Source organism: Rattus norvegicus, chromosome 4 (assembly GCF_036323735.1).
Source record: "Rattus norvegicus strain BN/NHsdMcwi chromosome 4, GRCr8, whole genome shotgun sequence".
Lineage (NCBI taxonomy): Eukaryota > Metazoa > Chordata > Mammalia > Rodentia > Muridae > Rattus > Rattus norvegicus.
The window spans coordinates 165,519,072-165,591,160 of record NC_086022.1 but is presented as its reverse complement, the minus strand read 5'-3'; the positions used below and the strand labels follow the sequence as shown (position 1 = coordinate 165,591,160).

At 37.5% G+C, this 72,089-nt stretch overlaps 2 protein-coding genes and 1 non-coding gene across 4 annotated transcripts in view; 2 read left to right on the top strand and 1 right to left on the bottom strand.

Moving 5' to 3' along the window:
• Positions 1–11,358, top strand: part of Ly49s5l1 (Ly49 stimulatory receptor 5 like 1) — an 11,738-nt gene extending 380 nt beyond the window's left edge. The window contains exons 2-4 of the mRNA XM_008763435.1: positions 2,009–2,098; positions 2,961–3,179; positions 11,315–11,358. Coding sequence (XP_008761657.1) covers positions 2,009–2,098; positions 2,961–3,179; positions 11,315–11,358 — 353 coding nt within the window. The remainder of the gene's footprint in view (positions 1–2,008; positions 2,099–2,960; positions 3,180–11,314) is intronic.
• An 18,127-nt stretch (positions 11,359–29,485) lies between these two features.
• On the bottom strand, positions 29,486–29,558 carry Trnav-aac43 (transfer RNA valine (anticodon AAC) 43). Its single transcript has one exon. It is a non-coding gene; the product is annotated as a tRNA-Val (tRNA).
• An 11,100-nt stretch (positions 29,559–40,658) lies between these two features.
• On the top strand, positions 40,659–68,530 carry Klra17 (killer cell lectin-like receptor, subfamily A, member 17). 2 transcript variants are annotated; one of them, NM_001111310.1, is made up of 8 exons: positions 40,717–40,816; positions 46,216–46,383; positions 48,613–48,702; positions 49,587–49,808; positions 50,951–51,093; positions 54,720–54,823; positions 68,038–68,193; positions 68,273–68,530. In NM_001111310.1, exons 2-7 carry the CDS (start codon positions 46,272–46,274, stop codon positions 68,171–68,173), a joined length of 807 nt encoding a protein of 268 aa, NP_001104780.1. In that variant the 5' UTR covers positions 40,717–40,816; positions 46,216–46,271; the 3' UTR covers positions 68,174–68,193; positions 68,273–68,530. The 2 variants fall into 2 exon arrangements, with proteins under 2 accessions (XP_063142527.1, NP_001104780.1); XM_063286457.1 differs by lacking the exons at positions 46,216–46,383; positions 48,613–48,702 and having other exon boundaries at positions 40,659–40,816; positions 68,038–68,530.
• The last annotated feature ends 3,559 nt before the right edge of the window (positions 68,531–72,089 follow it).

Sequence of the window (72,089 nt, the reverse complement as noted above, 5' to 3'; positions counted from 1 at the left end):
GTCAGTTACAAAATAAAACATATGAGGAAAGTAGAACAATGGGAATAAGCAAGAAAAAACCTTTAGAATCAAGAAGAGAGATAAAAGTAGAAAAAATGTGAATGTTTCATTCCTTCTTAGAAGGGGGAACAAAATACTCACAGTAGGAGTACAGTGATAAAAAGTGGAGCAGAGGGCTGGGGATTTAGCTCAGTGGTAGAGCGCTTGCCTAGGAAGCGCAAGGCCCTGGGTTCGGTCCCCAGCTCCGAAAAAAAAGAACCAAAAAAAAAAAAAAAAAGTGGAGCAGAGAATGAAGGAAACATCATCCAGAGCTTGCCCCACCAGGAAAACCATCCCATATGCATACACCAAACCCTGTCATTATTGCTGATGCAAAGAATTGCTTCCTGACAGGAGCCTAACATGGATATCTCTTGAGAGGGTTTGCCAGAGCCTTCCTGATACAGATGAGAATGCTTGTACATAACCATAAAACTGGGCATGGAGACACCAATGTAGGAGCTAGAGAAAGGACTGAAGGAACTGAAGGTGTTTGCAACCCCAAAGGAAAAACAACAATATCAACCAACCAGACTATTCCAGAGCTCCCAGAGACTAAACCACCAACCAAAGAATACATATAGAGGGACACATGGCTTCAGCAGCATATGTAGCAGAGAATGGCATTTTCTGGCCTCGATAGGAGGAGAAGCCCTTGGTACTGTGAAGGCACATTTCCCCAGAGTAGTTGAATGCTAGGGTGTAGAGCTAGGTGTAGGTGACTGAGAGGGAGAGCATCCTCATAGAATGGGGAGGGATAATGGGAGAGGGGGAACCTGTGAATAAGATAACATTTGAAATTAAAATACATAAAATAGCCAATAAAAATAAGAATAGGAAAAGTGAGAAACCGTAAGGAGATTTTTGTTTTTGTTTATGTTTTTGTTTTTGTTTTTGTTTTGTTTCTTTAATTCAGTCTAGCCAAGAAAAATTCTGAAAACTTTGAATCTAACAGACAAAATAGATTCTGAAAAAGAGCAAGTTTTCTAGAGAAAGAAAATCCTAGAGAAATGAGGCCTATGAATTAGAAACAATACTTTTGTTCTCAAGGAATGTGTTTTCATTGTCATGAATATCCCCAACATGTAATATAACAGGCACCAACAGTTGTCCATTGGAAGATGAATTCTCCAAATGTTAATAATGTTGCAGATGAAGAAAGAGGGAATGAGAGGATTAGCACATTGGGAATGACTAAACCATATTGTGAGTTCCTGAAATGTCAAAGGGTAATTTAATTTATTAATGAAAAAGCAGGAGTATCACTCTATTGTCTTCACTATTTTTTAGTTGTTCTATATGCATTGTCATGGCTCTGTTTCATGCTGAGATAATTTTCTTCTTTGATGTTGTGGTAATCAGAAGCATGAGTTTCAGATTCTAAATACCTTAGATACAACGAAATATTTCGTATTATATAGAGCAAAATCAAATTTACAGGAAAAAGGAATAATTGAACTATAGGCCCTTTCAAAGATGGGGATTTATACAGATCAGGCCCAGACCACTGTGGTTCCCTACCAATTCGCAAGAACATCCATCCTTCTTTCATTACTCTGTATCCTCAATTTTCTTTCTTGGTGTACTCTATGCTCCAGTTTGTATTCTTGGATTGCATTGCAACTATTCCTCAAATGCCTTCTCTAGAATGCATTTTATTTCTTATAGAACTGGGCAAGGACACATGACTGCCACCCAACTACTTCTAGTCTGAGTCCAGAGGATTCACAATACAAAACTAAAGCAGACATAAGTTCAGGATTTTGTGAAACATCACACATGTTGGATTTCTTCAGTGGGTGTATTTTAAGGAGATATCTACAATTCTGAGAGCACATTTTCATTCAGTTTGTATCATCAACTTGTGCATAATTTCCCCCTTTTTTCTCTGCTAAAAAGAATTTTAATTAGTTTTGAGATGTGAGCTTTTAATGGTGTTGATTTTCTTGCTTTGTTTTGTTGACTTAAGTGTGTTCAGTCCCCTGGCAGCTCACTGTGATTGCTACTGGAATCCTCCTTTCCCTTCGGCTGTTTGCTGTTGCAATGTTGGTGACAAACAGTAAGTAACTGAGATACATCTTATTTGAACTTCTGCCAAAAAAATAGCTTTGGACAGGGATGATGCAGTTATACACTCTGGCTGTTGTCCAACCTATAATCAGAGATGAGACAGAATCAATGGACTTTAATAACTTTTCCTGACACTCTGCAGGTTCTGTTCTCTTTCATAACTAATCTGTGAGCTCTGGGGCTGTTAGGATCTGCCCTGCTCTTTCTCATACTTGGACATGCTCCTTCTGAGGACTTGTTGGTAGTCTACATTTCTGAGCTAAGATGATTGCTAAATTTATGCAAACATTTTTTGAATTATAGCTGCGCAAATAATTGATGACCTTCTTTCCTTTTTCTTCAATGTTTTGAGGTCATGGTTAAGTAAAAAGACTTCATCTGTACTGATACATTAAAAGTTAAACTTCATTAGATTCCTTAATATTTACAGAGTATCACTTCTAGGCTATGCTAAAACAAAGCTATGGAGGAGGATAGTTTACACATTTTATGTTCCAATAATAATCATCCCCTTTCTTAACTTTTTTTAGTTCAAATTCCCATGACGTATTCACTGAATATTTTACTTAGGTTTATATTTTTCTAATCATGCTGTAAGTATTAAGTAACTGGAACTTACCTGCACCATAATTTTCTTCAGCTGAATTATTTATTTTACAGTCAACTTAACTTTAGAGAAATATTTATGTATCTGTTTTAATAGTGAGTTAATAGAAGTGTTAATGAATAAATATTAAGTACCAATGAAATAATGATGTGATGGCTGTCCACATGAAATTTTTTCTTGAAACTTAAATTTTAATATATATTCTTTATGAACATTTTTGCTGTTATACCTGTGACTACTTTAGTTTTTCAGTATAGTCATGAAAAATATGACCTGCAGAAAACTCAAAACTATCACCAAAACTGCAGCACCATGGAAAATGACATCAACTTAAAGGAAGAAATGGAGAGAAATATGCATATAGAGTATACTTCCGGCAATTCTCTTCTGGACTTACTCAACAGAGAACAGAACAGATGGTACAAAAAAACTAAGACTCTTTTATCTTCCCCTCAGCACACAGGTATGTAGAAGGGGAGGACCATGAATACAGAATTGCATTATCATCTATTGTTGATTTTGTGGAAACTTTAAGGTTCAAACTTCAGCTTAAGATTCTGGAGATCTCTGGGTTAATCATTGGAGGGTTTCTTATTTCATGTAAGGTCTTGGAAACCCAGAAATCCCTGTCTAGGTTTGGAGAATATTATAGTTTCTATGTTTGGTACACTTCTAGCTCCCTGAGAATGGAATCACAAATCAGTAATCCTGATACTTTTTTTTTTTTTTGGTTCAGGGGAAAGTCAGAGTGTCCCAATTTGTTCCTCACATAACACAGAAGTTGTTTTTTGCATTTCCCAGGTTCACAGACTGTCTCATTCCCCTCACCATCCACTCCCCTTTCCAGCACCTTGACATTCCCCTACACTGGGGATCCAGTCTTGGCAGGACCAAGTTCTTTCTCCTCCCATTGGTACTTAACAAGGCCATCCTATGTTACATATGCAGCTGGAGCTATGGGTCAGTCGATACATAGTCTTTTGGTGGTGGATTAGTCCCTGGGAGCTCTGATTGGTTGGCACTGTTGTTCTTAGGGGGTTGTTAAGTCCCTTAAGCTCCTTCAATCCTTTCTCTAATTCCTCCAATGGAGAGCCTGTTCTCAGGTCAATGGTTTGCTGCCATCATTTGCCTCTGTATTTGACACACTCACAGAAGTTTTCAATAGAGTACATTCATCAAGTATTCATTATAAAATAAGTATATCTAAAACTGCTGTATTATAAAAATTGTGGGAGAAAAAGAGGTCTAGATTATCACTGAAGTATTTCACACCCATGAAAAATACTTTGTGTCATTAGTTTAAAATAACTTCATTATCTCTAAAGGGTAGCATAATGATGTAATCCCTAAGATTAGGATATTGAAGAAAGAGCACAGTAATTTTCAGGACAGTGTGGAAAGTCCAACAGATTCCAGACAAGCCTGTGCTACATGACGAAACCTCATCTCAGAAAAATTGATATTGGAAATAAAGTTTGTTACCAAACATGACATTCCCAACACCTCACAAAACAAAATACTCATATTGAGGTGATCTTGCTACACAAACTGTATACATTTTAATGTATTTAACTTGAAACATTTGGGCATATGAGGATACCATTTAAGGGGTCAACATAATCAGGATTACAGAGTGTGAACATAAAAACCTCCTTTATATCTTTCTCTTTTCTCTTAAAGTAGAGAATTTAACACACACCATGGCACAGTGTTAAGTACCCAGTGCTGTATGCACCAATGTGGCAATGCATTAATACAGATATAGAATTCTGTTATCAATTTAATTGCCTCTGAGTAGCAAGTGCTCATTTCATTCCCTCCAGCCACTGGTATCTCAGAAGCCTCTGTTTCCTACAACTGGATGTTTTAGGTAACTAATTTGCAAGGAATCATAACGTGTGATTCTAGGCCTGGTATGTTCCACTTTGCTCACCATCCTCAAGTTCATCCATGCTTGTCACATAGGTCATCATATCTTTTTAAGGTTTGGTGTGAGAAATGATATCATTCTGTAGCCAATGGTGAGTTGGATATCACAGTGTAGAAAATGTTAGCATGAAAGTCATCACTTAGCCTAGGATAGCCTAAAATTGCTAGTGTTCTTCCTGTCGCTGTCTTTGGATTGTTCGCGTTATAGGCATAAGTCATCATGTCCAGCTGTTTCATTTTTCTTTAAAGGAAAAGGGGGATACTTTTGTATATACAGGCTACATTTTCTCTACTCATTCATCCATGATTGACACATAAAATGTTTCTTTATCTCTAGTGTTATTTACAATGTTATATAGATCATGAGCATGTAGGGCTCTCTGGGCATCAAAAATCCCTATTTCTGAGAACTGTGAGATTTTCCTTTTTTTTTACACATGCTTAATAAATACATTTTTCTGATAACACAATCCAAATGAATAATGTTTAACTATTTAAATTCTTTTATGTAGGAGTCTACAAGAAAGTGCCTCAAAAAGCATGCCTTCCCCTCATGAAGTTTAACCCTTTGTATAGCACTGAAAGTCACTTTTCTCCTTGGAGTTCCAAATAAGCATCTGATGTCTAGTGTTTGCTCTTTGGAACCTGGAAATGCAGATGCCTGATATGAGTAATCAGATGACAACAGGGAAAGAAGTTGAGCTCTGGGCCTTTTTTTCAAAAGGAGATGCTATGAAATATGGGGAATAAATGGTTGAATAGTTAGCCCCATGGTGATTTTCTCTGAAACTGTCCCTAGGTTTACTGTGTAGTATTCTTACATTTTGTAAAAAAGATATCCATGTTTGACAATCATTATTTGAAAGAAAACAAATTGTCCAAGATTCTGATATTCTTGTCTAAATAATTACTAATGAAATCCTTTCAAATATGAAGACTCTATTTTCTAGAGAAATGATTGAAGCATCATCTTGAATCCTTTGTTATTTATAACAAAATATGATATTTATACATGAATTTAATACACGTTTAAACAACAGCATAAAAGAATTTTAATGACAAAATATAGTGCAATTTTCCACTTGATAAAATAATCATAACCAATTTTAAATTATTATTATTATTATTATTATTATTTGTTGTTGTTGTTGTATTTTACTTATCCATATTACATCTTGAGGACTGACCCCCTCCTGGGCATCACCTCCCACAGTCAGTCCTGCATCCCCATCCCCTTCTCCCCTGAGAGGTGGTGGATCCCTACTTATTACTCCAACGTGTAACATCAGGTCTCCCTGAAGCTAGGTGCATCCTCTTCCACACAGTCTGGTTAAGGAAGCCCAGGTAGAAGAACATTGCATATATATGTGTAACTCCTTTTGGGATATCTCCCATTCCAGTTTTTTGGGACCTACATCATGACCAAAATGTTCATATGCAGGGAAATCTAGATCCAGCTCTGTGTATGCTCTTTGTTTGTTGGACTCCTAGGGTCCAGGTTATTTGCTTCTGTTGGTCTAACTGTCAAGGTTCTATCCCCTTTTGGAGCCTACATTCTTCCATAATATTCCTGAAACTCCATCCACTGTATGGCTCTGGTTGTCTGTGTCTGTATGTGTCTGTATGGGTGAAGCCTCTAAACTCTTGTCTGAGCACCACTAGTAGGGTCAGTGATTGTGCCAGCTACTAGGTAGAAACTCTAAACTCGTGTATGCATGGATAATCAACTATTACTATTAGGGTTAGGGGTTGTTGCTTTTTTCATGGGCTAGGTCTCAAGTTGAACCAATTATCAGTTGACTGTTCCCAACTGGGAAGTCTTTGCTCCATCCCCAATTTCTGCATGTGTTGTAGACAAAATATATTTTAGAATGAAAATTTTGTGGGTGGGTTGGTGTCCGTTTTGATTCCCCAGAGTTCCTACTTGGCCAAAGGAGGCAGCCATCTCAGGCTCCATATCACCAATACTGTGAGTCACAGGTGAGGACACCCTTATTGACTCATGTGCACCTTCCATATCCCAATTCTACAGCATATTCTGGAATGCCTCTACCCTTCCCATCAGTCGAAGATGACCACTAATTCTCATTGTAATCACACCACCCCTACTACCCATTCCCACACCGAACCCTTAATCCCCCCCTTCTTATACCCTTTCCCAACCAGTTCCAATTCTCCATTTGTTTTCCATGACCATCTATTTCCACTTCCACTGAAGCATCCTTTATTGTTCCCCTCTTTTTCTCCATCCTACTAGGGCCTGTGTGGTATATCATGGGCTCCCTGTATTTTATGGCTAAGAACTACGTAGAAGTTAATTCATACCATGCCAGTCCTTTTTGGAATTGGGTTACCTTAGTCAAGATTATATTCTAAAGCTCCACACATTTGCCTAAAAAAGTCATGTTGTCTTTGATTTTCATAGCTATATTGTATTCCATTATACAGATATACCATATTATTTATACATTCTTCAGTTGAAGGACATCTAAGGTCTCACCACTTTCTGGCTCTTATAAATAAGTTTCTATGAACATAGTTGAGCAAGAGGTTTTTTTTTGGGGGGGGGGATGGTGCAGCATATTTTGGGTATATGTCCAAGAGTGGTATAGCTGGGTCTTCATATAGAACTATTACCAGTTTTCTGAGAAACCATTAATTTGATTTCCAAAGTGGTTGTATAAATGTGCACCCGCACCAGCAATTGAGGAGTTTTCACCATGCTCCACATCTTTGACAACATGTGCTAGCACTTGAATTTTTTGATATTAGCCATTCTGCTTGGGGTAAGATGGGATCTCAGAGTCATTTTGATTTGTGCTTCCCCAATGAATAAGGGGTTTCAACATTCATATAAGTGCTTCTTGTCTATTTGAGATTCATTTTTTGAGAATTCTCTGTTTTCATCAGACATAGAAAATACAATAGAAGAAATTAGTGCATCAGTCAAATAAAATGGTAAATCTAAAAAATTCCTTACACAACACATCCGTGAAATCTGTGATACCATGAAGAGTCCTAAGCTCAGAATAGTAGACACAAAAGGCAAAGAGTCCACCTCGAAATCCAGAATATTTCAGGAAAGTCAAAAAATAAAACTTTTGCAACCTAAAGAAACAGTCCCCTATATAAAGAGAAGTCTATAGCATAGAAGATGCTTTTAGAACAGAAATTAGACTGAAATAGAAAAGAAAACACTCTCACAGCATATGGATCAAAACACAAATAGTACAGAGAAAGAAAGACTATTAAATGCTCCAAGCGAAATTAGTCAGGTAACAGTTAAAGGCAGAATAATTAGATTTACACATGACTTCAGATATGATATGTGGAAATCTCTAAAACACCACAGATGCCAACATAGAAAACAATACCCAGTAAAATTCTGAATCATCATAGATGGAGAAAACAAGATATTTCAAGACAAATCCAAGAAAATACTAAAAGAAAAATTCTAATCCTAGAGGGTATCTATATTCAAGAAAACACAGGAAATAATTAAACCCTCACCAGCAAAATCAAGGAAATCAGATAGAATACACACACACACACACACACACACACACACACACACACACACACACACAAACACACACTAACTCCATCAACATAATTACATTTAAACCTACCCACAATTTAAAAATAAAATCAGTTCCTTAATTAAATATTATGCCACGTCAACGTCACATGTAAGACACCCTAAATGATGCCAAGTATCTCTCCTTCATCAGTTCTGTCACTTCTGCATCGGAAGTATGGGAACTTAATTTGTGTAGCATGGAGAGTCATGCACATTGTTTCACACAATACTTTTTATCTTTATGAAATTTCTTTGAAGATAAGCTATTACTTTCCATAAGAACACTTCCAATATGCTTCTCTACTAATCAGGAATGGAATTTGAATAATGTCATAGGTCATCAGAAGTCATTCAATGATCAATGGGTTTTTTTGGGGGGAGTGTTATAGAAGGTGATGCATCCAACTTCTAAATGGACATGAGTAAAAAACTCAGTGGTGTTATCCTATTTCAGAGTAAAAGTAAATGGTTTCCCTCTAAGGTGAAAAACAAGAGAAACTGCTCATTCTCTTCATTTATATTCAGTGTTGTACTAGAGAGTTTAGCTATAACAAGTAGGCAAGAAAAAAAAATAATTAAGACTATATTGGAAAATAGAAGTTAATGTACTTCTATTTAGAGTTGACATTTCTTAGATTGAAAATCCAACGGAAGCCTCATTAAATTATTAAGCTAAAACATGAGTTTACTTGAGCATTTAGAAAAGAAGATCTGTATAAAGAGCATGTTATAATATATATGGACAATCAGTCAATGAAATTAGGAAATTATTAAGAAAAATATATTTATAATATCCTCAAAAATCAGAAAAACACTAAATTTAACAAAGGAATGCAAGATTTATACAAAATTGTATAATGTAGATAATTGGAAGAAAATTCATATGCCTACATTGTTAGTTTTTATATTAGTAATAGGTAATACTCACTGAATTAATACAGAGAATTACTATAAACCATAAGTATATGTCTTGCATAAATTGACAAAAATTTAACAACTGATGTCATGTGTTAGGTCCTTGCATCTTCTGTGTTCTGTTTTTGAATGGTTAGGGGAAGGAGTGGAAGTTTGAGCATGACAATTTTATTATACTGGCCTAGACCTAACTCACTGTGTTTTCAGTCACATTCCTTTGGCCAGAATACAGTCATTCAGCCACTTCCAGCTAGCTTCAAGGTAGAAAAAGAAAACAAGTTTGCTGAACAACTAGCCAGTCTCTGTTACCCAAGGTCACCAAGCATAAGGAGGAGAATTGGAGACTACAAGCACAGATATAGGGATCATGTAATTTGTGGTCAGTCTGAGAGAGGACTTGGTTCTTTTCTTCCATTGTTAATTGTCAAGCATTACCATATTGTATGCACTGCAAGCAGCACATTCCTGCTGTTGAATGAGTCGAGTCTCCAACAGTAACTACTGTGGGATAGAAATAAAAATGAGGGTAAAGTGTAACACATTAGCTTCTTCCTTGTAGAAATGCAGCCCTCCTGCCCGTACTGACACTCAAAGGGTTTGGGGCATGCATGTGGGAAATAAACTGCTATTTTTCCACTGTTCTTTTTCCTTTTGCTTACCTGTATTTATTTTTTTTTACAGTCCATTAGTCATTATACACTCTGGGTCCTCTCTTCAACAGTTTCTCATCTCATTCCTCCTCCCTCTGTCTCCAAAAAGAGTCTGCCACCTCTCTCTTGCCAGGCCAGCCCTACTCCTCGGGTCTCAAGTCTCTTGGTGGTTAGGTGCATCTTCCTGAACTGAGGCCAGACCGGGCAGTCCTCTGATGTAGATCTGTCTGGGGCCTTTTACAAAGTCCTGTTTGCTGTGAGGTTGGTAGATATGTATCTGGGAGATCTAAGGGGTTCTGGTTAAGTGAGGCACCTGGTCAGCTATGGTTCCTCTCTCCTCCTCAGCTTCTTCCACATATTCCCTAATTCAACCACAGGGATCCTAGACTTCAATTAAATGGTTGTTGTAAATGACTCCATCTGTCTGTGCCTGCTGATGGTTCAGGTCTCTTTGAGGACAGCCATGCTTGACAATTGTCTGTATACACACTATAGCCTCAATAACAATGTTAAGTCTTGGAGCCTCTCCAAGAGTTGGATCCAAATTTGGGCCTGTCACTGCACTGCCTTTCTCTCAGTCTTTTCTCAATTTTTGTTTCTAAAGTTCATTTAGAGAGGAATAATTCTGGGTCAGAGTGTTTTACTGTGGGATGGCAACCCTATCCCTCTATTGATGTCCTCCTGTATTTCTACTGGGTGTGGACTCTATGAGTTCCCTTTCCCTACTATTGGTCATTTCATTTAAGGTCCATCCCTTTGAGGCCTCAGAGTCTCCAAACTCTCAGGTCGATAGTACTTTCTAGAGGACTCCCCCACCTTCCACCCCAGAGCTTGTAGACTTTCATTCATTCTGCTACCCCTGAGGGTTTCTCACCCATTCGCCCATAACTGACCATATTCCTGTATCCTCTCCCCTTACCTAGTCTGACTGAGGTCACTTTCTACTTCTGCCTACAGAGATTACTTTCTTAACCCTCCCAAGTAGAATTGAACCAGCCTCACTTGGGCCCCTCTTTTTGTCCACCTTCTTGAAAACTGTGGATTGTATCTTGTGTATTCTGTACTTTTTTAAATCAAATATGCATTTAATATTGAATATATACCATGTGACTTTTTAATATCTTGTGTATTCTGTACTTTTTTTATCAAATATGCACTTATTATTGAGTACATACCATGTGACTTTTGTTTTTTAATGTGCCTTAGGCAGGAATATTGTGAGTTCAAGCGCAGGCTTCTATTCATACTGAGACTTGGTCTACAAATCACAGTCACAAATCATGTCATGAACCCAGTATCACAGAACAACTGAAGTTTCTATTTTGAATAGCAAATTGAACTGACATAGTTTTGATATGAATGGACTACTAGTAGGTAGTAGGTTTAGAAAATGAACATGGTGGGCCTAAGCAGTGGGAGGACAGGACAGCAGAGGATGACAAAGGAATGCTGGGAAATTTTGCTTGCTCTTCTCTCATCAGACAGACAGAAATTTCATCATGAGGTGTGTTGTTTCCTTTACAGAAGTTCTTTCACCACCAGGTTATTCCAGAGAGTTACTGGATTGAATCATCATATAATAATAAAAAAGGGAATGGTCATGGATTGACAACAGCCCATTTAATTTGTGAGTTCTGAACCCTTCAGATTCTAACAGTGGTCTGGGAATTGGGAGATTGTTTGTAAACGCTGTTCTCTCATTTCACATGACTTTACTCATTTTCTATGGAGCTCATGGGGAAAGGCAAGTTGCATAAGGAAGTGCGTGAGTCAGTGTTTGACAGGTAAGATTTGTTTTCAAGGTACAGACCAAAAGATGGTTAATACATCTCAGGATTGTGTCTTCTAAGATGCCCAAGGCAATAGCAAGTCAATAACTTGAGATGCTGTGAAGTGACTGAATGATCATGAGAGATACATTGAATGTGAGTCTCTCACACATTTATTTGACATTTTTGCTATTGTTTGCTTATATAATTTTGGTTACTTATAAATATAAGAATGTGTTCATATATGCTTACATATGGATGTCTACCTCCCATTGAAAGGTGTTGTGTTGTATAAATTATACATTTTTCATGTATAATCTTGTAGAAAAGAGTTCACTGCTTATGTTTATTAATATTATATATTGTTCTTGAATATTTTATATACAACAAATAATATGTCAACATATCAACCTCTATTCAAACTTAAAACCCTAACATGTGTCTCATTATCTCATGTCTTCATTATTAACTGTCCATAGGTGCATGATTGTAACTCAACTACTAAAACCAAGAAAGCCATCAGGGCTACATGCTCAATAAAGAATCTCCTTCTCCAGAAACTGTCAACTAAGAATAGTGATTTAATAAGAAGAAATAATCTTTGCAGAAAATTTATCTTGTCCAAAAGTCTGAATATCAGAGAACTCTTTCCCTTCTCTAATTCTTACTTTCTTTCTATGAACCTTTCCATGCTATTAGCTGATTCTTTGTTGTGGTATGGGGGTGAAGAAGTTGATGTAGATGTGTTTTAAGGGATGAGCACATAAGAAATTCTAAGAACCTTGACCAATTCTGCCTCTCTGCATGAATTATGGCCCAGACAGTCAGGTAATAGAATTGAAAGTCCATCAATGAACACACATATAGGATCACTTGATCTTTAACAAAGGAGTTAAAACCATCCAGCATTTGTATCAAATGGTGCTGGTTCAATGGGAAATCAGCATGTAGAAGAATGCAAATAAATCCATTCTCATCTACTTGTACAAAGCTCAAGTAGAAGTGGATCAAGGACTTCTACATAAAACCAGACACAGTAAAACTAAAAGAAGAGTAAGTGGAGAAAAGCTTCAAAGACATGGGCACAGGGGAAATTTTTCTTAACAGAACACAAATGTCTCTCAAAGATCAACAATCAACAAATAGGACCTCATAAAACTGTGAAGCTACTGTAAAGCAAAGGACACCGCCAACAGAAAAAAAACAGCAACCAACAGATTGGGAAAAACCTTGACCAATCTTACAGCTGATACAGGCTAATATACAATATATACAAAGAACTCAGGAAGATAGACATCACAGAATGGAAAGCACCAAAAAATGTTCAACATCCTTAGTCATCAGGAAAATACAAATCAAAACAACCCTGGGATTCCACCTACACCAGTGAGAATGACTAAGATCAAGAACTCAAGTTACAGCATTTGCTCCATTGTTTTTGGGATTGTAAGCTGGTACAATCACTATGGAAATCATTCTGTGGTTCCTCAGAAAATTGGACATAGAACTGAGGACCCAGCCAATACAAATCTTGTACATATACCCAAAAGATTCTCAAACATATAACAAGGAAACATGCTCTACTATGTTCATAGTAGCCTTATTTATAACAGTCAGAAGCTGGGAAAGACCCAGATGACTCTTAACAGAGAAATAGACACAAAAATGTGGTATATCTACACAAGGGAATACTAATCAGCTATTAAAAATAATGACTTCATGAAATTGTTCTGCAAATGGATGAAATTTGAAAATATCATCCTGAGTAAGATAACCCTGTCACAGAAGAACAAATGGTATTGTAGGCAATCACTGATATGTTGGATATTAGCATAAAAGCTCAGAATGCCCATGATACATATTCACAGACCATACGAAGCTCAAGATGTAGGAAGACCAAAATGTGTAGATTCTTCAGTCCTTTTCAGAAAGGAGGAAATACTCATGGAAAATAGAGGGTGGGAGGGCTTGGGAGAAAGAGTGGAAGGAGAGGGTGAAATGGGGGCTGGACCAAGTATGGGAAGAGACAGGGCCGGGAATTTGAACAGAGGTTTATTGCAATGGGGGATGGGAAACTAGGGGTAGCCATCAGAAAGTCCTAGATGTCAAGAAAGCAGGAAGCTCCCAGGACCTAAGTGGGATGATCTTAGCTGAAAAGCCTCCAAAATAGGATGGAGAAACTGTAGAGACCATATCAAGACATTAGGCAAGGCCCCACGTTAAAGAATAATGCCACCTACTCATCTCCAAAATTTTCAACCCAGAATGACTCCTGTCTCAAGGAAATACAGGGACAAAATGTGGAGCAGAAAAAGATGGAAAGGCAATATGGAAAGGCTCAACCTGGGGATCCATCCCATACACAGACATCAAATACTGAAACTATTATTGTGGAAGCAAAAAACTGCTTGCTGATAAGAGCCTAATATGGATGTCTCCTGAGAGGCTCTGCCAGAGCCCTAGTGATCAGATGAGGATGTTTGCACCTTGCCATCTTACTGTGTATGGGGATACTCTGGAGAAGTTAGAGAAAGGACTGAAGGAGCCAAAGGGTTTTGCAACTCCATAGGAAGAACAAGAATATCAACCAACCAGAACCCCCAGAGTTTCCAGGATCTAAACCACCAACCAATGAGTATACATGGAGGGACCCATGGTTCTAGCTGTGTATGTAGCAGAGGATGGCATTGTCCTGTATCAATCGGAAGAGAGGCCCTTGGTCCTGTGAATGTTAGTTTCCCCAGTGAGGGGAACCGCAGGATGGTGAGGTGGAGGAGGGGCATATGGAAAAGGGGATTTCTAAGGTGAAACCAGAAAAGGAGACAACATTTGCAATGTAGATAAATAAAATACCCCCCCAAAAAAAATAATGTCATCATGGAGGTTGAGAGCTGCACAGGCCTAGGCTATAACTATAAATATTTTTATTTAAGATTGAAATTTATTTCTTTAATATATATGTAAAATATATAAATATACATGTATACACACATTTTCTATTTATCTATATATCACAATCCTAAGTATTTTTCCTTAAATTTTTAAATTATTTTATTTAGTTTCATTACAATCGTTGTCTCCCTCAGTACCCCTCTCATAGTTCTCCATTCCTTCCTCTCTATTGTCTAGGAGAGGGTGCTCCTCCATCACCAGATCTCCCCGTTCACTGGAACCTCAAGAATTAACTGCATCCCACTGAAGTCAGACCAGGCATACTTCTGCTAAATATGTGTCAGTGCCTCAGTTCAGCCTGTATATGCTCCTCTTTGGTGGCACCATATTCGGAAGCTCCCTGGAGTGTGAACTAGTTGAAATTGCTGGTCTTCTCATGGGGTCCGTCTCCCTTTCAGCTTCTTCAATCCTTCCCTATTACAACTACAGGGGTTCCTGACTTCAGTACAATGATTGGGAATTAGTATCTGCTTCTGTCCCAGTCAGCTGCTGGTCAGTATTCTCAGCGGACAGATATGCCTGGCTCCTGTCTGTAAGCACATCATAGCGTAGTAGATTCAAATCTTGCTATCATCTCATGAAATGGATCCCAAGTTGGCTAGGTCATTCTATTACGTTTTCTTCAGTATTGTCTCCATTTTTGTCTTGAATTCTTTTAGACAGGAACAATTCTGTGTCAAGAATTTTGTCTCTGGGTTAGTAGTCTTGTCCCTATACTTGAGGCCCTGTTGATCTACTAGAGATAGACTCTTCAAATTCTCTTTCCCAAATGTTGGGCATTTTGGATAAGGAAACCCCCAATGAGTCATGACAGTATCTCACCTCCCAGGTCTCTGTACTTTCTAGAGGGTCCCTCCACCTCCCACTATTTGAGACTGCTCATTTCCATTCATTCATTTTTACCTCTGAGCTTCTCTCCTGTCCCTTCCCACCATAATTGGTCTTATTCCCATTTTTCCCTCACTGTTCCCTCTCCCATCCAGGTTTCTCCCTCCATCTACCTCCTGTGATTATTTCCTTTCTTCTTCTAAGTGGCATCCAAGCATCCACACTAGAGGTTTACTGCTTGTTAAACTTATTAAGGTCTTTGGGTTGTATTGTAGATATTCTGTACTTTTTGGCTAATTCCTACTTATCAGTGAGGATATACCATGTATGTCCTTTTAGGTTGGGGTAACCTTACATAGAAAGATATTTTCTACTTCCACTTGCTTGCAGAATTCATGATGTTCTCACTCTTATTTGCTGAATAGCATTCCATTTTGTAAAAATACACCATATTTTCTGTATCCATTCCTTGACTGAGGGACACATGCCTTGTTTCCAGCTTAAGGATATAACAAATAAGGCTTCTATGAACTAGTGGAACACATGCCCTTTGGGTATGGCCTGGCATCATTTGTTTCCATGCCCAAGAGTGGTATAACTTGTATAGCTGGGTCTTCAGGTAGAATTCTTTCTAATTTTCTGAGGAATTGCCAAGTTGCTTTCCATAGTGGTTTTAGCAATTTGCAATCCCATGAGCAATGGAGGAGTGTTCCCCTTTCTACACACCCTCTCGAGCATGTGTTCTCACATGACATTTGATCTTAGGTATTCTGATTGTTGTGAGGTAGAATGTCAGTGTCTTTTTGAACTGCATTTCTCTGATGACTTTGAACATTTCTTTCTGTTTTTATTGGATATTTTATTTACATTTCAAATTTTATCCAATTTCCAAATTTTCCCTCCAGAAAGCCTTTATCACATCCTCCCACCCCGCTTTTATGAGGGTGCTCCTTCACCCACTTCTTTCTACCCTCCTGCCCTGGAATTGCCATTTACTGCAGCATTGAACCTTCACAGGACCAATGGCTTTTCCCCTCACTGATTGCTGTAGCATCCTCTGCTACATATGCAGCTGGAGCCAGGTGTGGCTCCATGTGTAAACTTTGGTTGGTGGTTTAGTCCCTGGGAGCTCTGGGGGGTCTGTCTGATTGGCCACTGACCATTTGTCAGAACAATCGTAGCAAGCTCCAATATAGAACCTGTGACTTCACCAACCTTGGACTTTTGATTTACATTACAACACCAAACATTTTTTCCTCATATAGTAAAGGCCTTAGTTCCAAAAAGACAGCATCTATTTATCCTAAAACATATATTGCCTAACACATTAGTATTGTAGCATGCAGGTTCAAATGCAGGATAGGACTATTCATATATTTTTCCCATGCAAACTTCAAAATACCTGTTCAGTTTTTGAAAGCCAGACCAGGGGAAGATATTTCCATATTGAATTGACATTGACCTCTCTATATGGTTTTTGTTTTTTGTTTTTGTTTTTTTTTTACTATTTCTTGCCTTCTATTCCTCTTTTTTGTGCTTGTTTCTTTTTATCCCAAAAATTTCAGGTGTACTTATGAATTGATGGTAAGCAAAATTTAATTTCTTTATGGAGGGACTTAGTGCTATGAACTTACATAAGCACTTATAATCCAGATTTTGAATAACTGTGAAAAGCTTAGACCCAAACATGGTAAAACATGTCTTTAATCCCAGGAGATAAAGGCAAGCAGATCTTGGAGTTCAAGGCCAACCTGGGACAGAGGAAATTCTAGGTATAGAAAAGCTTAAATCCAGGCATGGGGATACATATCTTTAATCCCCGCATTTAGGAGGAAGAGTCATGCAGATCTCAGAATTCATGTCAATCTACAACACAAGTTTCAGGGGAGCCAATATTAGAAACTGGGGGAGTTAGGAAACAGAAAGGTGATAAGTAAAAGGATAGGACATCCTTCAGCCTAGTTCTGGAGGAACTCAGAAGATCATGAGTGGATTCCAGATATTGGAACAAGAAGCTGTGAGCTGAGGAAAGCTGTTAACATGGAGAAAGGAGTTTGTTTTGTGAGGTCCAAATTGAATCTTTTCCAGGACATCTTAAGTGAGACACATGGAGACAGTGATTGATACAATAGCAAGAGGAGTTTAATTACAGCACTTCCTGGTTCTTCCTTTTAAGGGGAGATGACCCTGAGCAGATTGTGACAGGGAGGTATATACCTGACAAACAATTGTGGCAGAATTCAAACAATTACTAATGAGGCATGGTAGTAATTATGATGCAAAATAACCTCAAAGCTGACTTATGATAGGTGAACCATTCTGGAATTTCCAAGGGGAACAGGTGGTAGTAACGGGGAGGTTGCTTGAGAGTCACAGGTAACCTTGTTTGACAATTTGGTATGTATCTTCTCTGGGAACTAACTACTCCCTAGAAGGGAAAGGTCTTTGTGCTTGGAGATTTGTGGTGGAACTTTCCCACTGGCCTTAGATTTACCCCCAACTATGGCTCTTTCATTTGCAGCCACCAAAGATGAAAAAACAATCAGAGATCTGAAGAGTCCTTTGATATCGGACATGTAGTTGTAAAGTTTCAAGTTGCCTAGCTGATTTACCGTCTTAATTTAGTCTATTATTTCCTCCATATGGAATTTTGAAATGGAATTATATATCCTGTGATGTTGGAGCTATTTGTTCAGCCATTTGCTTTTGATTTTATAGGAGAATACATTTAAATGATTGAATCTCAGAAAAGACTTTGAATTTTGGACTTTTAATGTTGTTGAGAGTGCTATATACAATGGGCACTTTTGATGTTTGAATAATGCATTTTGCATTATGTTTAGGTGTGTCATAGGTTTGAATAATCCTATTGAAGTTGTGGAATGAAATATGGTGGTTTGACTATGCTTGTCCCAGTTAGTGGTACTGTAAGAAAGTATGGCTGTGTTGATGTATTAGTGCCTGTGCTGGAGAAATAATGTCCCTGTTGGGGGAGATGTTGAGACCCTTCTCCTGGTCATGTGGAAGCCAATCTTCTCCTGTCTGTCTAGGGATATAGATGTAAAATCTTTATCTCCTTCTCTACTCCTCCATCTGTGTGGATGCTGCTATGCTCCTACCTTGGTAATTGACTGAACCCCTGAACCTTGAGCAAGTCCCAATTACATGTCTCTTATGAGAGTTTACTTGAACATGGTGTGTCTTCACACCAATGAAACTCCAACTATTACACCCAGTTCTAGGCTATAATTAATACCATAATTTTGCCACATGACTATGTATCTGAAGTATTATAGAAGATATAGCATAAGGCCCATGATCTCTGCAATTGTGGGCTTTTGATTTGATTAGAATTTAAAACATGACATTCCTCAAGTAAATGTTTCAAATCCAGTATGAATGCAATTAGTTATACACTAACAATGATACCACTGGGCATGTCTTGTTTAGTATGTATATAGCTAGCTGTGGTAGGAGTAAAGTCATTGATATCTTTTGTCCTCCAATCATATGGCAATGCACATTTGACCCTTAGATATGTAGCCAAAGGAACATGTTTCCTGATTGGTTTGACATTAAATCTCTATGTCTTTGTGTCACAGTGTGTTTTATCTTCAGCAATAAGGTGTTACCAAGTACTTTTGGTAAAAAAGCAAGTGTTTGAAACCTCTTTGCCTTCATGACCAATAATTTCTTGGAAATATCTCCTGATTTGCACTACAATATTCATTTAGTATCTTATAAATATGTAGTTTAATTCTTCATATATATTAGGGTTTTGAAATCAGAGTTTCTCTGTAGTTCAGACTCTGCTGGACCTTCCTCAGTATAGAAGGCTAATCTCACATTCAGAGATCGGCCAGCCTCTGTCAACAAATGCAGGGGTTAAAGATGTGCATTGCCACCACACATAGCTCTACTTTGATCATTAAGTTACACTTTTTTCATAGATCATATTTTGTTTAGGACTTCCAACCCCACAATTCTGAGATCCTCCCCAACTTTTTTATTATATGTTTTATTTATTTACCTTTGAAATGTTATCCCCTTTCCTGGTTTCTCCTCTTGAAACCTCCTAATCCATCCTCCCTTTCGTTGCTTTCATTGGCAGACAAACTCTGCTAAACCTTTGGAAACTCACCTCTACTGAAACCTAGCCTATATAGAAATCAGCATCATTCCCTTTCACAAACATATTCAATAAACTTTAAATTATTGGTTAATATTTGATGAGGTTCTTGTTCCAAAGTCAATTTAGTCCTGGTTTGTAATTCTAGCATTCAGAATTCCAAAATCTTATTACCTGGTATTTTACTCCCAAATGCTGAGTTTATAGGTATGTATCACAGCTTCTTTGTTCCATTTACTATTAAACATTTAAAATTATTTTTCACAGTAAGATAGCTGTGGTACAAAGTATACCAAACAGTAGAGATTGCAGTTGAGTTGAATGCAGGGGAATCACTCAGTCAATGTTTCAAAGAAAACCTGTTAGTTCTGATTTGGGGAAGTCAAAATGGATACAACAAAATTGTATTCACAAACCATTGTTTGTCATTGAATTAAGCACCTCCTTTTTCTCTTTAAAAACAAGGCATAAGACCTGTACTAGATGCCCCCATACATGTATTTCTTCTTTTCAATCTGTCATCATAGTACAAAATACCATAGAAAAATAACTTCAGTATAAAATTACCATTTATTGTTTCTGCAAAGCTGAAAAATAATCTTCCTTGCTGCACAAAATTAGTGGTATGGAAAGGATAATGCATTGAGTCATGGTCAGAGACAGTTTCTATGTTAAGTTTTACTGTTTATATCTTTTAGTGTGGATTTATGTGTATGTGCATGCACAGATCACAACACCTGAGTAATTCATTGACAACTGTAAGGACTTAGGTCTCTTCTTTATTGTGCAGCATCTGAGGGCTGAAAAGGGATGGTCAGGTTTGGTGTCAATAGTCCTAACACATTCAAGTCACTGGCCCAAGACTACATTTTAGGAGTTTAGGGGAAATAAAAATATTTTAGTCATACATATGTAATTCATTCCTTATTCTTTACATTTTCTTCAAGAAAATTTGTTTCAAAAAATCACGGCTTTCAACCACATGAACTTCAAATTTTAATAACTGACAACTTTTTTGTTTTATAGTGATTTGGTGGCAATGAAACCACTGCAAAATCATGATGCTGCATATATTTCACTATGGTTGGCCTACATGATGATGACTGTGGTAAAAGACATCTCTGTATCTGTGAAAAGGAAATGGACAAAATCCCTGCCCCATTGTGCAGTGTGAAGGAAAGGTCATAGTCTGCTGTGTGAAAAGAGAGATGAGCTGCAAAGGGAAGAAGTCTTCTGAAATTTGTCTTAACAGCAGACACAGTATTCCCTCTTGGCAGATGGAGCAACTCGCATGTGGAGAATGGACATCCTTTGCTCCAAGACTCAAACAATTCCCTCACATTTTCTCCTGAATGACACACAGAACCACATGGAGAACTCAATAGATAATGAACACATCACATCGTCATTACAATATTTCCATAGCAAATGGCTTGATAGCCCAATTAATAACTAATCTGCAGTTGTGGGTTTTCAGGTGTTGGTTAGTTACTATTTGGTATTCTTTTTTTGATGTAGACAAAGGTAGCATTTTTTAAAATATTTTGAGATGGGGACCTGTGAAGGGCAGACTGATGGGGGGCAATGACTGGTCTGTTTATAAATAAAATAATTTTGAAAACCTATGTTTTCTGTAAAATATAATTTCAGACTTCATGACTAGTTGCCATGACTAGTTCAAAACACTCTGAGAGCCTTCTGTAGTCCACATGTGTTCTTAATTTCACTCTTTCTCCTTCTGGTCCATTTGTTGGGAATTTGTAACCCCATAGATACAGTAAAATTAATGAGGCCAGGAAGGTATGGTAGCTCAGACTTATAAATATTCTATATATCTGAATGTGAGGGCAGCCTAGGCTACATGGAGATTCAAACATCATTTGCTCTAGAATGAAACATTATCTCATGAAGCTTAATGATGACAGTAATAATACTATAAATTGTTTATGAACATTTTTCTAGGGATAAGCATTTTTTTCACAGTAGAGTACTATAATGATAATAACATATTTATTATTGATCTATTAGTATGTTCTAATCCATAATTTACATTCATATCTGTCTGTTTTCTGGATGATGTTAGTATGTCCTTAGGGTCAGTATTGTGCTATACATTTACTTGTAATGTGCTCATGACTTTCAGTTTTAAAATGGTTACTGATTTGCAATTTCTTTGTGGTTTTGATTGTGACATTTAAAAATATCAGGTCTTGAAGTTGGAGTATTTGCAGTAAGTCGTTAGAAATAGTAGTTGTGTCAAAAAAGCACATCTCTTCAACCACTGTTGTGCTAAGTAGTTTTTTGTCCATTTGACACAAAATAGAATCATATCCCAGGAGGGAACCTCAGTTCTGAAGTGCCTTAATAAGATCTGGCTGTGGGTAAGCCCGTAGATATTTTCTTAATTAGCTATTTGTGTGTGAAGGCCAGTCATTTTGTGGGTGCCACCTATGTGTTTGTGGTCTAGGAGATTCTAATAAATAAGACTGAGCAATGGGAAGTCAATGATCACAACCTTTCTTGACCCCCACATCTTCTTCTGCCTAATGGTTCCTGTCAGGTTTGAGTTTCTGTCCAGATTTCCTTCAGTGACAGACTACAATGTGGAAATATATACAAAATAATTACTCTCCTTTCCAAATTACATTCACCATAGTGTTACTTCACAAGAGAAATTCAGACTAAGAGAGCCATTAATTTCTACAAAAGAAACTATATTTCACAAATTTCTTTTTGACCCAATGACCTTCCTGCCAGGACCCAGGCATGTAGGCACATGCTATCTTGTAATATAAATTAGTATGGACTAGTTCAGAGTGCAATATCCTCTGCACAGATTTGTATTTGACACTATTTTCTCTGCTAATTTTTATTATTAATGATTTTAAGTTAACATACTTTTTTCACAAAGCAGTGGTTCAATCTTTTCATTAATCAACACTTTACTGTTATACAAAGAACATGTGAACATATCATATGTTTCTAAGTTTTAACAATTTTGAATAAAGTTGTCAAATTAATTTATGTGTTTCACTGTGTGAAATACATTTTATACTTTTATTTTTATCTATCAATCATATATCCATCCATATCTATTTTGTTAAACATTCAGAGCTATATATGTTTTCCAGTATTAAGTGGAGATTTGTTTCATAAGGAACTTATATCATATCACATGTCATTTTAACCAATATTTGATGATATCAATGCTTGAATATATACCACCTGAATGAACTGACCAGTTATTATTTCTCTGAGATCTAATGATACTAACCATTTTTTCATGTACTTATAGGTCACTCAGGTACGTGATTTCCTTTCTCAAATATCTGTTCATATAAGCTCATTTCGTATTAGATTTTTCTGTCTTCAAAGTATAAGTAAATATACATATAAATGTATTTACATACATACATTTATACATACATAATTACATACATACATACATATACATATAAACTGCATTCATGAGACATGCATTCAAATAATTTGGATTCAAAACTACTGATAATCTGCCAGAACCAGTTCCTGTTGTCTCGTTCAGCATTTTCTGTAATACATCACTTAATAATAGATAATTTAACATCCCATTGAACACTGACTTAGTAGTTTCTTGTGCTTTCAACATGTCTTTGATTACATTCAACTGCAGAAGTTTTATCTGTTAATATTTCCAGAAATTATGTAGTTTTAACATACACATTTAGATCAGATAATATTTTACTCTCATTTTTTTATTTATAAATTTATTGATGTTTTTCTGCTCAATGCATTGTGTGTATCAGTTCCAGCAGAAGCCAGAATATGGAAATTGTATTGTTGTGAGGTTATAAACAAAGTGAGTGCTGGGAAATAAACTCATTTCCTCTGTAAGAGCAGCATAGTCCTTCTTCCCTTTTAAATATTATAGCAGAAATTTGTTCAACAAGTTCTGTGTGTTTCTCAATGTGCAGGTCACTTAAAACTGACTTTACTTTTCAAAAAAGTTTTATTTTAAATATATTTGTATTGAAGTCAAATTTTGTAATAGTATATATTCATATTCTGTTATGCCATTCACACTTCTCAGTTTGTTCCTACTTTTCTCACTCTCTCCAAGTAATCTTTCCTCTCTCTCTTTTGCATACAAATACTTATGCCCATTGTAACAATAATATAAAATTACTTAAAGTAAAAAATTCCAAGTTGGACAAAAAAAAAAAAAACAGAAGAAAAACAAAACATAGAAAAATCAAAAAAGAGGGGCTGGGGATTTAGCTCAGTGGTAGAGCGCTTACCTAGGAAGCGCAAGGCCCTGGGTTCGGTCCCCAGCTCCGAAAAAAAAAAAAAACAAATAGACACAGAGATATACACATTTGTAAACACAGAAACCTGTAGCCACAAAACTAGAAACCTTAACACATAAACAAAGGGGCAATGAGGAAGAAAGAGAAAAGATTAATGCTGAACATTTGAGACATTGTGAGACATTGTGAGACAAAAATCTTCCTAAAGTGCATTGAATGCATTTTGTGTTGACGTTCTACTGTAGGGCAAGGGATCTGGCTTTAAATGTGGTTTGTATACCCAGTGAGACTCTATAGGAAAACACTAATTTTTCCTTTACATATGGTTCTTGATTAACTTTGTGTAAGGTGACATGTATGGATCAATTTTCATTTTTCTACATACCAACTGCCAGTTACACCAGCACCATTTATTGAAGATACGTTCTTTTTTTTCCAGCCTATATTTTTGGCTCCTGGTCAAATATTAAGGGTCTGTTGTTGTTGGTTTTATTTCTGGGAGTTCAATTATATTCTATTGACCAACTTGTTTGTCTCTATACCATTACCATGCACTTTTAATCACTATTGCACTGTAGTATAGTTTGGGCCAGGTATGATGATTCCCCTAAAAATTCTTTTATTGTTAGGAATTGTTTTCCTATTCTGTTTTTTTTTGTTTTGTTTTGTTTTGTTTTGTATTTTATATTTCAAGATGAATTTGAGAATTGCTCTTTCCATGTCTTCAAAGAATTGTGTTAGAATTTAGGTGGGGATTGAGTTGAATATCAAGATTGCTTTTTAATTTATTATATTAATTATACAAATCCATGAGCATGGGAGATGTTTCCATTTTCTGAGGTGTTCATCAGTTTCTTTCTTGAGAAACTTGAAATTCTTGTCATATAGATCTTTCACTTGTTTGGTTAGAGTCACCACAAGAAATTTTTATTATTTGAGAGTATTGTGAATGATATGGTTTCTCTACTTTCTTTATCAACCCATTTATCATTGTGACGAATGAAGGCTACTGATTCATTTGAGGTAATTTTATATACAGCCACTTTGCTGCAGTTATAAATCCTAGAAGCTCTCTGGTAGACTATTTGGAGTTGTTTATGTATACTATCGTATCATCTGCAAATAGTGATACCTTGAATTTTTCTTTGCCAATTTGTATTCCTTTGACATCCTTTTGTTGTCTTATTGCTCTATCTAGAACTAGTACTAGAGTACTATATTGAATAGATATGGAAAGAGGGGGCATCCTTGTATATGCTCTGATTTTAGCGGGATTCCTTCATTTTTCTTTCCATTTAATTTGATATTGGCTGTTGGTTTGTTGTATATTGCTTTTATTATGTTTAGCATATTTCTTGAATTTCTGCTCTCTCCAATACTTTTAACAAGAGTGTTATAGCTTGTCAAAGAATTTTTGAGGATTTAATGAGTTGATCATGTAATTTTTTTCTTTGAGTTTGTTTATATAGTGGAAAGCATTAATGGATATTCACATATTGTGCCAACATTGCATCCCTGGAATTAAGCCTTTTTGATCATGCTGAATAATGGTTTTGATGTTTTCTTTGATTTTTTTTGAGATTTTTTTATTTGGTATTTTTGCAGATATTCAAAGTGAAATTGGTGTTAAGTTCTATTTCTTTGTTGGGTCTTTGTGTGTTTTAGGTGTCAGAGTAATTGTGGCTTCATAGAATGAATTATGTACTTTTCCTTTTATATTTTTATGGAATAGTTCGAGGAATATCATTTTCATTAGTTCTTCTTGGAAGGTCGCTTAGAATATTACATTAAAGCCATTTGACCTTGGACTTTTTTTCTGCGGAGCGGGGATGAGAGTGTTTTAATGATGTCTTTTATTTCCTAGGGTGATATTGACCTGTTTAGATATATTACTTACACTTGATTTAACTTTGTTATATGGTAACTGTCTAGAAATTCATCCATTTCATCCATTTGTTGACTATAGGCTTTTGTAGTAGGATCTGATGATGTTTTGGAATTTCTTCCATTTCTGTTGTTATGTCTCCTTTTTCATTTCTGATTTCTTTTGTCTATTTTTGTTTATTTTCCATATAAAACATTCTGAACATTAGTATTTTAACAATCTCATGAGTGAATGGAAACTGACATTTTTATATAAAAAAATGTAAGCCACCTTTGTCACAAGTAACTTTCTGTAATTTATAACTAAATCAACAGTTTCTCCATGTTCATGTTTTCATTTTTATTTTTCGTTAATCATTTTATTAGTTTAATTCTCAGATGAAATCCCACTTCCCAGTTATCACTCAACAACACTCCCCTTGCCAATATGCACCTACCCCTTCCTTCCCTTTGCTTTAATGAGGATACTTTCCTGCCCACCCAACCTCTCCTGCCCCACTGCTCCAGCATCACTCTACACTGGAGCATCAAACCACCACAGGATTCAGGACCTCCTCTCCCAATGATGTCAGGCAAGGTCATCCTCTGCTACATATGTATCCAGAGTCCTTGATCTCTCCCTCACTCCATTGTTGGTGGTCTAGTCTCTGGGAGCACTGAGTGGTGCTGCCAACTGATGTTGTTGATACTGTTTTCCCTATGGGATTGCAATTTCCCTCTGCTCCTCCAGTTCTTCTATCAGCTCTTCCACCAGGGTCCCTGAGGTCAGTCTGATGGTTAGCTCCACACATTCACATCTTCATTGGTCAGTTGCTGGCCAGACCTCCCAACAAGCAGCCACAACAGATTCCTGTCAGTAAGTGCCTCTTGACCATAGCAACAGTGCAGGGATTGGTGTTTGCAGACAGGATGGATCCCCAGGTGAGGCATTCCCTGGTTTGCCCTTCCTTCAATCTGTGCTCCATTTTTCCCTGTTCTTCCTTTGGACAAGAATATTTCTGGGTTAAAAATATTGAGACGGGTGTGTTGGGACTGTGCTTATCTGTTGGAGGAGGTCGCTATAGGTTCTACATTCTGAGCCTCTGAGCATTTGGGCTATAGTCATCCAACGTGGGTCCTGGGAGCCTGTTGTTTTCTTTTTGTCTAGGAATCATTCAATGGCTATCCCCAGTTCCTTGTCTCCTCCCATACATCCTAGCAACATAATTTTATTTGATTTCCTGTCCATCTGTACCTCTCTCCCATCCACTCCAGTACCTATTACAGCACCCTTATTTTCTCCATCTCTTGTCTTCCTCTCAGATCCCCCTCTCCCTATACCTCCCTCGATTTTCCTATTTCCCCTGAAACAAGACAGAAACATCTACACCTTGTTTTTCCTTCCTACTATGTTCCATATTGCCAGTGAGTTGAAACTTGGCATTGTGAGGTTCTGAGCTAATTTCCACACAGCAGTGAGTACATACAATGTATGTTTTCTTCTGTCTGTGCTATCTCACTCAGAATTACATTTTCTAGTTCCATCTGCTTGCCTGGGAATTTCACGAAATCATTGTTTTTAAGCTCTGAGTAGGAATCCATTATGTAAATTACCACATTTTCTGTATCAATTCTTCTGTTGAGGGACTTCTGGGTTGTTTTCAGCTTTGGGCTATTATAAATAGGGCTTCTATGAACATAGTAGAGCATGTGTACATGTTATATGTTGTGACATATTTTGGATATATGTGCATTAATGGTATCGTTGGGTCTTCAGTTAGAGCTATTACCAATTTTCCAAGGAACAGACAGATTGATTTCAAAAATTGATTTATAAGCTTGCAAATCCCACCAGCAATTGAGAAACATTCCCCTTTCTCCACATTCTTGCCAAGATTTGATGTCACCTGCACTTTTGATCTTATCTATTATGATAGGTGAGAGGTGGAATCTCAGGATCAATTTGGTTTCCATTTCTCTGATGAGTAAGGTTGTTGAACATTTCTTTAAGTGTTTCTCAGCCATTTGAGATTTCTCAGTTGAGAATTCTGTTTACCTCTGTACTTCACTTTTTAATAGGGTTATTTGCTTTTTTGGTGTCCTAACATCTTGAGTTCTTTGTATATTTTGGATGTTAGCCCTATATTGGATATAGGGTTGGTAAAGATATTTTTCCAATCTGGAGGTTGCTATTTTGTCATTTTGATAGTGTTCTTTGCCTTACAAAAGTTTTTCAATTTTATCAGGTGTCATTTGTCAATTGTTGATCTTAAAGCATAAGCCATTAGAGCCCTGTTCAGGAAATTTTTCCCTGTTTCTGAGTATTTGAGTCACTTCCTCACTTTCTCTTCTATTAGATTCACCATACCTGGTTTTATATGGAGATCCTTGATCAATTTGGTCTTGAGCTTTGTACAAGGAGATAAGAACAGATCAAATTAAATTCTTCTACATGCAGATTTCCAGGTGAACCAGTACCGTTTGTTGAAAATGCTGTTTTGTTTTCCACTGGATTATTTAAGCTTCTTTATCAAAGCTCAAGTGACCATGGGGTAGTGGGTTCATTTCTGGGTCTTTAATTCTATTCCACTGATCTATGTTCCTGTTTTTGTAACAAAACCATGTGCTTTATATCACTACTGCTCTATGATAAAACTTGAGGTCAGGGAAGGTCATTCCACCAGAAGTGCTTTTATTGTTAAGAATTGTTTACCTATCCTGGGGTTTTCATTATTCCAAATGAATTTGAGAATTACTCTTTCTAACGCTATGAAAAACAATTGAACCTGTACATTGCTATTGGTAAGATGGCCATTTCTATTATATCAATCCTGCCAATCCATGAGTGTGGGAGATCTTCTGAACTTCTGAAATCTTCCTCAATTTCTTTCTTCAGTGATTTGAAGTTCTTGTCATATATATTATTCACTTTCTTAGTGAGAGTCACACCAAAATATGTTATTTATCACTATTGGGAAGGGTGTTGTTTCCCTATATTTTTACTCTGCCAATTTATACTTAGGGTAGATTAAGGCTACTGATTCTGTAGAGTTAATTTAAATCCAGCCACTTTGCTGAAGTTGTTTATCAAGTACAGGAGCTCTCTAGTGGAATTTTGGGGATTGGTAATGTATACTGTCATATGACCTGCAAATAGTGATGTCTTGACTTTTTCTTCCCAATATTTATCCCTTTGATCTCCTTTTGTTTTCTAATTGTCCTGGCCAAAACTTCGGGTACCATATTGAATAGTGAGGGAGAGAGTGTGCAGCCTTATCTTTTCCCTGGCTTTAATGGGATTGCTTAGTTTGGATACTATTTCTCTGCTGTTTATTTAGTTTTTCTAGGGGCTTAAATATTTTGTTGATTTCCTTGAAGGACCAGCTTTTGATGTGGTACAATCTTTTATAGTTAGGTATGTTTCTTTTTGTTTAATTTCAGTCATGAGGTTTACTATTTCCTTCAGTCTACTCTTCAAGTGTATCAAGGACCTCAACATAAACCCATATACACTGAATATAAAAATAAGAGAAAGTAGGGGCTGGGGATTTAGCTCAGTGGTAGAGCGCTTACCTAGGAAGCGCAAGGCCCTGGGTTCGGTCCCCAGCTCCGAAAAAAAGAACCAAAAAAAAAAAAAATAAGAGAAAGTGTGAAAAGCCTCGAATTCATTGTCATGTGTGTGTGTGTGTGTGTCTCTGTGTGTGTGTGTCTGTGTCTGTGTGTGTGTGTCTCTCTTTGTGTGTATGTGTGTGTTCCTAAACAAATCTTCAATGGCTAATATTCTAAGTTCAAGAATTATTAAAAAAATTGGAACCTCATGGAACTAGAAAGAATCTTTTTTTTTGTTTTTCTTTTTTTTTTTTTTTTTTTTGGAGCTGGGGACCGAACCCAGGGCCTTGTGCTTGTTAGGCAAGCGCTCTACCACTGAGCTAAATCCCCAACCCCTAGAAAGAATCTTTAAGGCAACAGACATAGTCCATAGGACAAATCAGCAACCTACAGATTGGTAAAAAATTTTCACTAACCCTGCATTGGATAGAGGGCTAATATTCAAAATATATCAAGAACTTAAGAAGCTAACCACAAAAAAAGAAGAAGCAACCCAATCAAAAAATAGGATGTAGACATAAAATGAGAATTCATAACAGAGATATATGTAATGGCAGAGAAACACTTAGAGAAATGCTTAAAGTTCTTAGTGATCAGTGAAATGCAAATCAAAGCAACCCTGAAATTCCAACTTACAGCAATCAGAATGACTAAGATCAAAAACTTAAATGATACAACATGCCAATAGGAGGATGTAGAGATCGTGGAACACTTCTCCATTGCTGGTGGGTTTGCAAACTGGTACAATCACTCTGGAAATCAATTTGGAGGTTCCTCAGAAAACTGGAAGTAGATCTACCTGAAGACCCAGCTACACATGGCATGTACTCACTAAGAAGTGGATATGAACAAAAAAAGAGTACAGAATATCCAGGATACAATCCATAGAACTCAAGAACCTTAAGAAGCTGAAGGGCTCAATGAAGATGACTCAATCAAACTTGGGAGGGTGAAGAAAACAATTATGGGGGTGGGGAGTGGCAAAAGGAGGGTGTTACCTGTGTAGGAAAGAGGAAAGGAGGGGAAAGGGAATATGTTAAGGTACTGGGGAGGATGGGACTGAACCCCCAAGGGCCAACAGGAAGAATGGAAATGGGAACCTTGAGAAGTAGGGGTTTAGGTGCATTGTTGTAGAATGTACCAGAGACCTGGGAAGGTGAGAGACTCTGGGGACTCAGAGGGAAGGACCTTAGATGAAATATCCTACAGTGAGTAGAGGGAACATGTAGGGTCCACCTCCAGTAGAAAGACAGGGAATCAAGTGGAGCAGGTGAATTTGCCATCCCACAGTCAATAACACTGACCCAGACTTTTGCTTCTCTAAAAGAACTGCAGGAAGAAAAGTGGAAAAGAGCCTAAGGGAAAGGCTAGCCAGTGACAGGTCCAAATTGAGATCAATCTCAAGTGGAACATCCAAGGCCTGACACTATTATTGATGTTATGGAATGCTTAAAACAGGAGCCCAGGCATGGCTGCCCTCTGAGAGGTTCAACAATCAGTTGGAAGAGTCAGGTACAGATACCAAGGGAAAGCAGTCAGGGACCACTGTGGCTTAAGTAAGGAGAAAGTGGAAGAAGCTGAGAAGTAGGGCTACCCTATAGGTAAACCAACCAGTCTGAGTTATTGGACTCCCAAGATCTCTCAGACAACAAGCCACCAACCAGGCAGTATACAAGACCTGATATGAGGTCCCTGACACAGATAGAGCATAAAACTGCCTGGACTTACCTCAATGAGAGATGATGCCCCTATTGGTCAAGAGAATTGAGGCCCCAGTGAGTGGGAGGTCTAGTGGGGTGGAGGATGGTGGATGGGGACATCAGCTTGAAGACCAAGGATGGGAGAAGTATGGGATGAGGAACGTCTAGAGGGCCAGGAGAGGGATAAAGACTGAAAGAAAAAGAATTAGGTAATCATCATCATCATCATCATCATCATCATCATCATCATCCCAAATGATTCCTGTTTCAGAGACGCCAGACTGTCTGATTATAGTAGCTTTCATATATCTGTCTTCATTTGCTCATTGCCCCAGTTAGGTTAAACCTGCATCCATGCAGAGCAATGGTGGAGAATTACTATCAAATGAGTATGCTGTGGTTACCTGTATGGATGCAAATAAAAACAATAAGGAGCTGCATTTATTAATGCCAATAGTTTGCAAAAAGGGGCTAATGTTCCATGAAACTTTTCCCTTAAGAAGACAAAGTGTTGACAGAATGAAACTTGTGCAATCTCAGCACTGATAGTTATAAGTGAATAGAGGTACCTTTTTATGGTACACAAGTAGCACAGCCAGATGTTGGTCAGAAACATCCCAGAGATCTCCAAAGCAACATGGATTATTGTTTTGCTTGTAGTTTCTCACCAGATCAATATTATAAGAGCATATTACTGAACACCTTGGTTACTGCATATAGAGAAAACAGTTTGGTCAATTTGGATCACACCTAGAAGCTTTCTTGCTGCAGGCTTGTATACAGAGAGAAAGAAAGTGACACGTAGGCTAAGGAGGAAAAGAACTTCTACCAAAATTATTTTGCAGCTATGAGCTATGAGGGCTAGAATACCAGCCTCCCAGTCAAATTGGCTTTTGGAAAAGGTATAAATATTTCTATCTGTTAATTTGGCAATATTTGTACTTTAATATATTTGTCCCTTTTCTTAAATTGTTGCGTTTCTGCTATTTTTTAAATGTGTGTTAGTTTCTTATGGTTATCCAAATGAAACACATGCACCAGTGGAATAGAATATGAAACCAGAAATGAACCCACACACACCTGGTCACTTGATCTTTGACAGAGGAGGTAAAACCATCCAGTGGTAAAAAAGATACCATTTTCAATCAATGTTGCTGGTTCAACTGGAGGTCAGCATGTAGAATAATGCAAATTGTACCATTTTCATGGTTCTATACTAAGGTTCAGTCGAAGTGGATCAAGGACTACCACATAAATCCAGGTACACTCAAAGTAATAGGAGAAAAAGTGGGGAAGAGTCTCAAATACATGGGCATTTCTTATTTCCTGAACAAAACATCAATGTCTTATGCTCTAAGATCAAGAATCAGCAAATGAGATCTCAGTAAACTGCAGAGTTTCTGTAAGGCAAAGGAAACTATTATTAGGACAAAATGGCAACCAACAGATTGGGAAAAGATATTGACAAATTCTACATCTGATAAAGGGCAAATATCCAAAATATACAAAGAACACAACAAGTTACACTTCAGAGAGCCAAATAACCCAATTAAAAAATGGGGTACCGAGCTAAACAAAGAATGTTCAGCTGAGGGATATCAAATGGTTGAGAAGTACCTAAATAAATATTCGTCATCCTAGTCATCAGGGAAATGCAAATCAGACCACCTTGTTATTCCACCTCACAGCAGTCAGAATGGCTAAGAACAAAAACTACAGATGCTTGTGAGGCTGTGAAGAAAAAGGAACACTTCTCTATTGTTGGTGAGATTGCAAGATGTTACACTTACTCTGGAAATCTGTCTGGACATTTCTTAAAAAAAAATTGACATGGTACTATCTGAGGACCCAGCTACACCATTCCTGTGTATATGCCCAAATGATTCTCCAACATAAAACAAAGACACATGCTCCATTATGTTCACGGCAGCCATATTTATAATAGCCAGAAGCTGGAAAGAACTTAGTTGCAATTCAACAGAGGAATGGATACAGAAAATGTGGTATACCTACACACTAAATATTTCTCAGCTTTCAATAACAATGCCTTCATGAAATTCACAGGCAAAAGAATGGAGCTAGAAAATATCAACCTTAATTTGGTGACCAAATCACAAAAAGAAAACCACACATGGTACGCACTCATTTATAAGTGGATATTAGCCCCAAAGTTTGAATTACCAGAGATTCAATTCACAGACCACATGAAGCTCAAGAAGATGGTTGACCAAAGCAAAGACTCTTCAGGCCTTCTTTAAAAGGGGAACAAAAATATTTAAAGGAGGGGATTTGTTGATAAAGTTTGGAGTGGAGACTGAAGGAATGACCATTCAGGGCATATATATATATATATATATATATATATATATATATATATATATATATATATGTGTGTGTGTGTGTGTGTGTGTGTGTGTGTGTGTGTGTGTGTGTGTGTGTGTGTGTGTTTGTGTGTGTGTGTGTGTCACTGAAAGGAGCCTGATATTGTTGTCATCTGAGTGACTCAGCCAGAACATGACAAATACAGAGTCAAATGCTAGCAGTAAACAATCGAACTGAGAACAGGGTCCCCACTGGAGGAATTAGAGAAAGTATTGAAGAAGTTGAAGGGGCTTGCAACCCTTGAAGAACAACAGAACCCACAAACCGTAGCTCCCAGGTCCTAGACCACTACTCAAAGACTAAACATGGATAGACCCATGGATCTAGCTGCATATATAGCAAAGGATGGCCTGCTTGGGCTCCAATGAGAATCTTTTTCCTTGGTCCTGCCAAGGCTGGACCTACCTATTTAGTGGAATATCAGGGTGGGGAGGTGGGAAGGGGGGTGTGTTTGGTTACTGGGAACACCCTTACAGAAGAAGTGGGGGGGAGCTACTATACAGTGCTTATAGACTCAAAGCCTAGCAAAAGAATAACATGTGAAATATAAATAAAAGTATCCAATAAAAATGTAACTTTTCCATATTTAGAATAAAACAGTAATAACATGAAGAAAACAACAATAGCAAAAAACAAGGATATCATGAAATTTGCAGTAAATTAATTGAACTAGAAATTATGGTCCCAAGTGATGTAATTCATATCTAGAAAGACATATATGCTATGTACTCAGTTATAAGTGGACATTATCCTTAAAGTACAGGAGATACATGCTACATGTCATAGATTTAAAGGAACTAAGTCATAAGGAGGACTCAAGTGAAGATGCTTATATTTCACTTAGAAGGGGAAATAAATATATATCAGAGGTGTATGAATGGGGAGAGTGGGTGAGGAAACTAATGGGGATGGGATCTAGTGTGGTGCAGGAAAGCAGAAAAGGATTTTGAGAGAAAAGGGGACCCATTTATGGGACATGTCTGGGGATAGCCTGAGACCTGGGATGGAGGAAACTTCTGAGTCTTTATGGGAATGACCCTAGTTTAGACATCTACTAACTGGGTATATGGAGACTGAAGTGGCAACACCTCTCAGACAGATAAGACTTCCAGGAAGGAAATGGACACCAAGCTACATCCAACAACTTTGACTGAACATTTCTCCAGCCTACGAAATACACTTGAATAAAGATGGAGCAGAGATGGTGGGAATGGCCAACAACTGACTGCCACAACTTGAGAAAGAGCCAAACCCTGACATGATTAATGATATTCTCTAATGCTTTCAGATTGGGACCTAGCATAACTGTCTCCTGAGAGTCTTCATCTATTAGTTGATGAATACATGTGTAGTGTCTCCACATTCAAATATTAGGAAAGGCTCAGGAACTATTGTGAATGAGTGAGGGATAGGATAGAAAGAGTCTGAAGGTCACTGATATCACAAGAAGACCTACACAGTCAACTAACCTGGACCTATGTGGCCTCACAGAGAAAGAACAACCAACCAAAAACCATGATTCAGCTAAAACTGGGACCCCTATATATTTTCATTCTATGTATGACTTAGTTTTCACATGGGTCCCCTAAGTATTGGAGTGGAAGCTGCTGCCAATCTGTTGTTTAACTTTGGATCATCTTCCCCAATAAGGATGGTCTTGTCTAGCCTTAGAGGCAGAAGCTATGCCTGCTCTAATTGCAGATGCCAGAGCAGTTTCTTAGCCATGGAGTGTTTCCTTTTATTTGAGGAAAAGGGGAAGGGTTAATGGGAAGTGGCAAGTGAGTGTGGATATATGAGGAGTGGAGAGAGTGGTGAATATATAAACCATTGAATAAAAGAAAGCAATCACAAGCAGGAATGGAGGGCTCTGGGAGGGAAAGGGAATTGGGGGTTGGGGAGGAGAGGGAACATTGATATGTTATTAGATGGGAGAAAGGACTGAAAGGCCTGAGGACCAGCAGAAAGAATGGAAACAGGCAACCTCAGGAGGTAGGAGGTTGGGAGGATCCTCCAGAATGTACCAGTGACCTGTGAAGCAAGAGACTCTTAAGACTTAAAGGAAGAGACCTTAGATGAAATGCCCTACAATTGGGAGAGGGAACTTTTAGAGTTCATCTCCAGCAGAAAGACAGGGCATCAAGTGAGTGATTGGGTTACTATTCCACAGTCAAAATGCTGACTCATAAATGTTCTTGTCTGAAAGATATGAAGGGATGGAAATGAACTGAAGACTGAGGTAAAGGAGATCCAGCAACAGGCCCATAGTAGGATCCAGGTCAAGGGGAGGCCCCAAGACCTGACACTATTACTGAGGCTATGGAGCACTCACAAAATGGAGCTGTCATGACTGCCCTCTGAAAGAGTCAGATGCAAATATTTACAACCAACCAATTGACATAAGCTGCTGACCCCTGTGGTTGAATTAGGGGAAATCTCTGAGAAGTTGAGGAGGAGGGAGACCCTATAAGAGGATGAGCAGTCTCAATTAACCTGGACTCTGAAGATCTCTCAGCCACTGGACCACCAACCAGGCAGCATACACCAGCTGATATGAGGCCCCCATCACATATTCAGCAGAGGAGTGCTGAGTCTGGATTCAGTCACAGAAGATGCACCTAAACTTCACCTAACCTTCAAGAGAATAGAGCCCCCAGTGACTTTCAAGTTGTGCTGGGGTAGGGGATTTAGGGGTGGGGAAATCACCTTGAAGTCAGGAGGATGAGGAGGAGGTATGGGATGAGGAAAAGTGAGAGGGTAGACTGAGAGGAAAATAAAATCTGGAGTGTAAAAAAATTAAATACAATTTTTAAATAATTAAGAAGATGAAGAAGAAGGAGGAGGAGGAGGAGGAGGAGGAGGAGGAGGAGGAGGAGGAGAAGAAGAAGAAGAAGAAGAAGAACAACAACAACAACAACAACAACAACAACAACAACAACATAAACAACAACAACATAAACAACAACAACAAGAGAAAAAGAAAAGGAGCTAAACTTGAGATATGGAGAAAGACTGAAATAAAGTTTCTCTATAATTTCTGCTTTGAGCCTTCAAGTATATGCTTGTTCCATATTCCTTTAACATCTAGTAGCAACATGTGCCATGAACTGAACCAGTCCCTTTAATGTTTATTTGGTTCAGTGTCCAACATAAGACAGAGACTGGGGATAATGGAGGTTCACCCAAGAATCAGTGGGCATGACCTTAGGGATACCCAATAAAGACTATGAGTGCCATTTGTATTCAACATAGTGTACTGGCCAGTTTTGTGTGTCGACTGGACAAAAGCTGGAGTTAAAACAGAGGAGCCTCAGTTGAGGAAACGCCTCCATGAGATCCAGCTCTAAGGCATTGTCTCAAGTAGTGAACAACGGGGAAGGTCCCAGCTCATTGTGGTTGGTGCCATCCTGGGCTGGTGGTCTTGGGTACTATTAGAAAGCAAGCTGAGCAAACCAAGTGAAGCAAGCCAGTAAGTAATATCCCTCAATGGCCTCTGCATCAGCACCTCCTTCCTGATCTGTTTGACTTCCAGCCCTGACTTCCTTTGGTGATGAACAGTAATTTGGAATAAACTGATTAATCTGAAGAAACACTTTCCTCCCCAACTTGCTTTTTGTTCAGGTTTGTGCAGGAACAGAAAGCCTGATTAAGACACATAGTAACCCTAAGGTAACACATGAAATGACTTATTAGTTCTGCACTTATATACAATTAACAACAGCTGAATCACAATGCAGAGTGGTAAACACACTTAATTGCTTGGTTCTCCTAGCTGTTGTCTTGACACTTGGAGTAGTTGCACAATACTTGCCTCTGAGTTGGGAGCTGACAACCCAGTGGTTGTTTAGTACACAAAGCTGGGTCTCTTAGTCCCACTGTGGCAGGAAAAACATTTAGGATTCTGGAGAGCTGCTGTTTCTTAGTCCAAGATTGAAGCTTGGAAATGCTGGCACTTACATTAGCTGATTCTATTGTGTGGTGAGTTGAAACAGACCATAAAAATGCATTTAGTCCAAAAGATTCTCTGAGATGTTACATGTGGATTCTGTGAATAAATACTGGTTTCTGTGGAAGACTAACCATTATTGATATGGCTACTCCACATTGTTGTCAGGACTATGAATGATAGCTGAGGTTATTTGGAATTTTCCTATTGAACTCCTATATATTTACTTAAAATGAGAGAGAACTGTTTCATACAAAGGGCTAAGCTATAAGCTGAATTACAGATACTTTTCCCTCTTTCAATAGTTGGATCCCTAGGCTTATTGAATAATATTTCCCATCAAAATAAAAAAAAATAATTACACAATAAAAAGTTAATGAAAGATTCAAATGCTGGATATGGTAGATCACTTTGAAAATCCAGATCAAACAGGTTTGAAGGAGTTTCAGAGCTATGTCACATACATCATAATTCTGGGCCATCCTGAATTATATGAGACCACACACCATAAAGAAGAGATAAATTTAAAAGAATAATTGCTTTACGGTGATGAGCTGAACCTGCAGACTCCATAGAGGATGCAGCTGAACTGGATTAGAGTGTCTGCTCTGAAGTATGACATAATGAGAAAACAGAGACTGAAGAAACAAAGGTCTCATGGATTGTTTCTTAATTGTCTTCTCCAAGAGTGACTTGTATCCCTGGATATTGAAGAGCCCAGTTATCTGCAATAAACCCTATCTGAGCCCCTTTTATCATTCTGAATACACTCCTGAATCAAGTTCTTATATTCTATCAGTGCTTGAGTCCATCTAGAACAATGTGGGTAGGCAGGAAAGGCAGAGTGTTAAAATAACTGTCATTATAGATGCACAGGGTGGACACACACACAGGAAATCTCAAAATAGAGCTGTTTGGAGTTTCCTTAATACCTATGAAGTTTATCATATTTCATTGTAGTTAAAAATTCTACCTTAAAAGACAGCACCAAGTGGTGAGACATTGACCAGGATAAGCCAGTTCTCCCAGTGAAGCAAGTGATCAGACCATTATTTCCTATGGACTGGTGGCTGCTTCAGCTGTCCCTCATCTCAGCCAGGGAGAGGAAAAAGAGCTCACAGCTGAGCAAAGATGGTGCTGAGGTTTTAGGGTGTGACTGGAAGGTTTAAATGTAGGATTTAGATTGTGTCTCTCTCAACATAAAGAAGAGGGCAGTTGTGGTTTCACAAATACGGTTTTTACAGTAAAACAAAAATGAATGTGTGTGTTGTGTAATGTGTGTGTGTATCTGTGTGTGTGTGTGTGTGTGTGTGTAATGTGTATGTAAGTATACTGTTATTTTTGTTTTTTCACAAAAATTTTGTAAGATGAAACTTAAGAAAACAGAATTTCTTCATGTTCTTCACTTCTCTGTTTTATTTCTTGGTCATGTGAAGTTTAGTGCTTCCTCTTTTAAGGTGAAGCTTGGATAAAGAAACAAAATATGAGTGTCAGTCAGTTCCATTTCTTCTGCAGTCACTATATCTTCAATGCTGATTGTGCCGCTTAACAGTTTACAGTCTTCCATAAATTCAGAACTCAACTCTACAGAGCTTAGAGGAAGCTGTTGCTCTTTGGCTTTACAGTTATATGCATCCTCCTGTCTCTGACATACAAACAAAGAAACAAAAACCAAACCCTGCCTACTCTGTGTTCAGTTTCTGTTAACTACCCTCTTCCTTCATCAGGCATACTGGTAGGTACCCCATGTCCTGTTCATACTTTGGTCACAGTAATGTATAACAAGCTCTTGGGTTCCTTCACACAGTTGTTGCATGCTGTTAGAGGAGGCAAACAAAATGCAGAGAACAGAAAGATCTGTCCCTTGTGCATGCAATTAACCTCCATGGTTAGGATGAAAACCTCTCAGCAGAGATAAAAATGCAAGTTGGTCTCAGCACCATTGCTATTTCTGTGGGTCATATGACATAAACATTTCAGATTTGAGGGAGTGGTGTGGGTTTTCTAGAGCAGCAATGGCTCAGGGCCATAGATGTGACAGTCTCTCACTTTTGCTCAAATAACCTCCTTTTCTTTTCTTTTCTTTCTTTCTTTTTTTTTTTTTTTTTTTTTTTTTGGAGCTGGGGACCGAACCCAGGGCCTTGCGCTTCCTAGGTAAGCGCTCTAGCACTGAGCTAAATCCCCAGCCCCATAACCTCCTTTTCTTGACCTTCAAAACACCTGCACTCTTGGAAATGGTCAGGTAAAGAATCTAGGCCATTTTTTTTATGATAGACTAGACACACACTATTACACAGTTCTCTCTTCCCTGTAGTTTAATTCTGTCTCTTTTGAAGGAGTTCTACTCAGGACTTCTCATCACAATTCTATGAGCAAATCTCTTAGAATAAAAATTCACCTTATCTTTAAAAAATTAATTGTGAATTTGTTCATGCCAAATGACAGACTATAAATTAACTAGACATCAGGTACCGATCGATATTAGAGTTTCTGATATATGAATCTGCCTTAATTCCATGACTTCATGCATAAAATGACTTTTTCAGTATGCTCTAAAGTATGCTCCATGTAGTTCTTCAATTAACAATAAAAAAATTCTATAAAACAAGTAGGATGTTCACTATGGGAGGATTACCTATTTAATTCATGCAATATATAATTGATTAGTAATTATATATGGCTTTAAAAATATTGAGACCAATATTTATAAAATGCAGAACTTCTTTTTATTTTTTAGAAAATATCTATCACAAATGGCATAAATTGGGGTAGTGGCATACAGCTATAATTCTAAGAGAAAAATTAGTGAGCACAAAGTTCTGTGAATGTGGCGTCAGCTGTGCTACACAGTAAGATACAACAAGTATTTTAAAATAACATCAACAAACAAACTAAAACCAAAACACCAGAACAAAATATAACTCAGGGAATGAGTATATACTGAACAGGTTAATTGTCTTAGGTTTGATTTCCCAACACTGTGAACATATCAGCATTTAAATCACTTCATGTGAAATGACAATGTTAACATCAAATATCTATGTTCAAAAGTGAGAAGAGAGTAAAAACGTCATTACCAGTGGAGTGCTTTAATGGCACTTCTAATCCATACTTTAAGCTGCTATTATCATAATACAAAATCAAGAAGTAAGTTTAAAAGTAGTAATATAAGACAAAATTTCCAACAGTGCATTTGAAATCTAAGCACAGAGCAGCTTCATTCCCCCCTTTTCCTATTGTTTTGCTAAGGACACTGGTTTTGTTCTCTCCGCAGTTTATATCTTCTCAGTCTTCCAATGTTAATTATTGACATGTATTTTGCAGCAGCACAGTATGTTGCTTCTTTGCTTTGCTCTCAGAGTTAGCTTTCATTAAACAATTTCCTCTTTTCACTTTGGTCGAGAGGAGGGGCAGAAAGTCATGAGGTTGAGTATCACTGAGAGGAAAGTTAGTTTTGCCTTTCATGTGGGAGCCTCTTTGTGGATATAGACCAGGAAAAGTCAACTCTGCTTCCAATTGGGAGACCAATACCTTCCAACAGAATCACTTCGGTATAGAGACACAGGTAAAAATACCTGCTTTTATTGTTTTCCTAACAATGATCAAATATTTTTTAGAGAATTTCCCATGGCTTGACATGAAAATAGGATTGATGAAGAAACCCTGCTGTTTCTGTTAGATCAGGTTAACTCTGGCAGCATGTGAAAACTGTTATTCTGCACTGGTGATTTTCTTTCACGGTATGATGTGAACTTTATTGTGTGCTAAGAAGTTAAGAGCGAGGGATCTATGGAGTTATTTTCTCTTTAACTGTGTCAAATGTGTATATATTATCCATCTGACAAATGTCACGATAGGACCAAGGTGAGATGGATCAGTTTGTAAAGGTACTTGCTAAACAACCTTGATCAAATACTTGAATTTAATCCAACTAACATTTAAGGTGGAGTGAGAGAACTCACTTTGTAAAGTTGGCTTCTGGACAGATGAACCTTTGCTCAGCCAGCTCCACCCTAGAGACAATAATAATAATAATAAGAAAAAAAAACAATTTGGAAAGAGAATTGTTTATTGAAAGGGATTTTTTGTCAAAAAATAAGGGAACAGGTAAATCACCCCAGAAAACTTCATAAATTAAAAACAAGGGAAGAATGTTGTAATATGTGCAGTGTATTATCTTTATTATCTGCTGTCTCACATCTCAGTAGTTAATGTAAAGGTAAAGTCAGTGACCAATACTTACTATTTACTAATACATTGTTATCTATTATCAGATTGAATTTTTCATGGGCATTAGCTCATGTATGCTGCATAGTAACAAAATTTATTTTCATATATCCTCCTCTTGCTACATCATGTATATTCTATGTGAGATGGTTGTGTACATAGAATGCTTAGAGATTAAACTTCATATTGTATCCTCTATGCTTCTCTCTGTTGCTCTCATACCCAACCAGCCATTTCCAGTTTTTTACTTTTCTTGTTGCTGCAGTTACTAGAGGCTACATAGGATTTCTGAAGACTTTGAGCCAGGAGCCTCACATGAGAGACAATATTTAGTTTTGTGTATTTGGGTCTGGATTATCCCACTCAGTAGGATCTTTTCTGGTTGCATCCATTCACAAGTTACAAGCATAGAGAACAAAGTGTAGATTGTGGCTAGAGGGAAAAGTACATCTCAGCTGATTCTGGCTTCCATGAAGAGATACTTACACGTCTTAGATCACCTGAAATATTCACTTTCAAATATTCCTTTGAAGGTATTGTCTGGGAAACTCTGAGAGCCATATATAAAAAAAAAGACTGTAAAAATATTCAATGTTTATGTGTTTGTAACAGAGCAACATTTTTATTTATTCCTAATGCTTTGACTCATTTTTATTTAATAGTTTCTTTAAAAGTTTTTTAATGATTTTCAGTGGTACCAATTTTTTTGTATTTCTTTTTTTTTATTTTATTTTTTATTAACTTGAGTATTTCTTATTTACATTTCGAATGTTTTTCCCTTTCCCGTTTTCCCTCCCCCTACCCTTCTACATGGGTGTTCCCCTCCCCACCCTCCCCCCATTGCCATCCTCCCCCCAAAAATCACGGTCACTGGGGGTTCAGTCTTAGCAGGACCAAGGGCTTCCCCTTCCACTGGTGCTCTTACTAGGATATTTATTGCTATCTATGAGGTCAGAGTCCAGGGTCAGTCCATGTATAGTCTTTCGGTAGTGGCTTAGTCCCTGGAAGCTCTGGTTGCTTGGCATTGTTGTACATATGGGGTTTCGAACCCCTTCAAGATCTTCCAGTTCTTTCTCTGTTTCCTTCAACGGGGGTCCTATTCTCAGTTCAGTGCTTTGCTGCTGGCATTCGCCTCTGTATTTGCTGTATTCTGGCTGTGTCTCTCAGGAGCGATCTACAACCGGCTCCTGTCGGCCTGTACTTCTTTGCTTCATCCATCTTGTCTAATTGGATGGCTGCATATGTATGGGCCACATGTGGGGCAGGCTCTGAATGGGTGTTCCTTCTGTGTCTGTTTTAATCTTTGCCTCTCTATTCCCTGCCAAGGGTATTCTTGTTCCCCTTTTAAAGAAGGAGTGAAGCATTCACATTTTGATCATCCGTCTTGAGTTTCATTTGTTCTAGACATCTAGGGTAATTCAAGCATTTGGGCTAATATCCACTTATCAATGAGTGCATACCATGTGTGTTTTTCTGTGATTGGGTTAGCTCATTCAGGATGATATTTTCCATTTCCAACCATTTGCCTATGAATTTCATAAAGTCATTGTCTTTGATAGCTGAGTAATATTCCATTGTGTATATGTACCACATTTTCTGTATCCATTCCTCTGTTGAAGAGCATCTGGGTTCTTTCCAGCTTCTGGCTATTATAAATAAGGCTGCTATGAACATAGTGGAGCACGTGTGTTTTTTAAATGTTGGGGCACCTTGTGGGTATATGCCCAAGAGAGGTATAGCTGGATCCTCAGGTAGTTCAATGTCCAATTTTCTGAGGAACCTCCAGACTGATTTCCAGAATGGTTGTACCAGTATGCATTCCCACCAACAATGGAGGAGTGTTGCTCTTTCTCCACATCCTTGCCAGCATTTGCTGTCACCTGAGTTTTGGATCTTAGCCATTCTCACTGGTGTGAGGTGAAATCTCAGGGTTGTTTTGATTTGCATTTCCCTTATGACTAAAGATGTTGAACATTTCTTTAGGTGTTTCTCAGCCATTCAGCATTCTTCAGCTGTGAATTCCTTGTTTATTTCTGCAACCCATTTTTAATAGGGTTATTTGTCTCCCTGTGGTCTAACTTCTTGAGTTCTTTGTATATTTAGGATATAAGGCCTCTGTCTGTTGTAGGATTGGTAAAGATCTTTTCCCAATCTGTTGGTTGCCGTTTTGTCGTATTCACAGTGTTCTTTGCCTTACAGAAGCTTTGCAGTTGTATGAGATCCCATTTGTTGATTCTTGATCTTAGAGCATAAGCCATTGGTGTTTTGTTCAGGAAAATTTTTCCAGTTCCCGTGTGTTCGAGATGCTGCCCTAGTTTTTCTTCTAAAAGTTTGAGTGTATCTGGTTTTATGTGGAGGTCCTTGATCCACTTGGACTTAAGCTTTGTACAGGGTGATAAGGATGGATCGATTTGCATTCTTCTACATGTTGACCTCCAGTTGAACTAGCACCATTTGCTGAAAATACTATCTTTTTTCCATTGAATGGTTTTGGCTCCTTTGTCAAAAATCAGGTGCCCATAAGTGTGTAGGTTCATTTCTGGGTCTTCAATTCTGTTCCATTGGTCTATCTATCTGTCTCTGTACCAATACCATGCAGTTATCACTATTGCTTTGTAATATTGCTTGAGTTCAGGGATAGTGATTCACCCTGAAGTCCTTTTATTGTTGAGAATAGTTTTAGCTATACTGGGTTTTTTGTTAATCCAGATAAATTTGCAAATTTTCTGTCTAACTCTTTGAAGAATTGGATTGGTATTTGAATTTAATGAAAATGAAGTTACAACATACCCTAACTTATGGGACACAATGAAAGCTGTGGTAAGAGGAAAACTCATAGCTCTGAGTGCCTGCAGAAAGAAACAGGAGAGAGCATATGTCAGCAGCCTGACAGCACACCTAAAAACTCTAGAACAAAAAGAAGCAAATACACCCAGGATGAGTAGAAGACAGGAAATAATCAAACTCAGAGCTGAAATCAGCCAAGTAGAAACAAAAAGAACCATAGAAGGAATCAACAGAACCAAAAGTTGGTTCTTTGAGAAAATCAACAAGATAGATAAACCCTTAGCCAGACTAATGAGAGACACAGAGAGTGTTTCCAAATTAACAAAATCAGAAATGAAAAGGGAGACATAACTACAGATTCAGAGGAAATTCAAAAAATCATCAGATCTTACTATAAAAGCCTATATTCAACAAAACTTGAAAATCTGCTGGAAATGGACAATTTCCTAGAGAGATACCAGGTACTGAAGTTAAATCAGGAACAGATAAACCATTTAAACAACCCCATAACTCCTAAGGAAATAGAAGCAGTCATTAAAGGTCTCCCAACCAAAAAGAGAACAGGTCCAGACGGGTTTAGTGTAGAATTCTATCAGACCTTAATAGAATACCTCATACCAATACAATCCAAACTATTCCACAAAATTGAAACAGATGGAGCACTACCGAATTCCTTCTATAAAGTCACAATTACTCTTACACCTAAACCACACAGAGACCCAACAAAGAAAGAGAACTTCAGACCAATTTCCCTTATGACTATCGATGCAAAAATACTCAATAAAATTCTGGCAAACCGAATCCAAGAGCACATCAAAACAATCATCCACCATGATCAAGTAGGCTTCATCACAGGCATGCAGGGATGGTTTAATATATGGAAAACCATCAACGTGATCCATTATATAAACAAACTGAAAGAACAAAACTACATGATCATTTCATTAGACGCTGAGAAAGCATTTGACAAAATTAAACAACCCTTCATGATAAAAGTCCTGGAAAGAATAGGAATTCAAGGCCCATACCTAAACATAGTAAAAGCCATATACAGCAAACCAGTTGCTAACATTAAACTAAATGGAGAGAAACTTGAAGCAATCCCACTAAAATCAGGGACTAAACAAGGCTGCCCACTCTCTCCCTACTTATTCAATATCGTTCTTGAAGTTCTAGCCAGAGCAATCAGACAACAAAAGGAAATCAAGGGGATTCAGATTTATAAAGAAGAAGTCAAAATATCACTATTTGCAGATGATATGATAGTATATTTAAGTGATCCCAAAAGTTCCACCAGAGAACTACTAAAGCTGATAAACAACTTCAGCAAACTGGCTGGGTATAAAATTAACTCAAATAAATCAGTAGCCTTCCTCTACACAAAAGAGAAATAAGCCGAGAAAGAAATTAGTGAAACACCACCCTTCATAATAGACCCAAACTATATAAAGTACCTAGGCGTGACTTTAACCAAGCAAGTAAGAGATCTGTACAATAAGAACTTCAAGACTCTGAAGAAAGAAATTGAAGAAGGCCTAAGAAGATGGAACGATCTCCCATGCTCATGGATTAGCAGGATTAATAATGTAAAAATGGCAATTTTACCAAAAGCAATCTACTGATTCAATGCAATCCCCATCTGTGGTACCAATTTTACCTAACATTTTATGAGCTGAATATATAGAACAAAGGAGTTGCCTCAATATTATAATTACTTAGTAAATTTTTAAGTCTTTATAATGTTTCGTAACAAAAACTGCTGTGAACATCAGAAATAAAAACAAATTAAACAGAAATTTGCAAAGTATTCTAACCTGTGATGAAAATCGGGCTCATTCCACGTCAGGATGTTTGGATCATTAAGTGGATTAGACCCCACCCTTTGCCAGCCCTCTGTATCATCAAATCCAGGTACCATACCAAAAGCGAATTGTTTCAACTTCTTTTTAGGAAATCACTCAAGGCCGCATTTTAACTTAAAATCTACTTCATACATCACTCCCAAGATGAGTGAGCAGGAGGTCACTTACTCAACTGTGAGATTTAAAAAATCTTCAGAAATGCAGAACCAAGTGAGGCCTAAGGAGCCTCAAAGGCCCAGAGAAGCTGGCCACAGAGGTAAGTGTTTTAAGTGTCCAAAATTATTTGATTTCATGCATTTTAAACTTTAAACAATTAAAAATATCCTACTGGTTTCTATTGAAATTCATAATTTTCCATATCATCTCGGATTCATTATGGACAATGGTAGAAGAGAATCGGAAGTATTAGTTGGAGGATAATCAAGCACAAAATTGTTCAAAACTAAGTTTAAAATATACAGCAATCAAGTTTTAAAATTAAAAAAAAGAAAGAATTATAACATCACTTCTACCCTTTAGTTGCTAGCCAGTTACAAAATAAATCAGATAAGGAGAATAGAACAATGGGAATGTGTAAGAAAAAAAAATCTGTAGAAACTAGAAGTGAGAAGAAAGAAGTCCAAAATGTGGATGCTTCAGTCCTTCTTAAAAAGGGAAACAAAATACTCACTGGAGGAAATATAGGGACAATGTGTGGAGCGGAGACTGAAGGAAAGGAGACCCAGAGACTGCCCCACATGGGGAACCATGCCATATGCAGGCACCAAATCCAGTAACTATCGCTGATCCCAAGAAATGGTTGCTGACAGGAGTCTAATATGGATGTCTCCTGAGAGGGTCTGCAAGGTACTTACTGATACAGATGGGGATGCTCAAAGCTAACCATCAGAATGAGTATTGGAAACCCAATGGGCGACTTAGAAAAAGGACTGAAGAGCTGGAGCAGTTTGCAACCCAATAGTAAAAACAACAATATTAACCAATGAAACCATCCCTGAGCTCCCATGGACTAAACCACCAACCAAGAGTACACATGGAGAGACCCATATCTTTAGCTGCATATGTAGCAGAGGATAGCATTGTCTGGGCATCAATAGGAGGAGACGTCCTTGGTACTGTGAAGGCACATTTCCCCAGAGGAAAGGAATGCCAGGGTACTGAGGTAGGAGTGTGTGAGTCAGACGGAGAGCATCCTCAAAGAAGCAGTGGAGGAAGGACGGAAGTGGGGGTGGGAAAGGGGATAACATTTGAAATAAAATATCCAATAAAAAATAAAAATAAAAAAAGTGAGAAACCATAAGATTTTTTTTTAGTGTAGTCAAGAAAAATTTTGAAAACTTTAAAACTAACAGACGAACTAGAATCTGAAAAAGAGTAAAGTTTCTAGAGAAACAAAATGCTACAGAAATGAAGCTTATGCAATAGAAACAATGCTTTAATTCTTGAGGAAAGTGTTTTGATTGTAAATACCGCAACATCTAATACAACAGGCAACAAAAGTTATCTGTCAGCTTAGGAAATCTCCAAATGAAGGTTGAAGATGAAGGGAGAATGAATGAGAGGATTAGTGGCTGTGGGAATGACTAAACCCTGTGAGTTCCTGAAATGTCAAAGAAATCAAAGCATAATTTCATTTATTTTTTTTTCGGAGCTGGGGACCGAACCCAGGGCCTTGAGCTTGCTAGGCAAGCGCTCTACCACTGAGCTAAATCCCCAACCCCCATAATTTCATTTCTTAATGAAAAAGCAGAAACATCACTTTTATTTTGTGTTGTTTTTTTTTTTTTTTAGTTTTTAAGTGTTTTAGTTTTTTACACACTGTTACATCTCAGTTCCGTGCTGAGTTTGTTTTCTTGTTTGAAGTAGTAGTAACCAGAAGCATGACTTTCAGATTCCGAGTACCTTACATTCAACAAAATGTCTAGTGTTTTATAGAGAAAAATCAAATTTATACAGAAAAAGAGATAGTTGACTTATATGCCCTTTCAAGGATGGCGATGTATAAAGATCAGGTCCAGAACAGCTGTGGTTCCCTACCAGTTCTCAGGAACATCCATCCATCTTTCATTCCTCTCAACCCTCAGTTATCTCTCTTGGTGGACTCTATGCTCCAGTTTGTTATCTTGTACTGCGATTGTATCTATGCCTCCAATGCCTTCTATAGAATGCACTTTTGTTCCTGTAGAACCGGGTGAGGGCACATGTGTGTCATGCATCTACTTCTATTTTGAGTTGGGAGGATTTACCATACAAGGCTAAAGCAGAAATGAGTTCAGAATTTTGTGAAACTTCAAACATTTAGTATTTCTTCGGTGGGTGTATTTTAGGTAGAAATCTACAATTTTGAGAGCATCTGTACAGCCTGTTTGTATCATTGACTTGAGCATAATTTCCCCTTCTTTTCATGTTGTACAAAAATATAAATAATATTTAGATGTGCACTTTTAATGGTGTTGTTTTTCTTGCTTTGTTTTGTTGATTTAAGAGAGTTCAGTCCCCTGGCAGCTCATTGTGATAGCTCTTGGAATCCTCTGTTCCCTTCTGCTGGTAACTGTTGCAGTATTGTTGACAAAGAGTGAGTAATTGAAGTACATATTTGTTGAACTTCTGCCTAAAATATAGCTTTGGACAGGGATGATGCAGTTATACACTCTGTCCGTTGTCCTGCCTACAATTAGGGGATGACTCAGAACCTATGAACTTTAATAACGTTTCCTGACACGGTGCAGTGCTCTGTTCTCTTTCATACCTAATCTGTCAGCTCTGAGGCTATTAGGAGCTGCCCTACTCTTTCTCACTCTTGGTCATATTCCTTTTGATGACTTGGTAATAGTCTACCTTATGCACTCAGGTGACGTTAATGTTATGTAAAAATATTTTAAGACACAGTTGTGCAAAGAACTTATGACATTCTTTTCATTTTCATTAATATATATATATATATATATATATATATATATATATATATTGAGGTTATGGTTAAGTAAAAAGTCTTCATCAGTAGAGAGCTATTAAAGGATAAATTTCATTTAAAGAGAAAATCACTTCCAGGCTCTGTTAAAAACATGTGTATATTTTGTATTCCATACGCTCCTATAACAGGTGTCCCATTTATTAAAGTTTTTCTTTAGTTCAAATTTTCATGGTGGGTTAAAAAGTAGCTGTATATTTTATTTAGGTATTTATTTGGAAATTTGTGCTAAAAACTGAAATGATTGAAAGTTATTCCCACCATAATTTTATTCAGCTGTATTATTTTGTATAGTCAACTTAACTGTAGAGAAAAATTGATGTATATGTTTCAATAGTGAGACAATAGAAGGGGTAACTTGTAAATACTATGTACCCATGAAAAGAATAATATGTGTTGGCTGTCAACATAAAGCTTTTTATCTAATCTTAAAGTTTATTATGTACTGCTTATGGGCATTTTTGATGTTTCATCTGTGACTAATCTAGTTTTTCAGTATAATCACGAAAAACATGCACTGCCGGAGGAAACTCTAAGCCCCATCAATAACTGCAGCACCATGCAAAGTAATATCGATTTAAAGGAGGAAATGCTAAGAAATATGTCTATAAACTGTAGTCAAGGCAATGATCTTCTTCAATCTCTAAACAGAGAACAGACAAAATGGTACAGTGAAACTAAGACTGTTTTACCTTCCTCTCAGCACACAGGTATGTAGCGAGGGAGGACCATGAATACAGAATTGCATTATCATTTATTGTTTCTTTCATGGAAGCTTTGATGTCTAACCTTCAGCTTAAGATGTTGGTGATGCCTTGGTAAATCATTTGAGGGTTCCTTATTTCATGTAGGAACTGGCAGCTCAGAAATCCCTATTTAAGTTAGCTGAATCTTATAGTTTCTAGAAGCCAGTGTATCTCTGACACTTCTACTGCCCGCTGGGCATGAAATTACCAATCATCAACATAATCATGAGAACAGACTATCAACATCAAAACCTCCCTTGTATGCTTCTCATTTCTCTCAAGATAAGAGAATTTAACAAAAACATGGCACAATGCTAAGTTCACAGTACTTTGTGGAACAGTGTGGACACAATGCATTACAGCATATCTAGAATTCTGTCATCAGTTTAACTTCTTCTGAATAGCAAGTGCTCATTTCCTGCCCTCCAGCTCCTGGTATCTTAAAAGCCTCTGTTTCATAGAACTAGGCTGATTTAAAAACCTAGTCTGATAAGAATCATAAAGTATGGTCCTAGTCCTGGTGTGTTTCCCTTTATTCACCATCTTCAAGTTCATCCATGTTTGACACATACTTAGTTCAGCATCTCTCTCTTGGGTTTCATGTGAGACATGATATCATTGTGTAGTCCAGGTTGACTTGGAACTCAAAGTGTATCCAAGAATTGCCTGGAAGTCATTACTTAACTTAGGATGACCCCAAACTGATAGTTATCTTCCTGTCTCTCTGTTCAGAGTACTCAGGTTATAGGAATAAGTTATCATGCCCAGAAAAAGAATTTCCCTTTAAAGGATTAATGGTATTCTTCTCTCTATTTATTGATACATTATTGACCCAAGAAATGTTTCTATATCTCTAGTGTTATCAACAATGTTGCATAATTCATAAATGTGCAGGGGTCTGGACATTATAGAATCTCATTTTCTGGGACCTGGGAGATTTTACCCCATCCACTCCTCCTTTCTTTCTTTTTCTTTCTTTCTTTCTTTCTTTCTTTCTTTCTTTCTTTCTTTCTTTCTTTCTTTCTTCACAACCTTAATTAATATTGTGTTCTAATAACACAATTCCAGAAAATAATATATTTAACCATATAACTTCACTTTCACAGGCAAAAATGTTGAAATATACTGGTTCTGCTATGGTATAAAATGTTATTATTTCATCCTGGACACAAAAGCATGGAATGGATGTAAACAGACCTGCCAGGATTCCAGCTTATTCCTTCTGAAGATAGATGATGAGGACGAACTGGTACTGTAGACACTTGCACCTTAATTCTGTTCGATTTTGTGTCTAGTCCTGAAAAAGGAGATACTAAATTCATATTTTTCATTTGTATATGATTTTCCTATAATATGAACAAAATGTTGGGACAAGGGTCTTCTAGGGGGAGACCCATTACTACAGATACACTTAGGTCTTTCAGTCTACTCACTTACTCAGGAGCCTAGAAGAGAGTCCCTCAGAGAGCATGCCTTTTACTGATTAAGTTTAAGTCTTTCATACAGCACATCCTTTGGCTGAGAGTTATTTTCTACATAGAGTTCTAAATAAACTCCTTCTGTCTAATGTTTGCTCTTTGCAACTGGAAGTGAGAATTCCTGAGATGAGAAATCAGATGCCAAAAGGAAAAGTAACTGACCTCTGTTGCTGTTTGTAATATGAGATGATATGAAAAATGTGTCATTAAGTTCTTGACCAGTTAGGCCCATGGTGATTTTCACTGAAACTATCCCTACCTTTACTGAAAAGTATTCATATGTTTTATAATTTAATATCTGACATTTCCTGTTTTAATTATTACTAATGAAATCTCATTGAAGTCTTTATTTTTCTAGAGAAATGATGGCAGGCTCACCTTGAATACATTGTTATTTATAACACAGTATATTTATATATCAACTGAATACATGTTCAAATAATAACATAAAAGTATGTTTAACTACAAATAATAGAATAAGTATCCATTTGGTACACTAACTGTAAACAATTTTTATAATTTTTACTATTTTTGGGTAGTGGTAGTAGTAATAGTAGTAGCAGCAGTAGTAGTAGTAGTAGTAGTAGTAGTAGTAGTAGTAGTAGCAGTAGTAGTAGTAATAGTAGTAGTAGTAGTGATAGTTGTTGTTGTTGTTGTTGTTGTTGTTGTTGTTGTTGTTGTTGTCAGTGTTGTGAAGCAGAAGCAGCAGCAGTAGCAAGAGAAGGAGCAGGAGCAGGAATAAAATTATTTTACCCCCTGTTTTCTCAAACCCTGGCACATCAAGACTGCAGGTTGGGCTGTGTACTGTGAAAGGTACCCTGATTCCTGTTCAAGATAGATCGAATCCCTGGAAAGCCTAAATGGAACATCAGGCAAATTCCCAGTCTCCCAGATCAAGGCATCTAGCTGCAGCCCCCCACTGAACCCTATAGAGATATTTGAGACAGACTTTTCACATAGAGCAATACTCAAAACACCTACTCTATATGTGAGGACATGACCACAGGTCACATAGGCTCAAGACAGATCAGTCAAAGAAATAGGTCCATGCCCCTGGATTTGAAGATGAGGTCTTCCCAAACTCTCAGGAGAAACCAATAGGAAGTACCTTCTGTCAGACACTGACCCATCCCAAAACTATATTCAATAATCATGTTAAGGATTAAAAGTGTGCGGGAATTATTCCATTGTCTGAGAGCTTCTGTCATAAGAACTGTAACATTGTATCTTGGGGAAGAGATCTGCTCTCCCAAATTGCCACCAGAAGCCCTCTAACATCCTTAGCCAGCTAGTCAGTCTGCTGCTGGCTCAGCCTGGTCTGACTTGGCAGCAGCAAAATAGAGGACTGGCAGCGGGCATGGCAAAAGCTGTTCCCTCACCCTACCTGAGTTCTCTCCCTTCTTGGTACAAACCCATGAACATAGCCAGGCAATAGATCTCCTTGAGGAGCCCCAGGCAAGGTGCATACTCTTCCACTGAGGTCAGACAAGGAAGCTCAGTTAGAATATAACTCATATACAGCCAACAACTTTTGTCTGCTGCAATTGTTCAGATACCAAAAGAAGACAAATCTGCATATATGCTGGGAAGCCAAGGTACAGCCCTATATATATTCCTTGTTTAGTGGTCTGTCTCTGAGATTCCCCAAGGGTCCAGGTTAGTTGTTACTCTTGGTCTTCATGTGGAGCTCCTATCCCCTTCAGGGACCACAATTCATCCTCCAATTCTTCAATAAGGGTCCCCAAGCTCCATCCATGGTTTGGCTTTGGGTTCCTGTTTATGCATGACTAAGCTGCTTGGTAGAGTCTCACAGAGGTCAGCATGCTAGACTCTTGTCTGCAAGCATAACTGAATATCATTAATAGGGTCATGGATTAATGCTTTTCCACAGGATGGGTCTCAATTTGAGCCAGTTATTTGTTGCCTGCTCCCTAAGTCTTACTCCATTTCCAAATCCTGTATTTCTTATAGACAGGGTGAGTTTGTTTCAAATGTTTTGTCACAATATTGATATTGCTATTGCTCTCCAGGGATTCTTTCCTGGCTACAGGCAGCTTTCTCACCAGTCTACATAAGTGTCTCAGCTAAATACACCCATACTGATTATTGTGTGCCTCTCCTATCACTGGTCACCACGTTCCAGAAGATGTTCCTTACCGACATCCTCAGCAGTTGCTGAATTCCACTGATTCTCATGACCATCAGGTCATACTCCCATGCTTCCCCACACATGGAGCTGCAACTCCACTCCCGCCATGAACCCCTCTCCTGCTCAGTTCCCTCTCTCCATTTGCCTTCCATAACCATTCCATTCCCCCTTCCAAGTGAGACTCAAGAATTCTTGCTTGTGCCCCTCTTTCTGTCCAGACAACTTGGGTCTGTGGTATGTAGCAAAAACATTTTCTTTTTTATGACTAATGTCCACTCATAAGTTAAAACATACCAAAAATGCCTTCGTGGGACTTGGCAACCTCAGGATTATATTCTCAAGTTCCATCCATTTGTCTGTAAACCGGGTGTCTTTGTATTTCATAGATGACTACTAATCCATTGTGCAGATGTTACATATTTTATTAATTCTTCAATTGAGGGACATCTAAGAAGTTTTCAGTTCCTGGATATTATGAAGAACACTGCTATGAACATAATTGAGCAAGTGACTTTGTGGAATGATTGCACACTTTTTGGGTATATGTCTAGGAGTGGTATACCTTATTCTTGAATTAGAAATATTACACTTTTCGGGTAAACCTCCAAATTTATTTCTAAAGACATTGTGGAAGTTTCCACTCCCTCCAACACTGGAGCAGTGTTCTCCTTACTCCATAACCTTCTTAGCATGTGCTATCACTTGAGCTTTTAATATTAACCATGCCTACTGGTGCAAAGTGAGGTATCAGAGTTGTTCTGATTTGCATTTCTCTGGTTGCTGAAGACATTGAATATACATTTATGTGCTTCATGACCATTCAAGATTCCTACATTAAGAATTTCTATTTAGTTCAGGCATAGATAAAGCACTGAAAGAAATTGATACATCAGTCCAAAAATGCTAAATCAAAAAATAGCATTAAATTACCCTTAAATAGGAAGATTGTGACTTCTAGTCTAGTCATGCATACTTAGTGAAATGTGGTCTAAGAAACATACTCACACAGCATGCCATGATCGTAATATCTCAGGACACTTGAAGGTTTTATATTGAATAGCTTATAGAACTTAGTTTTGATTTAAATGTGCTATTGTAGGAAGTCCTTTCCAAAATGAACATGGTGGGATTGATGAATGAGAGAACAGGACAGCACAGAATGATACTGGAATGGTGGGAAATTACCTTGCTTGTTCTTTCACCAAACCTACAGAAAACTCATCATATGGTGTGTTGTTTCTTTTATAGAAGTTCCTTCGGCTACAGTTTCTTTCATACCAGTACTGGATTGGATTGTCATATAATAAAACAGAAAAGGAATGGTCATGGATTGACAATGGCCAATCTGAATTGTGAGTTTCCAAACTCTTAAGACTAAGACTGGTGTAGGTACTGGGAGGTTTGTGTGCAAAGGCTTTTTTCTCATTTCACATGTCTTTCCTCATATTCTCTGAGCTTATAGTTAAGGACATGTAGCATAAGGCAGTCTCTGAGAAAGTGTTGCAGAGGCAAGTTGTATGTTCACAGAACTGACAAAAAGTGGCTTAAAACTGCATACATCTCAGAACTGTTTCTTGTAATATAAGAAAGGCTCTAGAAAGCCAATAACTAAAAATAGTGTGGAGTGACCAAATGATCATGACAGATACATTGCACCTGAGTCATTCAGACATTCATGTTACATTTCTTTTTGTTTTCAGCTTATATTATATATACATGTGCCTGCCATTCACTTACGGTGTTTAGAAACTCCTTAGTAGTTTGATTATTTATAATTTGTTAGAAAACTCTTCCATGACTATCTTTGTTATGTATTTTTATTGAATATCATATTTACTTCCAAAAATATATGAACATATCAAACCCTACCCCTTCTAAAAGCTCAAACATGCATTATATTCACTTATATCTTCATAACTGTCTATAAGTGCATAGTTGTATGCACTCCACTGGAACAAGGAAACATACCGGTGGCCAACCACTCAATAAAGCATTATCTCTTTTTTGCATGCAGCTGTCACCTAAGAATAGTGGATTCTTGGGAAGAAATAAATTTGCAGAAATTTCTTCTTGTTCAGAAGCTTGAATTTCACAGAGCTTTACCCCTTGTCTTGCTCTTACATTTTTTCTATCTCCTCTTCTCTGCTCTCCTCTGAAATTTGCTGGTTGTGTGGAGGCAAATAAGTTGACTCAGATGTCTCCTTTAGGGCTCAGCACATATACACTTCTCCTATGCCCTGTGATAAATTCTGCAACTCTACATGGACTATAGCCTGCTATGTAAAGAAGGTTCTCTGCCTTAGAGAAGCATTTCAGCTTTATGAGTTCCCATCTGTTGATTGTTCATCATATAGCATGAGTTATTGGTGTTCTTTTCAGCAAAATTTGTTACCTGCCCAGGTGTTTCAGGCTCTTGTCTACTTTCTCTTCTATTAGATTTAGCATATCTTTTTATTATGTAGAAGACCTTGATCAACGTGGACTTGATCTTTGAAAAGGAAAATAGAATGAATCAATTTGAATTCTTCTACATGGTGACCCTCTAGGTAACCCAGCACCATTTGTTGAAAATGCTGCCTTTTTCACTGAATGGTTTTAACTTCTTTGTGAACATTGAAGTGACCATACGCTGTGGTTTATTTCTGGTTCTTTAATTCTATTCCATTGATCTATGTGCATTTCTCTGCACAAATACTATGCCATTTAGCTTTTTTTATCACTATTGCTCTGTAGAACAGCTTGAGGTCTGAAATGGTGGTCACCCCAGAACTTCTTTGATTATTGGGAATAATTTTTGCTACCTTTTTTTTAATTCCAAATGAATTTGTGAATTTCTCATTATACCTCTGTGAAGAATTGTATTGGAATTTTGATGAGGATTTCACTGAATATTTTGGTTTTAGACTTCTTTGGTAAGGTGGCTATTTTTATTATGTCAAACCTGCTGATGCATCAGCATGGGAGACTGTTCTATCTTCTGAGGAATTCTTCAATTCCTTTCTTCAGAGACTTGAAGTACTTGTCATACAAATCTTTCGCTTACCTGGTTAGATTCATACCAAAGTTTTTTCATAATATCTGAAACTATTGTGTAGGGTGTTGTTTTCATATTTTTCACAGTCTATATATTCTTTCAGTTTAGGAAGCCTATTAATTTGATAGAATTTATTTTATATAATTAGTGACTATTGTGAAAGATGTTGCTTCCATAATTTCATTGTCTGCCCATTTATTCTTTCAGTAGGGGAAGGCTCATTTGTTAGAGTCAATTTATATCCAGGCACTTTGCAGAAGTTCTTCAACAATTGTAGGAGTTCTTTGGTAGCATTTTTTGTGGTCTCTTATGTAAACTATCATAATATCTGCAAAGAGTGATATTTTGACTTCCTCCTTTTCAATTTTTATTTCCTTGATTTACTTTGTGGTCTAATTGCTCTGGCTAGAAGTTGGAATACTATAATTTTGACAAAATCACAACTTATAGATTGTAAAATATCTTTACCAAGCCTAGAATAGATAGAGGGCTAATATCTAAAATTTACAGAAACCTCAAAAGTTAGACAGCAGAGAGCCTAATAACCATATGGAAATGGGACTCAGAGCTAAACAAAGAATTCTCATGTAAGGAATCTTGCATAATCAGGAAGAACCTAAAAAATGTTCAACATCCTTAGTCACTGGGGACAGGAAATCAAATTATCCTGAGTTTCCACCTCATACCAATTACAATGGCTAAGATTCAAAAACAAATTTGACAGCAGATGCTGATGAGGATGTGCAGAAAGTGGAACAGTCCTCCATTTCTAGTAGGACTGCAGGCTGGTAAAACCGCTTGGCAAATCAAGGTTGCAGTTCCTCAGAAAACTGGAAAAAGTTCTAACTGAAGACCCAGCTATAGCACTCCTGGACATACACCCAAAAGTTGTTCCAAAATATAAGTTGCTCCACCATGTTTTTAGCAGGCTTATTTATAATCACCAGAAGCTCAAAATAATCCAGTTGTCCCTTAAAAGAAATATGGATACTGAAAATATGGTTCATTTATATAATTGAGTACTACTCCACTACCAAAAACAATGACTTCATAAAATTCATAGGTAAGTGGATGGAACTAGAAAATATCATCGCGAGTGCGGTGACCCAATCACAAAAAAAAAATGAAAAAAGAAAAAAAAATACACATGGTTTCCAAATAAGAGATGTAGGTACTAGCTAAAAGCTCTAATTATCCAAGATACAATCCATAGTCCACATGAAGCACAAGAAAAAAGATGACCAAATTGTGGATGCTTCACTCCTTCAAAAAAGGGAGGACAAAAATATACATAGGACTATACATAGAGACAAACGTTGGAGCAAAGTCTCAAGAAATGGCTATTTGGCTATATTTGGCTATTCCCGAGACAGCCTCACTGGGGAATTCAGCATGTATACATATATATATATATATATATATATATATATATATATATATATATATATATATACATATTTATATATGTATATATATGTGTGTGTGTGTACATATATGCATATATATGTGTATATATGGATATATATATATATACATATACATATAACCACTAAAACTAGACAATATTGATGAAGCCTATAAGTGCATGCTGAAAGGAGACTGATATAGCTGTCTAATGAGTGACTCATCCAGAGCATGACAAATACAGAGGAAAATGCTACCAGAAAACTACTAAAGTGACAATGAGGTCCCTGTTGGAGGAATTAGAGAATAGAGTAGAGGAACTGAAGAAGCTTGCAACCCCATAAGAACAACAATACTAACCAACCAGAATTTCTAAGGATTAAACCACTACCCAAAGACTACACATGGATATAGCCATGGCTCCAGCTGCATATGTAGCAGAGGATGGCGTTGTTGGGCACCAAGGGGAGGAGAAGCCCTTGGTTTTGCCAGGCTGGACTCCCCAGTGTAGGGGAATGTCAGGAAGAGGAGTAGGAATGGTGTTGGTTTTGGAGGGTGAACACCCTTAAAGAATAAGTGGAGGGAAATAGGATAGGGGGTTTATTGATGGGAAACTAGGAAGGGAAATGAAATTTGAAATTTAAAGAAAAGGTAGCCAATAATAACAAAAAAAGAGATAAGACCAAGGTGTGGATGCTTCAATCCTACATAGAATAGGCACAAAATAATCATAGGAAGTAGAGTGAAGGAGGGACCTGGGAGGAAGAGAGAAAGGGGACATCAAATGGAGGTAGGATCAAGTACTGTTAGAAACAAGAGAGATGTGAAGAATGTCAGGAAATTGAATATAAATATGTAGCAGTGAGGGATGTGAAGTACAGGTAATGACTAGAAAGTCTCAGATGCCAGGAATGCAAGAGGTACCCAGGACCCAATGGGGATGACTATAGATGAAATATGTAGCAAAGTGGACATAGAACTTGTAACAACCACATCCAATAGATAGGCATGGCCCTTAGTTGAGGTATGGGGCCACCAACTGGTCTCAAATTTTTTTTTAACCCAGAATGTTCCTTTACAAAGGAAAGACAGGTTCAAAAGTTGGAAGGAGACTAAATGAAAGGCCATCCAGAGACTATCCCACCTAAGGATCCATCCCCATTTGTAGACACCAAAACTTGATACTATTGCTGATGTCAAGAAGTGCTTGCTAAGTGGAACCGGGTATGACTATTCCCTGAGAGGTTCTACTATCACATGACCAACACAGATACAGTTATTCATAGCCAACCATTGTACTGAGCCCATGGACTTCAATGGAAGAGCTAGGGGAAGACTGTAGGAACTGAAGGTGATTATAACTCCATAAAAAGATCAATATCAACTACATGGAGCATCTAGAACTCCCAGAGACTAACCACCCACCAGAGAGTATACATGGAAGGATCCACAGTTCCAGATATATAGGTATCAGAGGATGACCTTATCTGATATCAGAGGGAGGGGAGGTCTTTGGTCCTGTGGAGGCTTGATGCCCCAGCATAGGGCGATGCTAGAGAGGTGAGACTGGGATTGGTAAGTGGGTGGAGGAGCACCCTCCTGTAGGTGAAAGTAAGGGTGTTATAGCAGATGGGATGTGGGATTGTGGTGCGGTAACAATGACACAGGATATCATTTGAAATGTAAATGCATAACATCACAAAAAAAGAGAGAAAAAGATTCATCTTTGATGGAGTTGAGAGCAGCACAGGTCTAGGCCATAGCTATAAATACTAGGAACACATTTTACCCACTGACTACATAGCAGGACAATTGGCCCAAGTGGCCTCTGACCACCTTCAATCTCAGGCTTTGGAGTTGGATTACACCATCCGACATGGTTCCCTCTTATCGTAAAGGACCTAGTTCCAATAAGAAAGCATCAATTTATCCTACAACATATCTTGCTTAACAGGTCAGCATTGTAGCATGCAGGTTCCAGTGCTGAATTGGTCTACTCATATCTTTTCTCCTCTGCAACCAGCAAAAACTGTTTCTAGCACTTTGAAAGCCAGACCAGGGGAAGATATTTCCATATTGATTGGGATTGACTTCTCTATGTGTTGGTGTTAAAGTGGGAAGTATCTTCAGCAGTAGGGCTTTCCATGAGTTTATGATGGATACCCAAGGGGAGGAGCAGTAACCTGTGCTGTGTAGGAGACCCTTGTCATCTCCCAGACCAGTAAGTAATTCCTCTTGAAGTGTCCTTTGCCTTGCACTTGGGTTCCTGTTAAAAACTCAAATCTTATTTTGAATGGGTTCTCTCCTCACTGAGTGCTCCCTGTTCCTCCCCACCTTCCTACTCACCCAAGGACCTTCTATTTCTTTCTCCTCCAAACAACAAAAAAGTGGAAATAAAATCAATCAGGTGATCAAAATACACAAAAATCACAAAAAAAATGTTTCCCCTCCCCAAAACCAAAACAACTACACAAACAACACACACACACACACACACACACACACACACACACACACACACACCCACACACACACACACACACACACCACTCCAAACCACCAAGGAATCAAGGAATAATGGAGTTTGTTTTGTCTTGATCATCTATGAACTTACTATCTTGTATTTATAGGGACCTTTACATATCCTTAGTTTTGGTTAATCTATCCTTTATTCTCTCATGCCCCTTATCTTTCAATCCTCATTCAACGTTGTACTTGAATCCTCTACCTTCTGCCTTCAAATTATATATTTATCATTTTTTCTGGTTGCTGATTTTTTTTAGAAATACAAATTTTCAGAAATCACCTCATTATTATTTATTCTTTAATAAGTTTTTATGTAGATATATGTTAAATAGCTTTCTATATAATATAAAATAAATGGAATTTTTGTTATTTTGTTCATATTATTTAGATAAGGAATCATCTCAAGATTCAGGCATTACTTGAAATCGTGATCCTCTTAGCTCTGTCAGGTATTGGGAATAAAGGCAGGCATGCCTAGCCTATCTTCAATCTCTTGAAAGATGTCAGTTATACTTATTTTACACGTGCTAATGATAATTCTAGTGCCTCTACTCTTGTGGATTTAATGTTCTATTTCTGTTGTCTTCTGTTCATGATGTCATTTTCTTTAGGACATTTTCTGGATTTCTTTGCAAATAGCTCTAGAAACAGTCTGAGGCATGGCATCTAGACTGATTGTTTTCTTAGGAAACTATTGTTCAGTGCCTGGGCACGTGGCACGTCTTTCTCACTTTTGATCAGCCTCTGCTGATCCTCTGAAGTGACAGCTCTGCTGAAGCCTAAGCCTGTTGTGTTGATGATCCTGACTGTGCATCAAGTGTGGTTTTAATTATTAGTTAATATTTGATTAGGACCTTTTTCTATAGCCATGTGTAACTTGGGTTTAAATCCTCCTAATTTAGCCACCCAAATGATAAAGTGAGTGGCCTGCCTCACTTTTCATAGCGTCATAACAAGGTTATATATTTTAGTCTACATTTGAAAGTATGTTATCCTAAGAATGTAGTTGTGCCACCTAATACACCGTTTAAGTTATTTTTCTCCTACTTTGTGGGGTGTGAAGTATGAACTCAGGCTGTTGGTTTGTGTGGACAATGTTACTGGCCCAAGAATTTTTTTTTTATGAGTTCAGTGAAAATTAACAGTTTTATTGATGAACTTTTTATTAAGTCCGTATTGTGTATACTTTGGAAAATAAACCTTGTTTTCAAAAACCTTGGCTTAAATCAATATGCTTTAAACTTAAATAACTGCCCATTTCACTTTTTGTCTACTATTGATTTATCTGTAATGGAATTATTATCTAAGAGGCTGTGTATTTTCAGTGTCACAAATATAGATAATGATGACTGTGGTAAAACCACTCCATATCTGTGCAAAGAGAGTATTGCTTTTCTCAGAATTTCTAAGAGAAGGGAAGGAAAGATAACAGTGGAATATTTTGTTATACTTGTTAATTTCCTGTAATGATTTGGGACTACATAGGGACCAAATGTTTTAACCACAGGTCTTTTTATTTTTTTCCCTCCACTTTTATTAAATTGGATATTTCCAAAATACCCCTAACTCCTACTCCTCCCCTTGTTTGTGGCTGTTCCCCTACCCATCCTCCCCCCATTCTCACTCTCCCCCCAACAATCACATACACTGAGGGTTCAGTCTTGGCAGGACCAAGGGCTTCCCCTTCAACTGGTGCTCTTACTAGGCTATTCATTGCTACCTGTGCGGTAGGAGCCCAGGGTCAGTCCATGTATATTCTTTGGGTAGTGGCTTAATCCCTAGAAGCTCTGGTTGGTTGGCATTGTTGTTCATATGGGGTCTCGAGCCCCTTCAAGCTCTTTCAGTCCTTTCTCTGATTCCTTCAACCAGGGTCCCATTCTCAGTTCAGAGGTTTGCTGCTGGTATTCGCCTATGAATTTGCTATATTCTGGCTGTGTCTCTCAGGAGAGATCTAGATCCAATTCCTGACAGCCTGCAATTCTTTGCTTCATCCATCTTATCTAGTTTGGTGGTTTTATATCTATGGGCCACATGTGTGGCAGGCTTTGAATGTGTGTTCCTTTTGCCTCTCTTCTACTCTTTGCCTCCCTATTCCCTCCCATGGTTATAATTGTTCCCCTTTTAAAGAAGGAGTGAAACATTCTCATTTTAGTCATCCTTCTTGAGTTTCATGTGTTCTTTGCATCAAGGGTAATTTGAGCATTTGGGATAATATCCACTTATCAATGAGTGCATACCATGTGTGTCTGTCTGTGATGGGGTTATCTCACTCAGGATGACATTCTCCAGTTCCTTTCATTTGTCTATGAATTTCGTAAAGTCGTTGTTTTTGATAGCTGAGTAATATTCCATTCTGTAGATGTACCACATTTTCTGTATCCATTCCTCTGTTGAGTTCTTTCCATCTTACAGCTATTATAAATAAGGCTGCTTTGAACATAGTGGAGCACGTGTCTTTGTTATATGTTGGGGCACCTTGGGGTATATGCCCAAGAGAGGTATAGCTGGGTCCTCAGGTAGTTCAATGTCAAATTTTCTGAGGAAGCTCCAGACTGATTTCCAGAATGGCTATACCAGTCTGCAATCCAACCAACAATGGAGGAATGTTCCTCTTTCACCACATCCTTGCCAGCATTTGCTGTCACCTGAGTTTTTGATCTTAGCTATTCTCACAGGTGTGATGTTCAATCTCAGGGTTGTTTAGATTTGAATTTTCCTTATTACTAAAATGTTGAACATTTCTTTAGGTGTTTTTCAGCCATTCAGCATTCGTCAGCTGTGAATTCTTTGTTTAGCTCTGAGTCACATTTTTTGATAGGGTTATTTGTCTCCCTGCAGTCTAACTTCTTGAATTCATTGTATATTTTGGATATAATTCCTCTATCAGTTGTAGGATTGGTAAAGATCTTTTCCCAATTTATTGGTTGACATTTTGTCTAAAAACAGTGTCCTTTGCCTTAAAGAAACTTTGCAGTTTTATGAAATCCCATTTGTCGATTCTTGAACTTAGAGCATAAGCAATGGGTGTTCATTCAAGAAATTTTCTCCAGTCCTCATGTGTTTGAGATTCTTCAACACTTTTCTTCTATTAGTTTGAGTGTATCTGGTTTGATGTGGAGGTCCTTGATCTACTTAGACTTAATCTTTGTACAGGGTGATAAGAATTGATCGATCTGCTTTCTTCTACATGCTGACTTCCAGTAGAACGAGCACCATTTGTTGAAAATGTTGCCTTTTTTCCATTGGATGATTGTGGCTCCTTTGACAAAAATCAAGTGACCATAGGTGTGTGGGTTCATTTCTGGGTCTTCACTTCTACTCTACTTGTCTATCTGTCTGTCTCTGCACAAATACCATGCAGTTTTTATCACTATTGCTTTGTACTATTGTTTGAGTTCAGAGATAGTGATTCCCCCTAAAGGTCTTTAATTGTTGAGGATAGTTTTAGGTATCATGGGTTTTTTGTTATTCCAGATGAATTTGCATATTGTTCTGTCTAACTCTATGAAGATTTCAGTTGGAATTTTGATGGTGATTGCACTGAATCTATAGATTGCCTTTGGTAAAATGGCCATTGGTACTGTATTTGTCCTGCCAATCCATGAGAATGGGATATCTTTCCATTTTCAGAGATCTTCTTCAATTTCTTTCCTCAGAGACTTGACGGTCTTATCATACAGATCTTTCACTTGATTGGTTAAAGTCACACCAAATTATTTCATATCATTTGGGACTATTTTGACGGGTGTCGTTTCCTTAATTTCTTTTTCGGCTTCTTCTCTTTTGTGTCGAGGAAGGCTACTGATTTATTTGAGTTAAATTTATACCCAGCCACTTTGCTGAAGGTGTTTATCAGGTTTAGTAGTTCTCTGGAGGAACTTTTGGGATCACTTAAGAATACAATCATATCATCTGCAAATACTGATATTTTGACTTCTTCTTTTCCAATGTGTATCCCTTTGATCTCCTTTAGTTGTCTGATTGCTCTGGCTAGGACTTGGATATCTATATTGAATAAGTAGGGAAAGAGTGCGCAGCCTTGTCTAGTCCCTGATTTTAGTGGGTTTCCTTAAACTTTCTCTCCATTTAGTTTAATATTAGCTACTGGTTTGTGTATATGGCTTTTACTGTGTTCAGGTATGGGCCTTGATTCCCTGTTCCAGGACTTTTATCATGAAGGGTTGTTGAATTTTTTCAAATGCTTTCTCAGCATCTAATAAAATGATCATGTGTTTTTTACCTTTCAGTTTGGTTATATAGTGGATTACGTTGATGTTTTCCATATATTAAACCATCCCTCCATCCCTGGAATGAAGCCTACTTAATCATGTTGGATGATTGTTTTGATGTGCTCTTGGATTCGGTTTGCAAGAATTTTATTGAGTATCTTTGCATCTATATTCATAAGAGAAATTATTCTGAAGTTCTCTTTCTTTGTTGGGTCTTTGTGTGGTTTAGGTATAAGAGTAATTGTGGCTTCATAGAAGGAATTCGGTAGCACTCGATCTGTTTCAATTTCATGGAATAGTTAGGATAGTATTGGTAGGAGTTCCTCTATGAAGGTCTGATTGAATTCTGCACTGAACCCATCTAGACCTGGGCTCTTTTTTATTAGGAAACTTTTAATGGGTGCTTCTATTTTTTTAGGAGTTATGGCGTTGTTTAACTGGTTTACTTGTTCCTGATTTAACTTGGGTACCTGGTATCTGTCTAGGAAATTGTCCATTTCCTCCAAATTTTCATGTTTTGTTGAATATAGGCTTTTGTAGTTGGATCTGATGATTTTTTCAATTTCCTCTGGCTCTGTTGTTATTTCTCCCTTTTCATTTCTGATTTGGTTAATTTGGACCTTCATTTCCTCAAGCTCTGCTCCATTTCCATGCCTGAATTTCTTACAGACAGGGTCAGAGCTTTGATTCTGGGCTGGCAACCCTATGTCTCACTTGATACTTTGTCTCTCTGTTGCAGGTTAGTGCTGTAAGTCCCCTTCCACACTGTGGAGCCTTTTATCAATGGTAACCCTTGAGTCCTGATAGTCTCTCACTTTCCAGCTCTCTGGAATATTCTACAAGTTTCTCCCAACCTCCCTCCACCTGAGTTTTCCAGTTATCATTCGTTCTGCTGGCCCTCAGGGCTTCAGTCCTTTTCTCCCACACAATACCACATCATGTTCTTCTCTCCGCCAACCCCATGTCCTTATACATCCCCTGTCCCTCCCTCTCTTCTCCTCTTGTAGTCCTCTCTCTGAAGTGTGACTGAGTTTTCCTCACTTGGGCCCTTCAGTTTGTTAACATTTTTGAATTTTATTAACTGTGTTTGTGTATTTTTGGCTAATATACTGTTATCAGTGAGAACATACCATGCATGTTCTTTGGGTCTGAGTTACTTCACTCAGAATGATATTTTCTAGTTCCATTTGCCTACAATTCTCAGGATGTCCTTATTCTAAATATCTCAGTAGTATTCCATTGTGTAAATGTAGCATATTTTCTGTATCCATTCTTCTGTCCTGGGACATCTGGGTTGTTTCCAGATTCTTGCTAATACAAATAGGGCTGATATGATCATAGTGGAACATGTGCCATGTGGCATAGTGGGAAATCTTTTGGGTAGATCCCCAAGAGTGTTATTTCTTGCTCTTTCTGTAGGTCTATTTCTAGTTTTCTGAGGAATCTCTAAATTGACTTCCAGAGTTGGTGTACCAGTTTGTAATCCTACTAGGAATGGAGGAGAGTTTCTATTTCTCGACATCCTAGCCAACATGTATTGTCCCCTGATGTTTTGATCTTATCCATTCTGACTACTATAAGATGGAAAGTCACGGTCATGTTGATTTGCATTTCAGTGATAACTAAGGAATTTGAGCATTTCTTTAGGTCCTTTCAGCAATTTAAGATTTCTGTGCTATGAATTATCAGTTTAGTTCTAGATCCCGTTTTTTGATTGATTTTCTTTTGGTGGTTCCTCAGGATTTTTTGATTCACATTTCCCTGATGACAGTCACCAAAACCAGTCACTATTGGGGATGCTAAGAGGTGGATGCTAATAAGAGTCTGATATAGTTTTCTCTTGAGAGACTCTGCCAGAGCTGGATATATACAGAGGCAGATGCTCATAGCCAACTATTGGACTGAGAACAGCTTTCCCAATGGAGGAGTTAAAGAAAAGAATGAGGTAGACAAAGGAGGTTGCAACCAAATAGGAAGAACAACAATATCATATAGCATAACATTCCAGAGCTCCAGGCACATACTACCAACCAAAGGGTACACATGGAGCAACCTTTAGCTCCAGCTGCATATTTTGGGCACCAATGGGAGGAGAGGCCCTTGATCCTATGAACTCTTGATGCTCCAGTACAAGTGAATATCAGTGCTGGTCTGCAGGAGAGAGTGGTTGTGTGGGTGAAGAGGCACCCTTATGGAGGGAGGGGGTGGAAGGACTGGATAGGGAGTTTCCAGAGGGGAAACCAGAAAGGGGGATTAGTATTTGTAATGTAAATATAGAAAATATCCAATAAAAGAAAGAATAAAAGGAAAAAAATTAAAAAGGAAATAAAAATGAAATCTCAGCCCATGTAGTTTCAGTGGGTTTCATGTTCTGTCTCCCCTTCTATGACCAAGACACTATAACCCTTACTAAGCTCGACTTCCTATGTATGAAAGGCTTTCTTTGAATCTTAAATACTCCACTTTCATCTTCCAAATACTGAAACTACAATTGTTTCTTAGTAGACCTGGCTGGACTTAAGTGTTATGAATCTCAGTTTTGAGTGCATTCTTTACTTAGTAACTTGTAGGTTTCTTAGGAGAAACACTGGCTTCAGTGCTGCCCTGACCATCTAAGTTGTCCTGCTAACAACTCAGGTGGGTTAAATCTGATTTCCATTAGTTTATAATAGAGAATACGAATAATTAATTATTAAGTAATTCTTGTTTTCTCACATAGCCCAAGCTGTTCCAGAACTCATAGTCCTTCTGTTTTAAGGGTAGTTATCTCTGTTTTCTAAAATATTATTTTATGTACCTGCATTTTTTAAAAAGAAGGATAGTTGTGGTCTCTGATATACCATCCTGCAGAAATCAGAGTTGTGTTGCATACAGGCAGTTCATTAGATTACCATGTTTCCATGAAGTCTCAGCTTCATTAATTATGAGGTCAGCAGGAAGAAAGGGAAACAATTTCACACAAAACATACAAGTCATCATATGTGATGGTATGTCAAATCTCCCCTTTCACTTTTAAACATAAATATATAAGTTCTTATTCTACGTGACAACCACATCTGTTTTATTATTATTCTAGAATTTTTATTGATTAAAATATTAATGTGAATGAAAGTTTAGCATAAAATAATTCTTTGGTAATAAATAAATTTTACCTGCTTACCAAAGAATTGGGAGTCTGAAATAAGATGGAAACATTTTGCATGATTAGGAGACCATTTCCTTTTATGAGCTTAGAGAAAAGACATTTATGTGGTGAACTTATGATTAGTAGTTCTATATTCCATATACTTTTGCAAATAGAATTTTAAAAAAACATGACTTATTTCAGGGAATTTTCAAAATTAAACAGTTGCCAATTGATTTTGTTCTTTAGATCCTTGAACCTAAAGAAATACAATGTAAAGGATGGAGACTGTATGTTCTTATCTAAAGCAAGACTAGAAAATGCTATGTGCTCCAACCCCTACCCATGTATTTGTCAGAAGAGACTGGATAAGTTCCCTCATTGACTCTCCAACAAGAGTTAAAGGTAAAAATGGAATGTGCTGATCCTCATTTGTTTCCTCTAATAATGTGTGACTGCTTTCAAACAGGTGTTTTGTTCACAGGATTTAGTCTGCTGTGCAAACAGCGAGATGAGCTGGAAGAGTGTGGGAATGTTCTCTGGAATCTGATGTGGCAGAGCAGAGGCTTCTTCCATCCTGGTGAAGACAGGACACATTTTCTCTGGTGCACGGACATGGTTTGCTTCAAAGTCTCCAGGACTCTGCACTTTCTGATTTCTTAAACTCTTATACAATTAAATCAAATCCCAATAACCAACCTGTATATTTCATTATGATTAGAATAAATCCTGTTACTTGAAATTGGCCTGGTGGATCAAGAGTTAAGGGTCATTTATAGCTACACCCTGAATTTGAGTACAGTTCAGATTACATGAGACCCTGTTTGAAAACAAAACATAAAAATTAAAACAAAAAATTGCCTGACCCCACTCCCCCAAACAAGCAATCCAACAAGAAACTGAAAATCTTCTTGGTATAATTGTCAATTTTCATTTAAGAAACCCACCTTTGACTTTTGTGTAAAGGATGAGGAGGGGATCTGAGAAGTGAAGGAGAGAATGGAATGCGGGAAGGATCTTTGTGAGGAGTTTCTGGGCATACAGGAGGTGCTGACATTGGGATTTGTAAAGTGAATAAATAAATAAATTTAAAAATATAGTATAATTATGAGATAGAATGTAGATGTAGGTTTTGGTTTTTTATATGTTAGATGATACTATTTTGTTTGGATTTGAATTTTTCATCTAGATTTTTTTCTAGTTGTTATGAACATTGCTTTTGGAGATAAAATATAATTTTAAATTTGTTGAACATTTGCAAACATATTTCAAGGAACTGCTGAATATATTTTATCTAAGGCATCAGTTATTCCACCCACCTACTTTAATCCATCTCTCATGAGTTGTGGCCTTGTAGAAATGATGGTAATAATTGAAGTTGGTGAGATGTAGTGGCTTACACTGTGACTTTGGCAGTTAAGAAGCTATGAAGTGATTGCTGAAAAATAAATAAAGGGAGAGCTTACACCATAGAACCAAACAAACCAAATAAAATCAAGACATGCATGTCCCTCAATATTTTCCAGGGCAACACTTTGTATTATGTAAGTACACACAAATGACTAATCTCAGGATTAGTAAGAGAAACTTGTTCTAATCTAGGATGTGTGTACCTATCCACAGACTGGATAATGTCACTCTAGGTATTTTATCCATGTTCATGATTCTGTTCATTGAGTGATGGTATCATTTTAGTGTTCCACTGTCCTTAATATTTTTTATGTTTTCAGGTGTTTGATTTTTGGTGGTGATTATTGTTTGTTTGGGTTTTTCTTTTGTTTGTTCAGAGAGAGCTTCTCAGTGGGCGACGCTGAGTCAGTCTCTCTCTCTCTCTTTCTCTCTCTCTCTCTCTCTCTCTCTCTCTCTCTCTCTCTCTCTCCAGGAAGACTTAGAACTCAGAGATTCCTTTGCGTCTGCCTCATGAAGGCTGAGATAAATGCGTGCATATGGTTTTGAACTTTTTACCTTTATATTTTAAAAATTATGTTTGGAGGCAGACTGTGTATGTAAAATAATACACCAACTATAGGTCATGAGAAAAGTGTAGGACACACCACACACACACACACACACACACACAAACACACACACACACACACACACACACACACACACACACACACACACCTTGGATCTTGCTATATAGACCAGGCTGTTCTCAAACTCATGGAGATGTGCCTTTGCCTCCCATATGCTGGGATTGAAAACATGTGGCACCATACCCAGCTGAAAAACATGGTCCTTGATCAATAAGTAAACTTCTTATCCTCTATCAAATCCAAACAGAGAATTTCCTTCTCCTCTCAAAATCCTTTCTTACCCCTCTCTCTGCTCTTATACTGTTAATTAGTTCTATTTCTATTACAGCATAGTATCAGCCTTCTTTTTGCTAAATCATACTTTAACATCAACCTACAACTCCTTTTTAAAACAATATTTTAATAGTTATTTAATAATGTCATAACATGTATTTCAATCATATTCATTTCCTTTCATCTGACTACGTACTTGCTCCTATATCCCTATTCACTCAAGTCTCTCTTCTCTGCTTACTTTTCTCTTGCTTTTTCTGAAACCCATCAATTCAAGTTGTGTTGTAAGATACTGTGGGATGTGGGGCATGTCCTAGAGATGGTTCACTTAAAACATTAACAAGATTAACAAATTTTTGGCTATATTAACCAAAGTAAACTGAGAAAATACAAGTTAACAAAATCAGTGATGAAAAGACAGACATTATAACAGGCACAAGAGGGAACTCAGGGAATCATAAAGGCATATTAAAAATCTACATTCACTCAAATGACCATCAGCTGCAATGAACATCGGAAAACGTAGGGAGAATCACTTCCAAATTCTTTTTTGAGTCAGAGACTGTTTAGATTGGATATTGTTCTAATGAAATTTTTATTTAATGAATAGGAAAATTACATTTACTGGTGATTTTCAGTAGTTTTGGTTTGAATTTTATTTGACCAGATAGTAAAGTAGCTAGGTATGCTTGTTTCTTAGTTTTGTTGCTTGGAATCTCTTTCTGTCCTTTCATCATATGTGATGTGATGTGATGTGATGTGTGTGTGTGTGTGTGTGTGTGTGTGTGTAGTCTCCTCCTGCCTGGGTGTCAGAGAAGAGGCCCACTGGTTATAAAAGAATCTGCTCTTGAGCAGTGATGGAAGCTTCAACATGGTGTTCACAACTGTGTAAACATATCAGTTTTGCAGTGAAGAAGACTCTAATGATAAAAATATTAATTATTACAAGGAACCTGTCTTACCATTCATCTGGACTGTTTAACTTTAGTTGATATGCTTATCACTCAGTATTAATTATTTATTATAATATAATAGGCTCTAACTTGCTCCTTTATCCTTAGACTCCATCTCTAATATTTAGATAATGTGGTATAAATGCAGGCAAATAAGGGCTGAATATGTTTTCCTATATTTTGAGCAAAAGTGAGCAGTAAGAGTGTCCCGGGGTGTCCCTCCTGCTTCTGGTTTAACAGCATGACTCAGCGAATATTATAGGAGACGTGTCAATGAAGGGACACTTATGTCTTAGTAATCTTATCACTTTCTCAGGAATCTGAAAGACAGTCCATTACAGAAACTCATTTTCCATGAAAAGAGTCACCTTTTGGAACAGCACACCCTGTAACTGACAGTTATCTTCTTAGAATGTCACTTACATTCTCAGAAGCCATAGTATTGGGCTTGCTCTTGATAACCAAGAAGTGAGGCTGCCTGAGATGAGTAATTGGATGGCAATAGGGAAAGTAATTGACCTCTGTGCCTGTGTGCAAAATGAAAGATACATGAAAACCGTGGAAATGAATGGTTTGTAAGAGTTAACCCACGGTGATCTTCACTGGTTTTGTCCATAAAATATACTTCATACTATTCTTATGTTCTATAAAAATATTTATATTTAGAAATGAGTATTCAAAAGAATATAAGTGGCCAAGATTCTGAAAATGTCCTAATTCCATTTGTTGCTAATGAAATCTTTCCTCGTATGTAGTTTGTGTATTTCCTAGAGAAATGGTTGCAGAATCAGATTGAAACCTTTTCCATTTAGAACATGACGCACAGTTTATATGCCAATTTAATACATGTTTGAAATACTACAGCATAAAATAAATTTTAATGTCACATAATGGTATAATTCTCCAGTTTCTACAATAAACAAAGTTTAAACCTGTATTTTAAAATACATGCAGTGATTTTAGTAGAGCTCATTCCACTCTGACATCATATGTAAGACACATTAAACATTTCCAAATATCCTCTCTCTCATATGCA

Excerpts from the sequence above, each read along its gene's own strand:
- Klra17 (NM_001111310.1), top strand. The coding sequence starts at position 46,272 with ATGAGTGAGCAGGAGGTCACTTACTCAACTGTGAGATTTAAAAAATCT. Across the intron at positions 46,384-48,612 it reads CAGAGAAGCTGGCCACAGAG|AGAGTTCAGTCCCCTGGCAG; the intron begins GTAAGTGTTTTA and ends TGTTGATTTAAG. Across the intron at positions 48,703-49,586 it reads TGCAGTATTGTTGACAAAGA|TTTTTCAGTATAATCACGAA; the intron begins GTGAGTAATTGA and ends TGACTAATCTAG.